The 72,089-nt window shown below is 34.4% G+C and overlaps 1 protein-coding gene across 1 annotated transcript; it reads right to left on the minus strand.

Annotated features, from left to right (window-relative positions):
* Window positions 1-22,446: 22,446 nt before the first annotated feature.
* On the minus strand, window positions 22,447-24,085 carry LOC100811301 (NAC domain-containing protein 72). Its single transcript, NM_001317344.1, has 3 exons — window positions 23,905-24,085; window positions 23,336-23,610; window positions 22,447-23,013 (listed from the first exon to the last, which is right to left on the minus strand). The coding sequence occupies exons 1-3, from the start codon at window positions 24,083-24,085 to the stop codon at window positions 22,447-22,449; spliced, it is 1,023 nt and encodes a 340-aa protein (NP_001304273.1).
* Between the last annotated feature and the right edge of the window lie 48,004 nt (window positions 24,086-72,089).

The raw sequence follows: 72,089 nt of genomic DNA on the forward strand, positions 1-72,089 counted from the left end.
GTTAAAGTCATTAAACATATTTTGAGGATAATTTGAAATATTTTTATTGATGTACAATATGCATATTTATATTTTTAAACCTCAGTGGTAGTAAAAAAAACACTACTATGGTATAATACTCGTGCAAACACACGGATAATATGCAAAATTAAATGTATAATATAATTGCATATGTTTAGTTGTTAGTGTGTAAAATTTAATAAATTAGAATCAAAACTAATAACATTGAGATATGTAATATATTTTATAAAATAATATTGTCTATTTAGTTTGGATGATATTTATAGTTACTCATGTTTTAAAATTTTATAAACAATAAATACATAATTTTTGTCTAATTTTAAATTTAAAACTAATTTTGAATATAATTAAATTGAAAGTCATAAAATTATAATCTTAGGCCATTTAAAACTAATTTTAAATATAATTAAATTGTTATTGTAAACTATAGTGGACAATATATATTTATAGAAGAAGAAAAAATTGACAGGGAGAACAAATAATTTTTTGTATTTGAATCAAATGGTAATATTCTTTACTTGAGCTATAACTCTACATGGATTCCTAACAAAAGCTAAATAAGTAGCTCAAGTCATTGTACCTAGCAACAACAGATCCCTCACCAAAGAAAAAAAAATTGCACTTTACCCGTGATATTATATATGAGTAAACTTGATATTTAATTGTTATAGAACATGTTCAATCATTTTTTAACTAAAGACTTACATATAGTTTCAGTAATTAGCATCAACCAAAGAAAAAAAAAATACCTAGTAGCTTACTCTTTTTCATTTTCTTGGGACATGTCTGCTCTTCAATCTAAGCATAATCTAAAATAGTTGCTAACATTGTGATGAATGGACATACAATCAATTCCAAATGAGTCTGAAATTTTGTAGGAAATGGTATTGGCATTTTCGAATGATGGTTCATTGCATAGTCAAATTCATGCATAGATCTCCAAATATCTTATATAGAATTTTTTTTTTATTCTTTTCTGCTTGGGAGGAAATAGTTTTCTCCCAAATGTATTATAAAAATTGTAATATTTGTGAACATAACTCTTGCAGCCAAAAGGATACCAATATAGAACCTGACAAAAGAGGCTAAAACATCAGACAAATGAAACCATCATGAATAATGAGTTTGTGAGCGTAGGGAGCATATAAAGTGAAAGCAAAAAAGAAGTTAATTTTGACTTTATGAGCATGAAAGAAGTTAATTTTATGTGATTACCTGCCAGAAGGAGCAAACCGCAGAAGTGTTCTATTATTGATGGTCATAGCTGAAACGGTCCCACCTGCAAATACCAAAAGAAATTGTAAGAGAAATCATTCAAATTTCAAATAAAAATTGTGAGAATAATGCATAGCAATTGAAAAGGTGAAATTTATTTGCCTGTTATGGTCCATTCCAATAAACATTTGATTTCTCAAAATTGCCCTTGTTTAGGACTGGTGGAAAAAATTTGGATCAGGTTAGTATTGTATTCTAATTTGTTAAAATCAAATCACATGGAACAATATAGTAGAAGGAGCCGAAAACATAATTTATCTTCTTATATCAACTGGCAAAGCCTCATCCATAGGTACCAAGTGTTAAAAAAGAACCTTACTCAACCATGATTTTCATAACCATTTCAGACACATTAAAAGTTAGGAAACACATAAATAAATTCCCTCACATGCGAGTGCACATAGTTGAATACAACCACTAATTATATTTATCAATTTAGGGTTAAGAATCAAAATTTATGATCAATTGTAAGGAAAAACATCAACCATCATTGTTGTCTCACTGCTGTGCTTTTCTCTCTCTCTAATAATACAAACAAACACCATATTTTAAAGAACTAACGTCATGAATTAAATCTAAAGAACTAACATTATGAACTATAAATTAAACCAACACACCATCTTAAATCTAAAGCTATTAAAAAATTATTGTATCCAGATTGAATTCATCTTACTTTACAATGTCTCTAGAACCCTTGTATGAATTCATCTAAAACATATTAAAAAAACAAACAAAGCCTAAAAATATGGCTCAATAAGTAAAAGAGTTTAAACAATAATTTTTTTTGTTAAATTATTAAAGATGAAGTAGGTATAATGTAATTTCATCACTTTTCTCTTTGTGTGGATGTTTTAGATCACTCACAAATTTCACTATGAATTTGATTGTTAAGAGAACCATCAAGAAATCTCTTAATTATTATGCACAATCACTATCAGACTCTTAGTTAAAAGACAAATTTTTGTATCAAAGTTTGAATCAGATCACGTGAATCTACATTCAATAAAATTTATCTTTCAACCAATTATTTTTAGACACCAAAGCAATCACTTCTATTTGTAAAGAAAAAAAAAACAATAAGGAGCAGATTTGGATTAGTAAAAATACCAGCATGATTGTACAATGGCAACAAATCCTCATGAAACTTTAACCTTAAAGCATGTAGCAACTATAAATATTAGAAAATAATATTTGGCTCTTGGTTATTATGCAAAATCACTATGAGGCTAAGGTTGAAATAGAACCTGTGAATGTGCATTCATTAAACAAGAATATATTTGAATTAGTGAAACATACCATTGAACAATATCAACAAATCCTCATGAAACCTCATAGATTTTGACAATGATCAACATAGATATCAAGTTAAATTTCTGAACAAAATGTGCAGCAATGACCATGAGAAAGATATAATTGATTACATATGTCATTAACTTATATAAAATTAGAAATAATTGTATTTTATGTCATATTATTATATTGTAATGATATATACATAACTATAAGCAAATTTATTACGATAGATTAACAACAACATAGTTATATATCATTCAATAAAAAAAACTAAATTTATCTTTCAACAATTTATTTTTAGAGAGAGAGAGGGAGGGAGGGAGATGGTTTTGATTGGGATGATGCGACGCGACGATAGTAGTGTGGCGGTGCTGTTTGTTAGTGGTCAGAGCTTGCTCACGGTAGAGAGTTGGTGGTTATGATGGTGCAATGGCTTTTAAGGGAGGTTATGGTGACTGAGTGGGAGTTTGAAGAGAATTTTGAATTTTAAGTTGAGTAGAAGAAGAGTGAGTAGAAGAAGGTGAAAAGACAAAAAAAAACCAAAATTTTTAACACATGTCACACAAAAAAAAAGGTTAGGATTGAAATTTCTACAACCCAAAAATATATAGATTGATAGAAAGTAGATGTCACTAGTTTAGATTGACAATACTTGCCCCCACATCTACAAAGACTACGATCAACACTATCATGTTAACAATTAATAATGACATGGATTGTCAACTAACATCAAAATATGCACAACACTAGTATGTAGGAAGAAAAATTTGGTTATCGAAATTCCTAAATTGCAAAAGATAAAGAGAAAAGTTTGTAACTAAACCTACAAAATTATAAAATTAAACTTAAAAAAAATTATATCTTTAAGTATACATTTATAATATTATTTTTATAATCAAAATTAATATTTTTATCATAGTAACACAGACATTAAAAATTCGTGTTAACGGTTGGCATGATTCACTAAGATAAAACCTCAATTTCAATTAGAGTACAATATTACATGCATAAAAAATAACACCTAACTTTTGCTATTTAATTGTAAAAATGATTTTATTCTTTAAAGTGAAAAAGTGTCCCTTTAGGATTTTCAAAAAAATTACAATTGTTTATTAATTAGACAATTTTGATAAAATCATTGATGAGGCAAACAATTCGATGTAACTTAAAGTGTAATTGTGTACAACATTTTGTATATAAAAATCACAAAAAGATGTAACTTTATTTATTTATTTTTAAATGTATTCTTTGAGTGATAAATATATATATATATATATATATATATATATATATATATATATATATATATATATATATATATATATATATAAAGGGTAAGTTGATGACCGTGTAATTAATTTATGGGAAAAAATAATTGATCTCTATTAAGAGACTCGTCAAAGTTTCGAATCATAGAATACTTATTATTGGTGTCACATAAAGATATGTTTTTACATTTTGTATTTCAAGTCCTCCTTTTTAAGTCTTTTTTGATCTATAATTTATTTGAATTTAGAGTAAATTATACCTGTATCTCCTATATTTTTTTTCTTCAAATTGTACCATTATTTCTTTTTTATAATTATTTTTACATACTTTTGTTAACGTCATTAACTAACGTCAATTGAAATATGTAAGCAAACGAAATTGTCTTAACATTTTTATTAAATACTCAATAACAAATTAACAATTGATCCTGTGAATGAACCTTTCTTAAGGCAATAACAGTTTTTCCTTCAATATTTGATTTTTACTTCATTGTTGTTAACACTTGAAGAAGATGCAACTCTTAATTGAGACATTATATCAAACACCTAATCATAAAAAATAAATATTTCAAAGAAAGAAGTTAAAAACACAAATGTAGGAGCAAAATATTAAAATTTGAAACAAATGATCATATTCAATCAATAAACATTGTTGGGAATACGTCTAATAAAAACACAACAATTAAACGATCCAACATGCATAAAAGAAGAATAAGAAGAAGAAGAAGAAGAAGAAAAAGACACATGTGTACCAACAAGATGGGTTCACGAAAAGTTGGGTTCACATCTAATTAAAGAAAAAAGAAAAAGAAGGAAGAGTGTTAAAATATTTTCATGTTAAAGATGGTGTCATCACTATTAGAAAATACATTTTCAACACCGGTTTTCTATAAAACCGATGTTAATGTAATATATTAACATCGGTTTTCTATACAAAACCGATGTTAAGTATTATATTAACATCGGTTTTTCATGTATAACTGATGTGAACATCCATCATCTATAAACTTATTTTGTTGTAGTTAGTTATATATAACATCGGTTATTTATAAATAACCGATGTTAAAGTTTGTACAATAACATTGGTTATGTATAAATAACCGATATTATTAGAAATAACCAACATCGGTTTTTTGAAAAACCGATGTTAAGGTGCATTTTGACATCGGTTTTTGTAAATAACCGATGTTGCTTACTATATTAACATCGGTTTTTGTTAATAACCGATGTTGTTTTCAAGTTTTTTTTATATAAACTTTATGTTTTTACAATAAACCCAAAATTGTACCTGTAAAATGCAATTTCAGACCCAATTCATAGCAAATAAACATTTTATTCTGCTTTGAAGTAGTTTTAATCACAATAAACATTGAGTAATTGATTTATTATGAACAACTATCAACAAATGAATTCAATGTTCAAATTACATAGGAAATGTAAAAAATTTTAAACCAAAGTAAACTAAGCTAAACTTAATGTCCCTAAATCCTAGCTCTGAGCTCTAACTCGGAGATAATATTGTTCCCACTAGATCTGCAACACCTTTAATCTCTCTGGCTCCAACGGTCTAGGATCGTTAAAATACTGCATCATGAAATAAATGATAATAAGTTAATAATGTAATACAAATTATAAAAAATCGAATTTGTTTGAAATAAACATACGGCTTCCCAGTTATTCCTGAAACTTCCTAAAATGATGGTGGACATCCAGTGCATGACATAATAGCCGCACTCAGTACTTCCTTTTTGTCTATTACACTAAGTACATAATGAAATTTGCATATTAATTAAACAATTAGTGTACAGACACATAAGAAGTATATATAAGTGGAAGTTTTATGTAAATGACGTACCTTGACAACAATTCACCTAGCAAAAGCCTTTGATTTAGGCTGTGGAGCATCATCAAGACCTTTTAAAGCACTATTCCAGGCGAGTAACAATTAAAAAGTGGTGTTGTTGAGGTATTTGAATGCAAATGCATTAAAAAGAACGCTGACTTGTTAATGATCCCCTTAAGGTAGTTATCTAGCCTATTATGCAATGAACAAAACCATACAACTAGGTGTTCCTTGAGCACGATGACCACCATCTGCCAGTGTCCGCTGCAGTGGGGAGGAATATGGGTTAGTATATTAGTAAACATTAATTAAATTAAGTTATTTTGTGTGACTTACCCATTCAGGTAGGCTCCAAGGTAGACATAACGTTTTGAACTCTGCATCCAACTCTTTATGTAACTTTCAATCTCAAACTACGATTGCCTAGACCTTTGAATGGACTGTGGCTCGAGGAATCCATAGATATCAGAATTTCCCGCTCGCATACTTGTTTCTGTCAGATACCTGTTTATGTTAAGTCAAAGTTAAATATGTATGAATTGAAAGCAATAACTTAGGTAAATAAAAGTAATCGAAAATGACTTACAGAATCCACAACTGTAACACTGATATGCTGAGACATTGACCATCATGTGCGATTTCGGAGAGGTCTTCATGCTTTATGTAGAGCGGGAAGTCTGGATTAAAGACCCCGAACACGGTGGCATCCCATGTGACCTAGTAAGGCCTCAAGAAAATCTCTGGAATGGTCAATGTCATCAGATAAAGCGAATCATCAACCTCCGAATCCGGCTTTTGAGGTGGTTTTGCCGGAGACACAATAGGTTGTTCCTGAAACAAAGTTAAATGGCCTAATTTGAGGCACGCTGAATGAAGTAATTGAAAAAGAAGAAACATATAGTAAGAGTAAAGTACCTGCTGTGATAAAGACTTGACCAGATGTGTCGACCAAGCAAGGAAGGTGTGAATTGTCTGCCCAACTAAGAAAACCTCATCAGTGGGTACAGGAACTGCAACATCTGGATCTTTAACCTCTTCCACACCCACCTTTACTTGGCCAGGCAACAAAGGAGTGTTATGAACAACAGTGGCTCCCTCATAAACTCTCCCCAGGGCAACCAGGTGGGCAGGATTTGCTTTGATGTATAAGCCGCACCTATCTGAGTCACCCGTCTCAAGATCATTTCCTGAGGGATCAACACAACTCTCCTTTGTGCTTACTCGAGGACCTGAGGGACCAACCTGAGGCACCGGAGGCAATGCAAGTCCTTGAGATTGCATCTGGGACTGAAACTGGGACTGCATCTGGCTGAACGATGCCATGAGCTGCCGAGTCACTTTTTCGATGATCGACTCCTCTAGCTGGTCCCTGATTTGTTGGGTCAGCTGCTGCAATTCTTCAGGAGGCAGGGAGGAAGAGCTGCGGGACATCCGTGGAGCCAATTCGAAGTATTACTTGATGGTGACACCAGCTCCAACAGCACGGACACGTCCAGGGTGCTCTGGACGTCCAATAGCAGCGATGAGAACATTCTGCGTCCATGGGGGACGAAGGATCCCTGTGTCGCCTGCTTGTCAAAGGAATCCTGCACAAAAAAGACACACTTGTACATGGCATTCACAAAATATTGAAATATAATTCTAATGGTTAGTTGAAAATGACTTACGATCTTCTCAGTGATTTCCTTTGTGGCCTCAGTCGTCATCTTCCATGTTTTCTTCGTGCGGGCCATCTTCCACATCACGTGGCGTTTGACGGGGGATGGAGGGTCGATGACACCATCAACGCTTCCTGACTGTGCAGCATCCTCCAACTTCTTCTGGGTCTTCTCAGCCAAGAGCTTCTACTCCAAATATTCATAACCCCCACGAGACAAAACGTAAGGGGCAGTGTTCTGTTTATGGATCGCCTATGCCTTTTTTCGCACATCCTACAAAAATAAAACAATAATGTTTCAAATTGCTAGAATGAATTATAACAAGTTAATGTTTTTTTTTAAAAAAAAAACACCTTAAATGACAAGGTACATACCTCCCAAGAAGGGTCTCTGTGAGTCTGGCAAAACTGGGCCCATTTTCCTTGCTTATGTTGTATTTCTCACAGATAGTGTCGTCCACACCGTCTTGATCGGTTGCAAGGGCCCATTTCCTCATGAGGTCTAATTTAAACTGCCTCCATCTCTCGCCAACAGTCTGAAGTAACTCCTTTTTCGTCCTACTTTCAGAAGCCTCTAGGATTTCAAATTCTGCCTGACAATAACAAATAAGGTTTATTTGTTACAACAATGTATTTTTGGTTTTAATTAAAGAACATCAAATAAGAAAAGAGAAAAACCTGAATATCCTCCCAAATCAAGTCCTTCTACGTAGTAGGGACCTCCTTCTAGTTCTCGTACGTCACGTCCACCTTATCAAGCGCCACAATCCCCAAATATGTTCTTAATTTCTTCCTGTGGGGACTGTCGGCCTTGCCAGTAGCAGGATCAACATGGACCACTAGTCTCTCAGCACTAGCTGGTCTAGTAGACAAGGATCGTAGACGTGAGGCTTTCCGTGTCTGCTTCACGGTAGACGGCGAAGCTAATGCGTCCGAAGGAGGAGGAGGAGGAGGAGAAGGGGGAGAAGGAGGAGGCCAGGCTGGTGGAGAAACCATGATCCTTTATCTGATTGGGAATCTGTTCCTGTTGAAAATAAAGGCTGTGAAGAGATTGCACAAACTTGAAATATGGCAAATTTAGAAACATAAAACTGAAGTTGGCCTACCAAATGATGAGATCAAAGATGTTGCAGCTAGTGAATTATAAATCAACAATAAGAAGAGAGCACTCAAACATAGAAGGAAAAATTATCAAATGAAGAAGTTAGTGCCACAGATAAGGGCAACAAAGGGAGAACTGAAACACACAAGGAAAAATTATCAAATGAAGAAGTTAGTGCCACAAATGAGGGTAGCGCAGAGAATAGCATCAAAAGCAAGTATAACGAAGTGAGTAAATTTGAAGATAAGGACAAAGAACAAAGCATACAGAATTCAAAAATGAAAACCGAGGGTGGTTCAGAGAATAATGTCAAGAACAAAGATGTTGAAGATGGTGACTTAAAAAAAAGCAAACAAACTTCAGACGTATAAAATTTATCAGATAAAGCTGCATAATAAAGGGTATAGTGTGGACAGTAATATCACTGAACAAGCAAATATAGTGAAGACTATTATTCAAACTTCAAATAGTGCTCTTATGTTGAATATCTCTTTACTTGCAGAAAAGGATTTCAATTTTGCTGTAACTGACAACATGTGCTGATTTTTCTTTTGTTTAAGGTCTAATATCATTCATTGGTTGCTCTTATATTTTCTTTTTTTTTTCCAATTTGTAGGTAAGTTCATTGTCAATTGTAAGATGGGGTGTGTGATGGCGAGATAGAAGTTGTAATTTTATTAAGATCTTCCTTCCTAATTCAAAATTTGGCACTCATATCACTGAAATCAGAACCTCCCCTCCTCTCCCCAAAAAAGGTAAAACAGACCATAAGAAATACATCAACACCCCTCCTTTTCGATGGAGTTAGATTTTAAAACTGAGTTACATTTTTAAAACTGAGTTAGATTTTTTAATCACATAAGATAATTAATTATTGTTTCTATTCATGATTAAGATATACAACAACTGTTTCAGATTTAATAGGTGTGAAAGAGGAGCTGTAAGCATTGCACAAAGAACCTATTTCCTTAGTGACTAATAGATTTTACTTTGACATGTATGACACTGAAAGCTTTGGGTTTATAACCCCTAAGAGCTTCAAAAAGATGCTTAAGAAGATGGGTGAGTCCAAATCCATTGATGAGTGCAAATCTATGATCAAACAGTTTGATTTGAAAGGGGATGGTGTTGTAAGCTTTGAACAATTCAGAATTATGATGCAGTGAGGCATGTATATATAAATGTTGATTCTATATAGTGTTTATTTGAAATTTCATTGATTTGTTTGCACATCCTATGTATAACACTATAAAATGGGATAAATACATTGGTCTTCAGATTTCACCTCAATAAACAAAGTTGATGCTTCACGTGGATACTGAATTTTGAACCACCTCTGCAGCTACTTCCTGCAACAAAAAACACAGATTAATAAACATTGCAAAAAACAATTGTATGACTTATGTAAATGAATGTATCAAAATCAAATATATAAATACAAAATTACATTAGATGATGTTAATTAATTCTCTTTCATCATGATCATTACGATTAGCATGAACGTCGTCAGCTTCTTCTTCTCCGACAACGTTAGGAGTTATTTGTGTGGACAAAGGACTAACATAGGTGTCCATGTATGAATCATCATCTTCTACATTAACACCAATTTTTTTTCCCTGTAGGACCACGCACCACATTTCATCAAAAGGGTCTTGCACGTAAAATACTTGTCTAGCTTGTTCTGCCATGATGAAAGGGTCATTGTGCTAACCAAGTTTCTTTAGGTCTACCAACATAAATCCTATATCATCGGTGCACACACCGGTGTTGCTGTCAACCCATTTACATTTGAAAACACAAACAGTAAATTTCATATAGTTAAGCTCCCAAATTTCATCAATGAACCCAAAGTAAGGGATGGAAGCTACACAGGGATTGGCATCATGCACACTTGCGAAGTGTTGAGATTCAGCCCTTAGGGTGACCCCGCTGTTTTGCATTGTACTTTTGTTGTCTTGTGCTTTTGTGTAAAATGAATACTTGTTTATGTCGTATCCTTGCCAAGTTATAACATTTCTTTTAGTCCCATCTACTAGCTTTCTTAAAGTTTCTGAAGCATTTTCATCTGCAAAGATTGTATCTTTAAACTAATCACAAAAAGTCTTGTTATGCTTTTTCAACACCCAATTCTTAGACATTTTTGGATTATTCTGTCTGACATAAGCTTCATGCTTAAGTATGTATGGCAAAACTTCATTATTGTTGTTCAAGACATACAAGTGAGCTTGTAACAAATCTTCTAGACTTGGAGTGATCACATGCAGTCCTCTTGAACCCTTACCACCCACTCTGTCATCATGCCGAGACTCAGGAAGGCCAACAGGTTTATCCTTCTCAATGTATTCTGAACAAAATTCAATGGCTTCTTCTGCAATGTACCTCTCAACAATATATGCTTCTGGATGATATAGATTCTTCGTATACCCTTTTAAGATCTTCATGTATCGCTCAACCGAGTACATCCACCGCAAATAAATAGGACCACAACACTTGATTTCTCTGACAAGATGCACAATCAAGTGAATCATGATGTCAAAGTAGGCAGGGGGAAATACATCTCCAACTGGCACAGTATAATTGCAACCTCATTTTCCAGCTCATCAAACTTGATAGGATCAACGACTTTGCTATATATGGCATGGAAGAAAAAGCACATGCGAGTTATGGCTAACCTGACTTTGTTTGGCAAGATGTCTCGTATAGCCACGACTAACAATTGTTGCATCAACACGTGACAATCATGAGACTTTAACCCTACAAGCTTAAGCTCCTTCAACTGCACAAGGCTTTTAATATTTGAAGAGTATCCTTGTGGAACCTTCACCCGACGAAGACACTGACAAAAACTTATCTTCTCCTTTTTGGACAAAGTATGACAAGTTGGGGGCAAGTGAATTTTCTTCCCATCAGACCTTGGATGCAACTGTGATCGTATCCCCATCTCAGCTAGATCTTGATAGGTATTCAAGCCATCCTTTGTCTTGCCCTGAATGTTAAGGAGCATCCCAATCACACTGTCACATACATTTTTGTCGACATGCATAACATCAATACAATGTCTAATGTCTAGATTAGACCAGTACGAAAGATCAAAGAAAATGGACCTCTTCTTCCATATGCAAGTCTTACTTTTATCCTTCTTTTGGGTCTTTCCAAATACAATATTTAGGTGCTGAACCCGCTGGTATACCTGCTCACTAGTCAACGGTATCGGCGCAATATCATGCTCTTGACTTCCATTAAAAGCTTTTTTCAGTCGTCTGTAAGGATGATTAGGTGTTAGAAAATGGTAATGCCTATTATAGACTATTTTTCTTCCATGTTTTAGTTGTATGTAGCTTGTGTTTTCTTCATAGATGGGGCATGCATGATGACCCTTAACGCTGTAACCGCTGAGATTCTCATATGCTGGCAAGTCATTAATGGTACAAAAAAGCATTGCACGCATTTGAAACGTCTCCTTGCGAAACGCATCAAACACTAAAACCTCGTCGTCCCACAACTTTCTCAGCTCTTCAACCAACGGACTTGGATAAATATCAATGTCATTTCCTGGCTGTCTTGGGCCCGATATCATCATAGACAACATCATGTATTTACGCTTCATGCACAACCAAGGAGGCAAATTGTAAATTACTAGCAGAACTGGCCATGAACTATGTTGAGTGCTTAAGGTGCCATATGGATTCATTCAATCACTGGCTAGTCCAAGTCTAAGATTTCTTGGCTCTTTCCCGAAATCTGGATACAATCCATCAATCTTCTTCCACTGCGAGCAATCAGCCGAATGACGGACCATTCCATCAGAAATCCTTCCATTTGTATGATGTGTGTGTTTGTGTGTGTGTGTGTGTTCAAAACAAGATTGTAAAGCTGTAAGTTCTAGGAGTCAACTCAAGTTTGAAAAATATGCTAATGAGATTCCGATTAATAGAAAAAGACATTCTCATTCAAAGGAATACAACTATATATGTTATAGTCTACTTTAACAAAATGAATAGGTTTTGGCATGTTATATTCTACCAAAGAAAGCATATTTTGTAATGACAAAGCCACAATGTATATACAGTATCCAAGACAATAAACAAGCACCATGAAAGATTCAACAATTGAAGAAATGGGATACTTGAAAATTGGACAAGAAACTAGAAAAAGTAACGCAGACAATATATGTACCAGCTTTCTGCTCAGACCCTGCCAAATCAATTTTCACTAACCCAATGAATCACATCATAGCTAGGCACCAAAACAAACTAAAATCAATTCATTTTATCTTATAAATATTTACAAAGAAATTTATGTAAACTTTGTACACAAATTCGGTTTTTGGAAACTGTGTATGTGCATGCAAGCATCAAATAAACTAATGGCATGTTTGCTTTCTTCTATACTAACACAGACCAATTGAAATCAACACAACCTAAATAGATTAATGCAGGTCCAATCAACACTACTCCAACAGGGGAACACAACAAACCTAGTGTATATATAACAATTTGACATATTACTACAACAAAGAACTGGGGGTACTTGACAGCCTCTGACAGTAAATAGAAACCATTAGCATAAACTATGTGCTCACAAAAGCTACTAAACACATTTGGTCCATAACAAAAGCTACCAAAATTGTCTAAGGCACTACTTAAAAATATCAACCAAACCACAATGAATCTTAGATAAACTATGTGCTCATTGCTAAATTGAAAACTGGTAATAATGCCATAGCATAGTTCAGTTTCAGTTGTCATAATATTTTTAATTGGTCCAGTCATTAGTGTGTGACTGTGTATTATAGAGAAAACATTTTTGTGGGGTAGGTACGCTTTGGAAATGTTTGTTGTTGTTTACAAGGACTGGGTTTTCACTGATCAAGCATAGCCCAATGATCTTGTCAAGAGGTAAGTAATCTTGTTAAGTTTATTAACAAGTTAGTGAGAAGGTGGTCTCCAAAGACTCTCTTGCCAGAAAATTAGATTTTCAAAATTTTTGAAAAATAGTAGACGAATTTTCTAAAAATCAAGTACTAGACACTTTTCAAGGTCCAGGGAACAACATAACTTTTACCAAACTCAGATTCTCAATAAAAGTAATTTTCCCACATGCTCTATTTTACCAATTAATTTCCTGAAAATACTTCCTAAGCTTTTTAGGTCAAGCTAGCCAATTTTTGTGGTTAGTCCTTAGGGTATTTCTATGAAACGAGCAACCCAGTTTTCCAAGAAAAGGTGTTGATTTTTTTTTTAAAAAAAAAGAATCAAACCAACCCAGCTGACATATTTACACAAAAATAAAGAAATATTAGTTTAACTGATCAGAATACTTTTGGTGTAGTGGTGCTTGAGATTGTAAGTGGACTTAAGGCTGTGGATTTTAGGCAACCTGAGGTGCTATTGGTAAACAAGGTTGATGAATTTGAGGTGAGAAAAAGGCCACTAGAGGCATTAGCATATATGGGACTAAATGGAGAGTACAATTTGAAGGAGTTAATGAGATTGGTAAGCTTAGGAGCTGCATGCACCCATTCTGACCCAAAATTAAGACCAAGCACTATACAGATAGTAACCATTCTTGATGGTAATGACAAATTAATCATGGGAGAGAACATGGACAATAGTGAAGATTGGAGACAAACAAATGCTTGCTTCAATTATTGACATGTAATGAAGCTGAAAAAGGTGCCAGGTCAGAGTCTGAATGACATAAATCAGTTGCAGCATGTGAGATAAGAGTTGATGACTCATTAGCATGCTACAATGGTCAGGAGACAAAAAACCTATATAATATATGTATCAGACATCTCAACCTTTATTATATAGGACCCCGAAGCTTATGCAATGACTCATGCATATTTTGTCTAAAAGAATATACAGAACTTGTATGAGACAAAGCACTGTAAAAACCCTGCATATTGTTGGGTACTTCAATGTCCGTAAAACACCATATGACATCTGTTTTTGCCCCTAAGTTCCTCTTCCCTTACATACCAATTTCATTGGGGTCTCAAATATTTAGGTTGACTGAATTGTTCTGGTAGATATATATAATAAATTCATTAGGAATTGAAGTACTTTTTGGATGGATGGTTTTGTTTTTATCATAGGGTGAGGAATGTGGAGAAAGCAACTCTTGACTCTTATGTCCTTCACACCAACAAAAGAAACAAATAATAGTCCCCACCAATAAGAGCCTCTTTGAGAGTCCAATGTTTGGTAGCAAGTTTTAAATAAAAGGGAGAATGGTCAAAAGCCACGGTACAAAGCCATACAAAATCTGAATATGGTACCCCCAACAAGTTGCAAAATATGAACTCATTATTGAGATTGAATTCCATCAAATACTATATTTTAAAACATGTCCTAACATTAGAATATTCAGACCATTTGGACCCCAATAAATTAACAATTGATGGCGGCCAATATATTGATGGCCACATAGGGCTAAAAACTCTTCACTATATAATAGCAAACTGTGTAGTCCCTTACACGAGTCATGTTTGAACAAGAAACAATTTTTTCGTCATTTAATATTTGAGCCAAAATCACTCAGCACCTCACATGGCTTACATAGACTGACATTATATGCAGAGATGTTTACACATGTGAATAAGAAGATGAAAAATTCAAACCTTGGGGCTATCATAGTTTAAGCAATATCAGCCAATGGATCTCTCTTATTGTATATGAGATGCATGTCCTTATAAGGACTGCATTATGCATCAAAGCAAAAACCTTGTGTGTGTGTGTGTGTGATCAAACATGAAGTTTTCCAGACAACATCAATTTTACTAGACAACAGTGACATATCATGCTTCTATATATTATAAATTAACTCAGCTTCCATACAATTTTTGCATATATATATATATATATATAACAAAACTCAGTTATAGTTCAAATCAATTCTCATTTGTCAAGTATACACAAATTAAAATATATACATCATTGATATTGGAGAAATGATCATCACCTGATACAAAAAAAGAAGCTGCCTTATATGAATCACAACCAATTTATCAGCGTATGAATCACTAATGAGAAAGAAGTCAGTGGAAGAATAGTGGTGGTCACCTAAAAATTCAGTGGAAGAAAAAATTTAGTGAAATATTTTGCAGATAAATTGATCTATCTAGTTTGGCATAAGAAAAATATTTGTACATGAAATTTGTCTGTTACACACATGCAGGTAGGAAATCCAGGTAGCCATGATTTGAAGGAAAGAAGGAATGGGTTTGGGCTAGAGGTTTTCAGCATCAGCAAATACCTAGATTTATCTTTTAATTTTTGCAATTTCTATTTGTGTAAGCTGCTACTTTTTTGTGCATGGTACTCAGAGATTGGTTTAGTGGAGTGGTTGATTGGTTAATGTTGCCCATATTTGATTCCCCAAAAAACATGGGATTTCATTGTACATGTCTTGTTTCAGATTTTAGCTGGCTCAGTTTAGGCGTTGTTGTTGCCATCTCTGTAATGCCATATGCACAGCACATAGCACCAGGAACCAATTTTGGCACTGAGTGGCTGAATAATTCGGTTTGGAAAGTATATATCTTCATTGTCATTGTTTTGGTTAGTCAGAAAATGGAGGATGGGAAATTTTGCACAATAACTATATTCAATTATTCATATTCTTTTGGTTTTGGTTTTGTCTTATTAAAACAGAAAACTAGCCAAGATTTATATAGTTCCTACACACTGTCCAAAGTCACCACCAATAGAATTACGACTTGATAAACCAACAAAAGAAAACTGCTTAGCTGGGACAAAATGCTAATTTTCACTACCCCACTTCCACTATTCCATAGAATTCCACAGTGTCAAAATTGAAACAATCAAATTAGTCCCATAGATTAACTAAACCTTTCAATTGTTGTCACTAGCAGTAACATTCCTAGCTGGATTCAAGTGTTCAAAAAACATGTCTTTTTAAGTACATGTCATAATCATGGCTATTTACCTAGCTAGGAGCCTGGTCGGCATTGTTTCCAAATTAACTACTTTTCTCTAACTTAGAATTAGAATTGAACTTACTATACTCAATACTTTAGTCTCCTTCAAACTGCCAGACTGTTTATGCATGTACTTAAAATATCTCATGTTATGTAATTATAGTACCACTGGTACTACTGCAGTTTAATAAAATATCTACCTGAAGTGAGTTGGAGGATGGATACATAGGCATTTAGCCTTTTAGCATCATCATGATGGGTGGTGTGCATTCGGCAGTGAGCATGTTCATTGCCTGTAATGTTGTTTCTCTCTATCTGAAGTTTCTTTGGTGGCCATTGAACAATGATGAAAAAAACAAGGCCATGCAATGCATACTTTTATCTAGAGGCTAAAAGCATCAATATATTTGTACCTCTTGAGATAGAGGAAAACACTCCAAGTTCTCTTTACTCAAGCAGCTACCCCAGATTTCAATTGGTTGCTATATTTACCATAGTAATTAGGTAGTAGATACCTAAGGATTATTTATTTTTCTTTTGTGATATTAAGACATGTTTTCTAATTTCTAGTGAAGAACTTTGATGGATGTATAGGATGTGAAACCTTGAAAATTACTTTTCAATGTCCCACTCACTTTGACATTGCATCAAAGTAAGTTTCTCCCTTAGGGGTCTTTTTGGTCCTTTCCTCAACACAATGCCTAATGTTAAAGCAGCAGTTTCAAAGTTCAAACATTCAGCATGTACAAGTTATCAGAACTCAAAGGGTGGATATGGACTGGAAGAATATCCCAAGATCATTAATTTTCATTTCCCTTCTTTGTTATTCACACATTTGTATGATTATTTAATGCTTATGAATTGTTATTTAATTCATTATTATAAGTAAATACATAAACCAATGAAGTCAGTCCATAGAGGAACACATTTTTACACTTTCACAGTCTACTTTTTTGAGCAACCGGCTTAAAGCACATAAAATACCAGTAATTTCCCTGCCTGCAACCAAGGTGTTTGTCATACGTGCCTTCAAATGTGTAGATAGGTTCTATGTCACAAAATGCCTGCAAAATTGAAGAACAAAAGCAGAAAACATATGAGGAAACAAATAAAGCATTTTAGTGTCTTTACATATCTGCCTGCTACCACTCTTAAAAACCATTTGCCAAGAACCTAAGTGAGGCGTGAAAAATATAGTTGAAGATAAAAGTAAGATTGATTTCGTGTGAATATCCTTGAATGGTCAATACACACTTACACACACTTAGTTAAATGATATGTATACATAGATTGTTAATAGAGTACACTCACAAATAAGGGTAATTATCTCAATTTCTTAACATACAATGAACCTGAGTTGTACAATGAAATAAAGCTAATTGGAAATTGGGATAGTGATAAACACCAAGGAGAAAAAAGATTGAAAACAATATGTAATCCAGGAAATAACAGAAAAATGAGCACTGGAAATGATTTTATTAATGCCAACCAGAGAAAACAATTCTTCTATTGGAACCAAAGGCCACTCTAAGATGCTACTCTCAGTCCCGCAAATTAGTGCCATCATAAATTAATATAATTCCATAAGCTTATTCTTCAAGTTCAAACTTCCTAATGACATCCATGAGTTAAAACATCATAATGTGCACATGTCATGTAGTTAAGGAAACAAAAAAAGAAAAAGATTGTCAATAACAATTCAGAATATGCACAAAAAAAGAAGTTTCTATTAGTACCTTAGAAACCAGAAATGCACACAAATTGGGAGAAGGTAAACAATTGTGAATACTGACTATGGGATAAATAGAATAAAGAAGTAAAAAGCAAATTAGAGAGGTCACAATGCACTACTATTAGACGCTCATCTGAGACTAAGAATCAAGCACAAAACAATACCCAAAACTTCAAACACTTTAATCAAGCAAATTACAGTGGTCACAAACTCACAATGCATCGTCACCACATATATTAAGTTACTATCACTAAGAAGAGAACCGATTAAGGTCCAAAAATGGTTGTCCCAAAGAAAACAGTATCAAACCCACCATACTGATTAAGAACTTACTAAGAAGAGCAACAAACTAAGGTAGAGCTCATACCTTGTTAACTGGCGGCGGCTGAGGCATGCTGCGGTGGTAGCTTGAGCCAATGAGTGCAACTACGCAGTTGAGTGGAAGGACGGTGGTTCAAGCCTTGGAGGTCGACGGCACCGGTGGGACGATACGACGGTCACCACGACACTGCCAACAGAAACCAAAAGTCTAACAGGATGCAAGATCAGAAAAATACACTGACTATTAGACAATGAAGACATCAATCTTACCTCGAACCCAACATCGACAATGGCAGCGACAATGGCAGTGAAACGTACCTCAGGTCACCACGACACTGGCATCAGAAACCAAAAAACCTACTTGGGTTAACCACGAAAAAAACCTAGCTAGGTAAGTTGCAGATGAAACCTACTTGGGTTAACCCGAAACAAACACACCTACTTGGCAATGAAACCTAGCTAAGTTGTAAAAACAAAAAAAACCTACTTGGCAGTCAAGCGTACCTAGGTAAGTTGCAGATGGACAACCAAAAGGCGAGCTGTCACGGTCTTCAGAGCAATGGAGAACAACAAGCTTCGATGGAGAACAACCTTAGGATGCAGAGGGTACACGCACGAAGAAGAAGAAAGCGCGAGCAAAATAGGTGGCATCTAATATAATTTAAAGTGTTAGTTCAACATCGATTTTCAATAAAAAAAAAAAAACCGATGTTAACAAATTCATGTTAACGTTAACATCGGTTTTATTCAATAAACCGATGTTAACTGATCATATGCTAACATCAGTTTTCAGAAAATCGATGTTAACGAACTAAGGTTAACATCGGTTTTTTGAAAACCCGATGTTAACTAATTAATGTTAACATTAGTTTTTCCAGAATCGATGTTAAAGTCACTTCGTTAACATCAATTTTCTTCAAATCCGATGTTAACGTATATACAATATTCAAAAATTATGCCACGACATTTATCTTAACATCGATTTTTTAAAAAACCGATGTTAATAAAGTCTCGTTATTTACCATTTTCCCACCACGTTTTTGTTAACATCGATTTTATCAAAAATCGATGTTAACTTAACGATGTTAATTGTAGATTTTGTAGTAGTGCATATCTTTTATGGAGTTAAGAGAAAGATGATAAGGATATTGTAGACATAAATTTTCATTAAAAGAAATGTGATCAACATGTGTCTACTTCCTGTTAAATTATTAAACGGTGTTTAAGAGGAAGATCTGGGTATAATGTGAGTTAAATAATTAAGAAAATTTTTGTGGGTTGCACAAAAAGGAAGGGTTTCAGGTGCAATTTGAAAACAAATACTGGGGGTGTTAGTGTGAAGAAGAATATGATATTTTAAACATAAATTTTTATTAAAAGTCATGTAACCAGCATGTGCCTACTTTCTGTTAAATTATTAAACGGTGTTTAGGAGAGAGAAAGTCTGAGCATAATATAAGCTAAACAATTAAAAAAAAATTTGTAAGGTGAAAAAAAAGAAAAATGTTGAATATAATTTGAAAAAAATATAGAAATACAAGTGTAATTTACTCTTGAATTTAATATTTTTTTTTCTTATTCTAATGAATATTATTTATGTTTCTTTAGAATGGAGAGAGGTGACAATTAACTATCGGATAAGTATAACAATTTGTTACACCGGATGTCAATGTCGATTATTGTGAATATACTTTATGGTTTAGTGGTAAATTTTGACTATGATTGAGTTGAAAGCATTAATAATTCGTTATTGCTCTTTCGTAGTAAGTATTATTTCCCTTTACACATACTAGCTTCTAAAATATGAATTCTTCCCAAAAATTAAGGAAAACGCCGATCCATTATTTGTCATCAAGTTTACCGATATTAAATTAATGCTTCTTATCTTATTATATCAGCCCATTGAAAAATCATTTATCGAGTCACAGATATTATGTTTCAAAGGAAAATAATTTATGTACATTCAATATGTTATATTTTTTGTGAAAAAAATGATATTATAGGAAGATAAAGAAAAATGATAGATATTGATTATGTGTTTAAAAAGAATAATTTGTTCATATGTTATTACTCTGTTTAAAATAATTGACTCGTATTACATATTTACATTTTCTTATTAATAATAATGAACTTGCAAAATATATATATATATATATATATATATATATATATATATATATATATATATATATATATATATATATATATATATTTGTGAAAGAATAATTTGTGTCAAAGAATTCTATTCATTCAATACTCAATAAGTCCTCCTTTGATGTCGGTCATTATATTAAATGAATATTATGTTCCATATTAGATCTTGCATAAATTTTTCTTTAATTAGATAATTATGAAAACGGGTCAATTCAGACCAATGTAAATTTCATCCCTTCATATACCATTGATAATGTTAAATAGGACGTAATTTTTATTAATTTAACTGTTGAATTACTACTATTCATTATTTTGGAGATATAAGGTGGTGGATTAATACTATTCATTAATTTAACTGTTGAATTTATCTCAAGGAATCGATTTTATAATTGGTTTTTTTATTTCTTTTAATTTTTTTTGGTTTCTAATTATTTTTATTTTTCCTTTTTAATTATTTATAATTATATTTAAATTGTTTAAACTGAAAATAATTTTATTTGTATATGTTGTTATTTTTTTATATATTTTTTGTTTTTATCATTTTTTGAAGAGTTGAAATCCTTTTTAAAAATAAGTAATGAAATATCATTGATTTTTTTTTAAAAGTGAGTGATGAAATCCTTTTAAAAAAAAATAATACACACCCTAACCGATCTCATAGCATCTATATATAAAAAAAAAAACAATACTTAAGAAATCGATTTCTAGGGAACCCATTTATTAAGTATGGTGAAAAAAAGAGTGAAAAAATCGATTTGGGGTGAAACAATTTCTCAAAATATTTTTTGAGTTGTATTATTTAGGTAAATATTTTTTTATATTTTATTAAAAAAAACTCTATATTTATTCTTTAAATTGTGTTAATACCACATTATGAAAAACATTATGTTATAAGATCTCCATGTATTTAAATTATACTAGTGATAATGTTTTATTGTTTTTTTAGAGGAGATAATGTTTTATTGTTAATCATTTAAAATCACACTTTAAAAACATCATATTCATTTACGAAGTAATTAATATTCGAATGCTCCGGCCAAACTACATTATGCATTCCCCTACTTTATTTTCCTTTGTAATAATTAAATAGTCATTATACCCCGCCAGTAAAAAAAAAAAAAACCTCAAACTATTTATTTATGAATGTCTGTTATAATGTCTAGTGTCTTAAACCTTGATTATTAATTGTTACCTTTTTCCTCTCAAAGCTAACATACAAACTTATCTATATTTGTTTTTGGATTAAAAAAAGTCTTTCGAAGTTATACAACATCAGTTGCAATTTATAAATCTAAAAACTCTCAGCACTCTTTTCTCTACATTCTTAAACATGTTTGCAGTGAAACGAGATGATTTTATAGTTGAAAACTTTTTTCAACTAATCAATCCAAACCCATTTATTTAACACATTAAACGGGGGTTCACTTCACACGTGGATCTCACTTTTTTCACAATCAGCAAGGCTAGACAATTTTACAGCTGGTTCATTGCTTGTTGATCAGGTTGTCTACAAGGATGCATGGGACACCAACCACATAAAAATATCAATATCTAATGCTCTAAACTAAACTTAAATTTGGAAAATAGTTGCTATGTAATGCTTTGAAGTACAACGTGATTCATATTTAGCCCAATAATGTCTTGCAAAGCAATTAATTTTTCAGCATGCGGTGCTGTGGTGAAAGCACCATTGGGTCATCCTTGCTCAGTTTCATACCGATTCATTGTATGTGTCTAGCCGAAAAGAATGACCAAAATTGCAATTTTCCATAACAATGAGCATAGAATTTAAATTAAAATCCCCAATTATTTACAGAACAACACTATCAGATCCTTCAGTCCCTAAACCCGAACTCAACTTGCTGACCCATGATGAACCCAAACCCAAATGGGTCGCCCGAGCCCGGTAACAATCGGGCATTTGGGTTCTGCTGAAAACATGCGGCCCCATCGGCCTGTTGAGTCCTCACACCGCTTTGAACCTCCTCCTCGGACGGTGGTGCCCCCACCATGTAGTTTACATGGCTGTGGCCGAAGGGCGGCACAGAAGGGACAAATAAGTCATTACAATCATAATTCACCATCCCTTGGGTTTGGCAACCCGACCCAAATTCGGAAACTGAATCAAGATCCGTCGGGTTGACCCAATCGGTGAAAAACCCGGATCCCATGTTCTGAAATCCGAATTTCTCGTCCTGCTGCTGCATTGTTCTGACTGAGTTCACTCGCGGCAGGGTGAAGCACCGATCATCGATCTCCGGCAACGATTCCAGCATGTCGTCCACGTGGGACGATGAAGAAGGTGATGACCCATTGCTACATTCCATAGCCAAAAGATTTGCCTCAACCTTTTGCGCACTTGAGTTCTTCTTATAGATACGACACAGAACCCAATCATCAAGCTGCATCACATTAACAACAAGCAAGTAAGAATTAATGATGAAACAAATCATTACTAAAATTCAAAAAATAAATAAAAATGGGGTCATCTCAAGATTTTAAAGTATGTAAAAGTTTGTATACTAACTAATCAGACATCATTTTTAGTATGACTTTAATTATTATAAAAATTAACATATAACAATTTGTGGTTTGATGAAAATAAGTAGACATTATTATTTATTCGATTTTAAAATCACCACGATGAAATTCATAATCCTTAGTATCATAAGAAATTATGAGTAAGAGCTTGAAAAACAGGGGGAAGGGAATGTAATTATGTACCTTTGCGGTTCCGAGGTTGTGTTTGCGGGAAGAGTCGAGAAGGCGATACTCGTGCATGATCCAATTGGTTTTGGAGCCTTTGGGTGCTTTGCCAACGTAGAAAACAAGTGCTTTTTTTATGCCAACTTTTCTACCTTCAGTGGTGATGATTTTGTCAGTTCCAGTGGCTTTCCAATACCCAGAACCCGCAACTCTGTTTGGTCGTGAACCATTCGGGTACTTCCTGTCTCTTGGACTGAAGAAGTACCACTCCTTCTCTCCAAACGCTGCCTTACCTACACCACCATAACCACATTCAATTAAAAACATAATAATAATAATACTAGTAGTCCTCATTTTTGTGCATGTGCAAATAGACATTAACCAAGGTTATAAATTTTTTAAATTACCGTTGTAATCACAACTACAATTATATTACAATCTTTAATATGGCAAGAAATTGAAGACAAATGTGATCTAAGCGGTCGCAATTGTGATTGCGAACTCTAAAAACTTTGATATTGTGACAAAAATCGTGGTTAAAGATCGTTTTTAGATTTTTTTTTATGATAAATGATGAAATAAATTACCTGGAAGAACCCATGGATCAAACTTGTACAAATCAACTTCAGCAATGATTGGAAGAGAGAAATGATGGCCAGCAACCTTGCGGCAAAGGTACTGAACCAAAAGCTCCTCATCAGTGGGATAAAATCTAAATCCAGGAGGCAAGCTCAATTGTGCAAGAGGGTCTCTCTCTGGAACTCCCATTTTTTGCTCAATCGAATAATAATATCAAAGAACCAAGATATTGAAGAAGTGAATATAATAATAACAAAGAAGATAAAACCAAGTTTTTTTTTCTTCTCTTTTTTTTTTTCTCTAGTTGCTTTTCTCTTTTTTTAATTTCGATAAACGAAGAGGTGGCGGTTATTTATATAGGGACACGGAGGTCGAGACATATGCGACGAAATCTTTGTCGAGTTCGGTTTTGGGCCTCTGGGAACGCGCCACGTCGCAGTGTTTAAAGAAGATCATTATTTGTTATACGGACAACCTTATCTACTACTCGTACGGTTGCCGCGAGGTGGCGGATTCGGTTCAGTGTATGCTACTGTTCACAATGCCACACAAAAGAAATCTTGGAATATTCCTACCATCACGATAAACTCAAAATGATTATGCAACTTAATATCCCAAAATCTTAATTCATTCTTAAAATCTTAATTACACGGATCTTAAATATTGTAGGACATAGATTAAAAATTAAAATAAAAAATTATTTATTCTGAAAATTATAAAAACATATAAAACATTAAAAATAACATAATTTTATGCTTTCGATTAAAATTATTTATCTTACTAGTTCTTTGACGATTAAAATTATTTATCTTACTAGCTCTTTGACTAATGTTTTAAAAGTATTGATTAACATTTTTCTAATTATATTAGTAACTTCGGCAAATTAATGTATCAACACGTAAACACAAGTACTAGTATATACCATTAACAAGTATTTATGATTGTTGAAAAAGTCAGGTAAATTGTTGTGCTTTTAATGTGAAATTAAAATCAGCTACTACTAATAATAGATTCTTTTTATAGATATTTTTTTAAGAATTATAGATGGTTATAAATTTGTTTATTGCCGAATTTTCTTAAACGTGTAGGTGATATATGGAGATAAGGCAAACACGCGTCAGTTATATAATAAAAGTGGGAAAAACAAAGCTTCCCTCTCTCTTTCTTCTTCTTACATACAGTGAGTATGTTTTCCAAAATTCTAGTCGTCATCATTTTTCACGTGAGGCTTTTTCAAGGGGGCGGTGAACACGTGTCCGAGTAGGTAAACGAGAGTCAAGAAAATTGTTTTAGGTGGGGTGGATTTTTTTTTTTCAAAATATTTTAAAGTTGACCAATAAAAATATATTTTTAAAATTGAATAAAATCTCATAAAACGTGTATAAATTTGCAATCATATTATTAATTTCTGTAAATTAAATTAATTTTTTTTATAATCAAAGAATTAAAAGGCCACCTAAGTACAAAAATAAAATTTTCCAACCTTAGTGAAAAAAGTGTGTGTGCTCTTACGAAATAAAAAAACAAATTATTTAAACATCAATTACAAAATAAAAAAGTAGTAATTTCACCGTAAAAATTTATCACACATCACGAATGACGAAATATAAAAGCATAATACTACTAAATATTGTTTTATGCGGTTGCATATTCCATTGGGGGACACGTGGAGCATGAAATGCAATTCCTTATCTACTACTTACCCTTTGAGGGTTTTGCTCCTTTTTACAATTTGGCGTTTCTTTCACTCATCAACCTCTACGGGCAAGCTTACAGGTATTAATTGTGGGTGGGGCTTTGATGAGCTTTTCAGTAGTATTCATAAAAAGGAATATGGTAGTGACGTGGTTGGTCATGGTCAACAATATCGTAGAATGGTGTGATACACTGAAATGTTCTCTCTTGATTGGTGATGTTTCAGAGTGTTGTGAACCTGGACAACTTTGGGTTTCAGATAGGAAAAGAAACAAGGACTGGCGTGCCTTAAGGCTGGTTATGTTATGGTCAAAATATAAATGTGTGAAAGAAACGATAACTCCAACAACAAAACAAAGAAAGTCCCGTGGATTGGGAATTTGAGATGAGGATGGATTTGGCATTAGGTACCAGTCCAAATTTAAATCAAGGTTATTATTGTTATTATTTTCGTCATTATTTTTAAAAAAAATTAAAAATGATTTTTGAATTATATTAATATTAAACAACATATTAAGATTATGTTGTAAAATCATTGAACATAAATTGGGACACTATATTATGTTCCTCTCTTATATTAAAATATATAATATAATTTAGTCTATTTGACACATAATTAACAATATACACGATCGATCGACCTTTGATCTCTGACAAATGTGAGTATTATACAATTTTTTCCACTTATATAAACAAAATAATTGTAAATATATTTTTGGTCTAAGTGAAATTAAATTTGAATTTTCTTAAATGAAAAAGATGTAGTTGAGTAAGAAGATCATCTTACTAAAAGTAAAAGTAGTTAGTCAGATTAATTTTTTATGAGGATTAATCATTAGTAAGAATTGATAGATACACATCTATAGCATGATGATAAAAAGAACTAAATGATTGAATTGAAGAAGAAAAATATATATTATTTAAGCTCACAATGTTAGGTTTTGAATTTTTAAACATCTTGTTAAAAAAATATATATTTTGTTTGGCATTGAATAATGTATGAGAAGAGAAAGTTCACGAATACTTATTCAAATTTAGCAACTCTAACAATGCGGACCGAAATTTAAATGGTTTTAAATACCGAAAAAAAATTGAATGGTTTCTCAAGTGTTTTGAACTTGCTTGAGCTTGTCAATATTGATGTACCTTCTTCAAAAGGAAAAATTGTACGATAATTCCCTAGATTATCTAATTTTTGAAATTTTTAGGGAGTTTTGAATCACTAATTATAATTTTTTTTTAACTTATTTTGTCTTCAAATAAATAAATTTTAGAATTTCATTATAAAGGATGTCATATATTCTATTTTCTAAATTTTCTTTTGTTTATAACTTTTGTTTATTTTCTTATATTTCATTTTCCTTTTATTTTTAGGAAATGAAAGAAATATTAGAGTTCTAATATATAAAAAAGGATTACTAAAAGATCACACTACTAGAAAACGCGTTTTCTACATCGGTCGAAATGGGTACTCTACATCGGTGCTTAACCGTTTTTTATTGTAACGTGGTTGAAAGTAAAAACTTTCAACAAATTACACATCGGTGCCATCCAAACCACTGATGTAGAAGGGTGGCTTTCGAATATGGGGATGACATCAGCAACGACTTGAAAACGTGTTTTTTACATCGGTGATGATGTTAGGCCCAACGTAGTAACCTGCGCTTTCTAAATCAGTGCTGACGTAGGTAGTGACGTAGTAATCTGCGCTTTCTAAATCAGTGCTGACGTAGGTAGTGACGTAGTAACCTGCGCCTTCTAAATCGGTGCTGACGTAGACACCGACGTAGTAAGATGCACTTTCTACATCGTTTCTCGTGTTAGATGTAGAAATATCCGATTTCAAAGACGGTGTTGGCGTAAGCACCATCTTAGAAACAACGTATTTCTACATCGTTGCTTACGTCAACACCGATGTGAAAAATTAATTAACATGCATAGTACTTAATAAATATCAGGTTAATTAATAATAATTGTTTATATATAATTACAAAATTATCTATATTAATAATAATGAATAAATAAAGTTTTATAAAATTAAATAAAGTAAAAATTGACAATGAGTAATAAAAATTATCTATATTACTAATAATCAATAAATATAATAAAATTATATTAAATTAACTAAAACCTAACAATGATTAGTAAAAATTATCTATATTACTAATAATCAATAAATATAATAAAATTATATTAAATTAACTAAAACCTAACAATGATTAGTAAAAATTATCTATATTACTAATAATCAATAAATATAATAAAATTATATTAAATTAACTAAAACCAAACAATGATTAATAAAAATTATCTATATTACTAATAATCAATAAATATAATAAAATAATATTAAATTAACTAAAACCTAACAATGAGTAATAAAAATTATCTATATTACTAGTAATCAATAAATATAATTATATAATATTAAATTAATAACTAAAAGCTAACAATGAGTAATAAAATTTATGTATATTACTAATAATAAAAAAATATAATTATATAATATTAAATTTAGTAAAACCTAAGAATGAGTAATAATTTGAAAATGATTATTGTCAAGTATCAATGATAATTTTTACCAAAATAATAATCAATAACTATAGTTATGTATGTAAGAGTAATAATTAATTTACCTCTACAACCGGATTCTGGTATGAAGTAGTTTTGTATGTAAATCTTGCACAGATAGCCAAAATAATAAAACATTGACCAACCTGTTAATTAGAAGAAGAATGAAGTTAAAAGCAGCTTGAAAAAGAGCAGGTATATGTAAATAATAGAATACGGGGCCAGTTAATTGTCTCTTCCACCAATGTTATCATAATCGCCCAGATTCAGAAAATAATTTAAACCATAACTTTACTGGATATGATAATAAAAATTATTTACTCCTGAATCATCAGCTCTCCCAATAAGCCTCGGTCCCAATCGCCTACCTAAACACTCTGGAGAACAAAATAAGTAGTCAATAAATGGTTTAAAATAAGCATAAGGTGAGACATAAAAGAGACACAAATAATAAACTTTCATAACCTAATCCAAGAATCATAAAAAAAAACCATGCTACATATGGCTGATGTTTCAGTGAGAAAGAAACAGATAGACCAGAACTACTATTATTATCAACATACCAAAAAAAAGCATAACCAACCAATACTCAACAGTCAATAGAATTCAGGAAATGAGGATAGTGTTCATTCTCAAACGCATTATCCATTATCAACATACTGAAAAAAGCATTGCTTAGACAGGGACCTTAAAAACAAAAAACATTGGCCCATAATTTTCCCCCTAACTAGTCACAAAAGCACTAAGTAGTTTTTCAGTAAAAAAATGAGGATAGTATTCATTCCTCAAACTCAATACTCAACAGCCAATAGAATTCAGGAGCATTTGCCCCAAAACATAGCTATTTATTTAAATTGTCATTATAAGCACAAGAGAGAATAATATACAAATCAAAAGTAGACCTAGGGCCAACAGACATGCTACTGCAAGGTTTTGAAAGCAGATTTTCATCTCCAAAATTTAGTAAAGAATGAAAATAATAGGAAATAATTTCTTATCTCATAGAATTTAAGAATTCGATTCACAACAACATTAAACTAATATATACTGCACAAGACTATAACAAATATAGAACTCTACTTATGCATTTTTCTTTTGGATCATACATCACTTCAAACCTAACCTATGCAAACTATTTACCTAAGATGTTATATATATTTCCTATTTTGTATAGAAGCGTAATCATGGGTAGATATTCTACCTTCTATAATGCACAATGCTGAACCTCTCCTTGAGAATTTTCATAAAGCACTTTATAATTTGGGAACCACTTTACCTTAGCTCTTATCTTTGAAAAATATTAAATATGAATTAAATTTAAATTCCATACACACCGGATGACTTTTATACACTACTAAAAAAGAGATTTTCTACGACTCTATTTTTACGTCGGTTATATGAAAAACGATGTAATAAATAAAGTGATGGCATTTTTGTAAATATTTATAACTTTTTAAAGACGGGTACTTTAAAACCGGCTTAAAAAATGCTTTACCAGAGCGGTCTTAAAAAACCGTCTTTGAAAAATTGTGTTTTCCAATTTGTATGCTGACGTGGCACGTTATAACTGGATAAGCTTTGACAACCCTATCTTACTTCTTCTTGTACCGTGACTCTCCGTTGCCATCATAGAGAGCGGGGGAGAGAGAAGAAACACTCTCTGGCCTCTCATCTTCGAGCTCCGATGGAGATGAGCGTTGCGGGGGAGATCGTGGTCTTGCTGTTGGAGACATACGTTCCAGGTTTCCGACCGCCACTATGGTGCCTTCCACGCCACCAACCACGTCGCAGTCGAGGAGGTTAAAGTTTTTTTAAACTCTCTTCTTCTCTTTTTCTAATCCTTTCACTTCACTCATCTCTTTATCCCCCTTTTCCCTATTTTCATCTTCCTATGCATTTTTCTCCGATTCCGATTCATGCATTTTCCCGCTGCTTTAGGACCATCCTTCAATACGGCGCCGCTTCTTCTTCCTAGGGTTTCTCTGAACCAATTCCTATGGCTATCAGAGGCGTCGATTTCAAGTGGTTAGTTAGTTCTCTCTCTATCGTATGAGCTTGATTTCAAGATCGCCTTTTGTTTTATTTTATTCCAGTTTTGATTGAATGTAACTCATTCCTTGTAGGTACGATGACTTTTTCTTGTTCATGCTCGCCACAAGTGTGTATCCTTTCTCAATTCAACTTCTGAATTTTCCTAATTTTGATGCCATTCTACATTTTCACTTGCCTCATCATTCCTTCCTTCTTTAGCCACTTTCTAATTTAATCTTAGTCAGTTCTGCGAGAAACATTGAAAAAATAAATAAGAAATGTGTGTTATTTAACCTTACTACTCCTAGAGTTATTGTGGCAATCAATTGGAAGCGGTATCATTCTTGCGCACGTATCCCCTGCATATATGGATTGTGGCGGGGTTTCCTTTCCTTATTTTAATTATTTTGTTCAATATCACTATATATTTCTATTTTTTCATATATGATAAGGTAGCCTCGTAAATGATCCCTCTCCTTTTCTTTCATTTGTGTTTAGGTCGACTACACCACTGTGTTTGTTTTCCGGGTATTGATGTTTGTTGATAACGGGCTTTTTGCAGGAATGGGTTTGTAAGGCCTCTCATCCATGTTTTAATATAAAATATTTTGGTTTTCTTCAATTTACATGCATTAATTTAATTGAAATTAGAGTATGATGGATAAGGTTTGGGTTTTCACCATTCTTGTATGTTTGTCGGTATGTTGAATTGAAGTTTAGCCATATTTATGAAGCACTGATACTTCTCCCTGTTCAAAATGTCACTGTGTGTCCGACATTTTTGTGATATGTAGCAGATGAAGTCAAGTGATGTTTTAATTCATCAAGTCCCGATACTAATTCAATTGCGCTTTTATGCCCCCTCCCCCTTTGTATGCTTCTAGAGATTTTGGGTGGCAGCAGAGATATGCCCATTTCTGTGGAAGAGTAGTTGTCCTTTCAATCCTTGTGTTGCTTCTCTATCCATTTCTTTGGGCTTGGACTGTAATTGGTACCTTGTGGTTCATCCGTAATCACAGTGCTCTAGTTTTATTTCTTTTATCATGTGAAGTAGATTTTATTTCCATAATTATTACATGAACAAAAGATTTTGTGTTCTATTTTTTTCCACACAAAAATGTTAGTGTTATGTAAAATAATTTTAAAACTGTTTTTTTGAAAAGAAAAAGAAAAAAAAATCTGTATGGTGATACTGTTTTTAAATCAGTTTGCGTAGTTAAAAAATAAGAATTAGAAACATTAAAAAATTATTTTGCATATTTTCTTAAATATCATATATTTTAATTTAAAATCCTATTTTATATGTAATATAATATGGAAGGCTAGTCCAGGTTGTATTTATTACTCATACTATTTGTGCAGGTTAAAGGAATGTTAACAGATTTTGGAGAGAACATGCACGGCGAGTTTTTTGAAATTCTTCGCAATTTATTGGACTCATGCACATTGTCGGGATCACAGGTTCATGTTTTTGCTATTAATTATTAGTTAATTGGTCCATATTGCCCACTTATTCACACGTTCAATTCAATTGATTTAGATAGTATTTTAAAAATAAAAAAGACATCAAATATATTTTGTAGGTCGATCAAGATAATTTATTTACTAGTTTAATTCTATTGAGTCAGATATTAATTTAATCAATGAAATATATATTAAAATAGTAATTTACTAAAATAAGCTATTTTTTCACTATCTCTTCCCTTTACTAATCTAACCTTTAAAATCTTGTCTACAAGTCACTGTAGTTTCCTGGGTTTTCTTTTTTTTACTAGTTATTATCTTCCCACTAAATTTAATTCTATAAAGTCTTATTTTGGGGAAAGGGCTATATAATAAATTATAAATTCTCTCCTAATTATTTTTTTAACAATAATATCATTTATTATTATTTACCCTTATAAAAATTGTAGAAAATTGTTTTATTGGTTTTTAATTCAGTGTATGTCTAATCATTTTACTAGAAAACTATTAAGGATAATTGACAAAAAGAAATTTACAGGATGATTTTCAAATTAATTTAGATAAGTTTGTGTTTTCTGTAATATTCAAGTCCTCAAAATGAGTGTTTTATGTGAGATCATCAAATTTTGTTAAGTTGAAAATATTTATCATCACACAAATCATCTGTTTCTTCTTCTTTCCTATTTTTTAATTAAATTTTTGTAACAAAAAATGATAATAAGAAAGAATATTGTTACTTATCATTTTTTTAAATGATGTACCTCTAAATAAGGTTTCACCTCAATTACCGTAAAAAATAACTGTCGACATGACAAGTAAATATGTTACTCTTACATTTTGAGTTGTGTTGATCTTATTTCATTTCATTTTGCTTGTAAATTGCATGTGCTTGCTCATTAAGTATCCACCTTGATAACCATTATGTATTGAAACCTTGGGAAACACTAGCTCAAGGAATGTAGTATCTATCTTATTTTTCATTTCAATGGAGAAAATTCATTTTTTTAATATTCATTTTTTATTTTTTTTAAAAATACATTCTAAGACGGTTCTCAAGAGAACCGTCTTAGAATGTATATATTCTAAGACGGTTTTATAATAAAACTGTCTTAGAATTCTCAATATTTTTTTTAAAAAAAGAACATTCTAAGACGGTTCTCAAGAGAACCGTCTTAGAAAGGTTACACATTCTAAGACGGTTCTTAGGAAAACAACCGTCTTAGAATGTATACTTTTTTAAGACGGTTTTTTTAGAACCGTCATAAAAAGTTTTGTTTTTTTACGACATTAACTACAACGACAGTTCAAAACCGTCATTAAAAGTGTTTTAGAACCGATGTAAAATCCTCTTTTTGTAGTAGTGATAGCTCAATGTTCCTCTTCAAAGCTCAAATAAGTTAAATCAAATTACAATAATTAAGAACCAAATAAACATTATTCTCCTAGAAATAACAGTTTTTAATGATGTATTTATTTGATTGTTTTTGGTGAATTCTTGTCCATACTTTTCTCAAAATCCTGATAATAATTATATTTTTTTCTTCCAGTTACTAAAGAAGTTAGAAGAATTTAAATGAACACTACAACACCACAAGATCTCTACCAAGAGTAAGTTCGGCCTACCAAACCACATGAATTAACCAAAGATGGGGACCTTAACTACTATTCTTGCATGTTCATAGCTGTTTTCATATTGTTTATATACTTATAATTATGTGAAATTGCACATTTTAGCACATATCCTTGTGTGAAATTGCCCTATATACTTATACTTATCGTTTAAGTATATATCAATTGCATGTTCCTCAAAGTTTTATCACACAATTGTAACTAGGTTCAAAAATACTACTAAACACTTAACTATAATGTTCATACTTTGATAAAAAATCAAAAGTATGACCAAGAGGTTCAACATGGGTAGAAAATACTACTAAATACTACTACATACTACTAAATACTTTGATAAAAAGATAAAGTGTCCTTCCTACAATTTCACACAGGTTCAGCATTGTTCAGAAATACTACTAAGAAGATAGCATGCACTAATGCCACTATGACCAAGAGTCTACGATAGTTTCGAAAATCAAAATAGTTAGAAGAATCTAGCTAGATTATTCCAAATACACAGGGGAGTCTAATACCGAGATACTATTTGATTGTCAAGGTCTATCTTCAGTAGAAAAACAGTTCCATACAAATTTAATTTACCATATACATTGCCTCTGCATCACTTCATTTGTCCTGCTTGCCTAAAAATAACAGAAATGCAAAATTCTTGGAGGGTTGAGCAAAAAATAGACCCGAATATGACTCCAAAACAGTTTGAATAAAAAAAATCAGCTTCATGAACATCAAATTTTAATAATTTCTTCAAAATCACAAAAAGTAGTTTGTTTGCTTGTTTGTCTATTTTCAATAAAAGAATGAAAAGGGAAAATAGCTACAAATCTCAAAGAGGAACAAAAAAGAAAGCTTACAACAAAACAACGGTTCAGTTTGGCCAAACACGAGAATGGGTGACCTGAGTCACAAGAGACTAGGGGTGCGCCACCGCGGAAGGTGTGGCCTGAGTCACGATAGAAGATGCGAACCGAGTGACGATGACTGAGGAAGGGAGAGCTGAGTGACGATGCAAACTGAGTAACGAAGGGGTCAATTGACTCTTGTTCGAGTCTTCACGTACCTAGGGCGCACAACTCAGTCTTTTGAGGTCATGGGAGTGTTGTTCGAGTCACGTGACTATAATGCCGCGCCAACCACCATGGTGTTCACCAAAACAACATCGTCGAAGAATTGTTTTCGCAATTCAAAGATGGGTTTGTACATCACCGTCTTCGTTTTCTAACTTTATAATTACGAAATTGCCACCGCTTGTTATACCACATTGGTTTAGGAGGATCGATGTCGTTAGTGTGTCGTAAAAACCATATTTTCTAGGGGTCTCAAGCTTGTCTCTGTAGTATAAGTGATAACTGCTAAATAATTGTAATTTTGATAGTAGAAAATTAGTCAAATATTGGCCAGAAATTAATTATTTAGTAGTTATTTGTGATTAAAAGTTAGAAAATTAATTAAATTGAATTTTTGGGTGCAGATATAAAAATTGGAGGTGTAACAAGCAAAAAGGGCAGAAAAATTGAAGAAAAGAAGAAAATTTGAAGAAGGCCCAACCCAATACGCGCGCGTCACGGGCTAGGAAGTACACGCGCTAAGCGCGGGGTGTCGCGCTAAGCGCGCCTACGAAGGCCCAAAGCCTACTTCAGCAGCTATAAATAGAGAGTCAGTCCAAGGGACAGGGGGGACCACCACAGAACCCCCTCTCCTAGGGGTTTCATTTACTCCCTTTCTTTCTTTCACCCCTCCTCTCATTGTAAAGCCCTCATGACTATGAGAAGCTAAACCCCCTAGCTAGGGCCTGGCAGGCCTACAAAGCCAATGATGTATGGAGCATTTCAAGAGTTATCAATAAAAAGAGGAATTCCCTCCAGCTTCTTTTATTTATTTACCATTCTTTCTTTTTACATCCTGTATCTCGGAACTTACTTTCTGTTAGGGTTTAGTCCACTCGGGAGAGGGTAAAGCCTAATTAGCGGTAAGGAATGAATACTTGAATCTGTTTTAAGGGTTAGGCCACTCGAGAGAGGGTAACGCTTAAGAGAACACTAAAAGGAAGAAATTATCGGGTTATCTTTTAGAGGGGTTTCCTTCCAGGTTCTTTTATCTGCTTTTCTTTCTTGCTTATTCTGCATCTCAGACTTTGTTTTCTGTTAGTCTTTAGGCCACTCGGGAGAGGGTAAAGCCTAATTAGGGATAAGGGATGAATGCGTGAATCGGTTTTAAGGGTTAGGCCACTCGGGAGAGGGTAACGCTTAATAGAACAATAAAAGAAAGAAATTATTGGGTTAGCATGACTTAATGCCCCAATGCCCATGCTTTAGCAAACATCGAGAATGTAATCCTAATGCATCTTAGTTATTGAGTCTTCGCAAAGGGCATTTGGAAGATAGGTAATTAAGGTAGGCTTGTCATCGTGAGGCATCAGGGGCAAGTAGATGAATAGATGTGGGGCAGAATTAGTTCACTGGTATTGATAACAGACAAATCCTGAATCCATATATCTAGGTTGATTAAACTTGTTAGGTTTTAGCAATTTTATTATATAGATTTTATTTTTCCTTTATTTGAATTTCGTAGAAGTAGTTATCTTTATCGCAATTTAAATATTTTATCTTCTAATTTTATCTTTTAATCTTATCTTTAAATCTTTTATCGTTTTGATCTTTTATCTTCTAATTTTATCATTAAATATCTTATCTTTTCTTTACCTTATCTTCTATCTTTCTTTATCTTTTATTTTAAATTCTTATCTCTTGCTTTTAAATTGGGTTTGCATTAATCTAAGTACAAACAAAGTCCCTGTGGATTCGATACTCGGACTTCCGAGAACTTTACTACTTATAACGATTTGGTACACTTGTCAACGAGTCAACAAGTTTTTGGCGCCGTTGCCGGGTAGTATAAGCTATCCGACCCACATATAAAAAAAGAAAGAAAAAGATATAATGAAGGATTTCTTTTTTCATTCTCTAATTTGGAGTTGTTGTTTAGGATTTTCCCCTCTCTCTAATTTGAGTTTTACATGTACAAGAACAACTATTAGGGTAGAAACTCAAGTTTCTTCAAGCGCCAATGGAGTTCTTTTTTCCTTCTTCTTTATCTTTTAATTTGCTCTTTTAGATAAACCTCTTTTTATTAATTAGGGTTAGGCAAATTTCTATGTGAACCTATATATGGTTCTTTGGTTTCGGACTTTTAATGAAAGATTGTTTTTCTTGTCTTTGTGTTTGTATTCTTTTTCCTTAGTGCTTATTGAGACATGATTATTCTTAGGAAGATTTTTAGATCTATTTAGTGCATGAGAATTTTGCTCTATAGATGTGCTATGAGATACAAAACTAACAATCCTTTAGGATAGAACTGATAGGATTCTTGCTACCATTAACGATTTCTATTCTTAATTCTTATTCCTATTTAATGTCACCATGGGAATTAGAATTGTTAATTAAGGATAAAAGGTTAATTGCCTAAGGAAGTATGGTTTAAATAATTTAGAAATTGTACTATCTAAGACCCACAAAATCTATGTGGCATCTTACATGGCACTCAAAGACACGTGTCAACTCTCCACGTCAGCCCTGCTATAGGAACACACACATTTGACCGTTAGCAGCCAGGTTCCCCAACAAACAAGTTATCTCTAACCTACTTATATTCAAATATATTTGAATATCTTATCCATTGGCAGGTAATTAATTATCTATAACACCATACATTATCTATAAAGGTTTGATTATCTTCTACCTTTTATCTATAAGAAAATGTTTAACTCTAAAATTATCTATAAGCTCCCAACTATTATCTACAAGGCTACAACACCCCTACAAACAAGGACCAGCACCCTCGCTCAACTAATACAAATACATGTTCCACCGAACCCTTCTACACAACTTGCTCACACACTTAGCACACGGTAACAAGCCTGTGCCCCCTTCTTTCTTTTTCACTCATACGAGTCTTATTAAGCATATACTTAATTTTCTTTCCTTACACACATTCTTACTTGAGTGCCAAAGTCCTTATTTTGCAAGTCTCCCCTCCTATCAAAGGCACTTCTCCTAGTCGACGTATGAAGTTCGAGACTCCACTCAACCACGTCCAACCTAGCGTGTCACAATTCCAGATTTTGGTAAGAACATTTGGCACCCACCATGGGGTTGCGATAAAACATACCCCATGGCCTCTCATCAATCCTCTCATATTTATCCATGGTTAGCAATGGATCTGACCTCAGACGCGAGACCCCCCTCACAGACTCCAATCCCTGTCCGAAAACTATGATAGGCATAAACACTCTAAACCAACTCCAAAACCACATCACGGAGATGGAGTGACACCACGAGGAAGAGTTGACAAAGCTGAAGGCTGACCATGACCAGCTAGAGTTTCGTGTCAGATGTCCCCACAATGCAAGCAATCCACCCACACCTTGCCTGAACGCACCAAAGGGGAATCACACTCCCGATGCAGAGGCAACACTGCAGATGATCTGAGCCTCTCCCACATGCATCGTCCAGCAGCACAGACTATTCGTCAGCATCCTTTTGTCAACTGCATTGTGGAGGAAGACATACCTTTGAGGTGGAAACCACTCAACCTCGAGTGGTACGATGAGACAACAGATCCAGACGAGCATCTGGATGCCTTCTTGACACAAGCAAACCTCTACACCAACGATGATGTGATCCTATGTTGTGTCTTCCCTACATCCCTCAAGGGAACAACATTGAATTGGTGTCCTAGACTTCCACCTAGGTCCATAGATAGCTTTGACACCCTCATCGAATGATTCCATGCACAATACACTACTAGGAGGTCTCACCACATGACATCGACCGCCTAAGTCAGTCTGCGACAAGCAGATGACAAGTCCTTCAGAAAGTTCATGGACAAATTTGGGCGTACAACCGTGTAGATCCAAAATCTCAATCTTGAGGTAGTGTTGCATTCCATGCTCCTTGCCTTACACCCCAACAAGTTCTTAGATAGTCTGTGCAAAAAACCACCTGGTAGCATGGACGAGCAGTGTGAACAAGCCAAGGGATCCAGATGGAAGAAATGTCCTGAACAAGCCAAGCGAAGCGCATACCAAGGTCGATTTCCACAAGTCGAACAAGAAGCACAAGCCAGACAAGCGCCAACTTCTCTCCAAAGGGCCCAGGTACAAGCGTTACACACCACTAACACCCAATCACACCATGATTCTAGAGGAAGCTTTCAACCTGGAGGTACCCATCCAACTAACAAAGATGAAACCTCCCAGGCCAGGGTCAGATGCAACCAAATACAACAGATATCACCGTGGTATTGATCACAACACCAAAGACTGTTGGGCCCTAAATGACAAGATAGAAGAACTTATACAGGCTGGATACTTAGCCCAGTTTGTTAAGAAACCAAACAACCACCAATCATGACCAAGACTCGGAAGACATCAAGAAGAGCAGCACAACTAGGAAGCAAATAGAAGAAGAGCAAAAGATCAAGGCAGACAAAGACACCAACCACAACGGCATGAGCGACAATTTCCATTAGAACAGGAAGCCACCCAGCACATCAGAGGTGTAATCAACACCATCACTGGTGGCTTTTCCTATGGAGGACAATTAGCTAGTCTTGAAAACAACACCTACACGCCATCTGGGACATCAACATTAATTTTGTTGACGTACCTCTACAACGTAGTCTTTCTCCTATCACTTTTATGGACATGGACTTTAAGGGAATTAACCCCATCAACCAAGACTACCTCGTGGTTGTCTCCATCATCATAGCGAACTTGATGGTGTCTAGGGTCCTCATTGACCAGGGCAATTTTGTCGATATCCTATACTGGAAAACCTTCCAAAGACTTGAGATCTTGCTTAATATTGTCCACCCCCATGCAGGTCCACTCCTCAACTTTGCAGGTGAGAGGGTCAAGACCAGAGGATACATGGACTTGATGACCACCTTCGGTCAGGCAAGCTCTCTAGGAGCTTCACCATCAAATATCTACTGGTTGACATAGACACGTCATACATTGCCTTAATTGACAAGAAGATACTCAACAAGCTTGGAGCCATAGTCTCCACGCCCCATCTGACAATGAAATTCCCTATATTGACAGGGGAGATTGTAACCGTCAAGGCTGACCAAAAGCAAGCACATTAATACTATGCAGAAAGCCTAAAGGTAGCACCATATCCTCCCATCTGGGAGCCTGCCATGCTTCACCCCATAGTGATTGAAGGCACTCAAGTCATGACAATGGTAGAAGGGTCTCCAATGCGATCTTTGACCAAACATTGATCCTTTCCACAGAAATAACATTTGGTAGTTTCCTTATCATGAACATAAGTATTTCCTTCATATCCATGTCCAGATCTGTTAGAAGGACATCTACTGTATATTAACAGTTTGTCAAGATTCTCAGTGCTTCCAATGAATTTGGAAAGTCTCTCTTAAGGATTGAATCTCTTGATGAAGTTTTGCTACATCTTGAGGTTGTCCTTTGAGATTATCATTCTTCTCAAGCTTATCATTTTTAAACTTCAAAGTTTTCTTGTAATTTTCACATTCAACCCATATATTATGTTTACTTATTTCTAGGTTGTCATAATCATGGTGTGCTTGTGAACACTCTTTCCATAGGTCATGCCATTCTTCTTTAAAATAATCATGAAGCTTATTTAATTGTTTTAGCTCTGATTATAGAGACTGAATTTTCTTTTCTAAGATCTTAAACTTTTTCATCAATGTATCACTTTCTTTTGAGACCTTCTCATTTTTTAATTGAAGTTGTGATCCCTTTTCTTCAAGGTATCATAGACTTTACTGCCTTAATTAGGTTTAGTTAAGAGACTAATATCTTGATGAGCCTTTTTAAGCTCGATATTATCTTTAGAAAGGTTTTTGAAATCCTTCCTTAGGTTTTTGTAAGCTTTAGATAGAATGGACGAGTTACAAAGAAGTTCATGGTAGGCTAATGTTAGAATTTTTGGGTCATCAAGATTTACCTCCTTAATTGAATCTGACTTGGATTCTTTTCATGTTGTGTCAGCCATGAAGCAGAAATTTGCTTCTTCTTCTATCTCTTTGTTGGACAACGTGTCATCCAAGTCTTCCGATGTGCTCATGAGTACTTTCTTGTCTTTCCACTAGAAGTAGTTCTTCTTGTCATCTTTCTTATCTAAGTCTAGACATTCAAACTTGAAGTGTCCTGGCTTATTACACTTGTAGCTAATGATAAATCTTTTATCCTTATCCTTTGTATCTCTGGATGACTTCTTAGATGAGCCCCTCTAGTTGGATCCACTTTTGTTCTTCCACATCTTTCTTATCTTCTTATATATAAAGGCTAGTTTTGATCATCTTTGTTTGATTCTTCTTCATTAGAGGATGTGCCTACATTTAAGGCCTTTTTAAGTGCTAGTCTAGAGGTGGGTTCTTTGGATGCAGAGGACTTTTTGGTATTTTATGTTTTTAAAGCTAGAGATTTCTCTTTTTTGATTCCCTCGTCTTGGTGTAGTCGTTGTTCATGGACCCTTAATGTTCTAACTAGTTCGTCTATGGACATGGAATCAAGATTTTTTACTACTCTCAAAGCTATGACCCGTGGTCTCTACTGATGCAATCCTACCCCCCAAGGGCATTGGATAGAAGACTCCAAGAAGATTGGGCTAGAGATGCAAAAGAAGGCCCTAGAGTTCTCATGAGCCTTAGGGTAGTTTTTGGGCCCATGGGCTAAGTATGAGCCCACTTATCTTTGTACATATTAGATTAAGATTTCATTATTTTTGGGCCTTGTATTTAGGGCTCCATAATGTAGGTAGGGTACCCAAGAAATGTATGATTTTTCAGCCCTTGTATTTTAGAGCACCTAGAGTATTAGGGGTAGTTTTGTAATTTCACATGCATTAAGTGAATATTTGATGTGTGTGTTGGGAAATAAATTTAATTGAATTGGGAGAAGCTCAATCCAATTAAATTTTAGAGGGGGAGGTGAGCATTTTCTTGCTACACCCCATTGTCACATCATATAGTCACACTTTGTGCATGTCTTTCATGTTTTACATGTCTCATGACACCCTCACATTTAGTGGAGAATCTTGGACTTGATCTTGGATTAGTGGGCTGAACCATAGCTAAAATTCACTAATCATAACTAATGAAATTTTGGCTCCAAAATTTGGCTCCACAAATTCAATTTCAAATTCAAGTGAAATTTAAATAGAAATTCAAATTTCCCTCCAATTTTGTGTGACACTTAGGCTATAAATAGAGGTCATGTGTGTGCATTTTTTCAACTTTGATCATTTGAGGATTACTCTTCAAAGTTCAGACCTCTTTTGAGGCACAAAATTTCATGCTCCTTCTCTCCTTCTCCCTTCACTCATTTTCTCTTACCTTCAAGCTCTTATCCATGGCTTCCTATGGTGGTGAGTTTCTTCTTGACTCATCTTTTCTTTGAAGTGGCGTCTCCAATTATCTTTCTTCTAGAGGGTCAAACATCCCCACACTTGGGAAGACCCCTTCCACCACTACATTAGATGTATCCACATATTCAATGAAACTACAGGAATCAATTGAGGAAGACTATTTTAAAGTATCAAACAAGTTAAAAACTACTCTCTCTTACCTTAATCTAAGGGTGATTCTACCAAGCCTAACTGTTAGACAAATGACCTTAGTTATCTTAAGAAGAGGGGGGGGGGGTTGAATTAAGATACAAAGACTATTCCCCAATTAAAATTTCACTCTCTCTTTTTGGATTAACAATGCACCCTTAACATGAATTACTCAAAAGACAATTCAAAATAAACTTCTTTAAAACAAAAGATAAATAGAAATAAATAAAAGAAGGTTAAGGGAAGAGAGAAATGCAAACTTGATTTATACTGGTTCGGCCACTTCCCGTGCCTACGTCCAGTCCTCAAGCAACCCACTTGAGATTTTCCACTCTCTTTGTAAAACTCCTTTTACAAAGTCTGAACCATACAGGGACAACCCTTCCCTTCTATTCAAGAATCCTTTACAACAAGAGACCCTCATTCTCTTAATCCCTTTTCAGAAGCAAGAAGAAAAGAAGAAGAAATCTCTCTTGAAAGAGAAAGATATTGCAGTTGAAGATCAATTGAGATTCCTTATTGAATATGAAAGTGTTTGACCAAAGAATCCTTTTTGAGAGGATAAGACATTTCAGTTCAGAAAAACTCTCTTAATCTTTTGAGAGGATAAGACTTTTTGGGCAATGAAAACTCTCTCAAGAATTTTCGTATCCCAAGTCACTTATATATAGGCCTTTGATGGTCATTCAAAAACATTTAAAAATATGTGACTTTTGGGAGTTATATTCGAAAATTCTTACTGGTAATCGATTACAATAATGGTGTAATCGATTACACAGTTACTTCTGAAGAGTTATGACTCTTCTTATTTGAAATTTGAATATTTAAACACTGGTAATCGATTACCAACTTACTTTAATCGATTACACAACTTTGAAATTTAAATTCAAATTTTTTATGGCTGTTTTAAAACGTTCCAAACTTCTAGTAATCGATTACAAGCCATGTGTAATCGATTGCATGCTTTCTAAAATATTTAAAACCTTTTTAGAAAGCATATTGGCCACTGGTAATCAATTACATCCTTTACTAGAGAGTAAATCTCAATTTAAAATGATTTAGATAAAATTCTTTGGCCAAACCTTTTTCTTTTTCAATTTTGGAAACTTCTTCCTAAGATTCTAGAGATCAACTTGATCATATATCTTGATTTTCTTGGATTCTTGGATTCTTGTCTTGAATAAAACTTGAGAAGCACTTGATCCTTTGGCATCATCAAAATATCTTGCTTCTACACTAACCTCAACAAGAAAATCACTAGTACTAAGGAAAGGTTGTTCCAATATGATAGGAACATCTTCATCCGCCTCCATGTCTAAAATTACAAAATCATTCAAAAAATGAACTTGTCCATCTTAACCAGCACATTCTCAATCGCCCTTCTAGGATAGACAACTAAATGATCAACAAGGTGAAGAGTGATGCTAGTAAACTTTAAGTCTATTAGGCCAAATTTCTAAAAAACAGAATATGGCATCAAATTTGTACTAGACCCCGAATCACACAAATGCTTACCAAAGTAAGACCCCCATATTAAACAATGAATAGTAAATTTACTGAGGTTTTTATCTTAGGGGGAAGTTTCCTAAGGACCATAGAAAAGAAAATCCTCATTAAGACCCACACTGCCAAAATTTTTCAATTTCCCCTTGTTTAATAAAATCTCTTTCAAATGCTTCACATAAGATGGCATTTGTGAAATAGCCTCAATGAAAGGGAGGTTGATGTGCCTTTTTATCATAACTTCAAGAAATTTTCTAAACTGCACACCCCGCTGGTCATTTATAACTTTATAAGGAAAAGGTATACTTACCTCAGGAGATGTCAGTATCTCTTTTTCATCCCCTTCCTTCTTTGGCACTGGGTTCCCATCAGTAGGAACTTCATTTTCCTTAAGTTCTTGGTCTTCTTTAGTAAGGAAGTCATCCGTAACTTTTGGAGGAGAATCTTTCTTCTCCTTATAGTCCTCTTGAATGGTCTTGCTTCTAGTCATCACCACATTGACATCCTCCTTCTTAGGATTTCATTTAGGCTGTGAAGTAAGGTTGCCTGACTGCCTTTGTGATAATAAAGATTGTATACTAGTCAATTGGGACTCCATATGCTTCATTCTATGATCATTCTAGGTCATATATATATATATATATATATATATATATATATATATATATATCAACATTTTAAGGGTACAGAAAGAAAACAAATCCAAGACAAATTTTATGAATTTGTCGAAATGGTCAAAATTAACATTCTTTTCTTTGATTGGTTCCATGCTTATACCATTAGAGAAAACCTAGATTACCCTTGGAAGCAAGACATCATAGGTGATCTAACAACCAATGTTATTACCAATTGGCAGATCAAAGATGGTGTGTTAATCCAATTGGAATTACCTCCAGCAACACAATATCAATTGTCAAAGGTCAAAGATAGTAATGATAAACCTGTCATGGCCACACCCTTTAAAACTAAAGATGTCAATGAAGAAGTCACCTCAAAAGCCATCAAGAGCCCAATGGAACAGGCTAATTATACCAACAAATATCTTCAGGTATTAGGAGAAACCATTAAAGAAAAGGTATCTCCTAAACAGAGAACCCATGAAGAATCCACATCAAATGTCCAGATAGAAAAACCTTTATTAAAACCATTCAAGGTTAGTGAAAAGGCAAAAAAAAAAAAAATAGGGAACTAAGGAAACACAAGTCCTTTATGGAATAGGTAGGTGACAAAAATAGTGAATTATTAAACAAGATTGATAGTTTACTTAAAGTCATCCCTGAAACACCTCAACCTTCGGAAGAATCATCCAAAATGAGAACAAGAAATACCTCCAGATTAATTGATGTTATTAATGAGGATAGTGACCAAAACTCGGAACAAACAACTGAAACAGGTTCAATATTTGGAAAAGATATCAATCCAATAAATACTAAACATTGGAAAACACTTTCCAAACTTTATTACCAATGACCAATCGCCCCTGATCTTTTACTAGAAGAAAGAGGTGAAAGTAATTTTAAAAGCTTTAGTGCAAACAACATCTATGAGTGGAATATTGATGCCCAAACATAATACAATATCATGAATACACTCCAACACATGACCATGGTAGTTACGACATACCAAACATCCCATGAATGTTCAGAAGAAACAATTATAGATATTTTAGTTGCAGGATTTTCCAGTCAATTAAAAGGATGGTGGGATAATTATCTCACTAATGATGAATGTCAGACCAAGGAGGAGGATTTTTCTTTAACCTATCATGTAATGGTTTGACAATGTTGTTTAAATAAGGCACAAATTCTCGTACATAATTTAGACAACCAAGGAATCTTTGTAACTGGGTTCTGTCTAAGATTTGGTTAGGGAATTTGCTCGCAAATTCTATTAATCATACCAATAGATAGGTCAATAGAATTTGCCAGCAAATTCCCCAACCAAATCTTAGACAGAACCCAGTTACAAAGATTTCTTGGTTGTCTAAATTATGTACGAGAATTTGTGCCTTATTTAAACAACATTGTCAAACCATTACATGATAGGTTGAAGAAAAATCATCCTCCTTGGTTTGACATTCATACTTTTCAAATTGGTTTCTTCAATGGTGGGACTTTTTTGGACCAATATCCGAGATTTTCCCAGAACAAGTTCAACAGGGATTTGCCCAATTCAACAAAATGTATAACTCTCAGGAATCATGAATTCTAGCGGACTTAAAATATTTTTCCAGTTTTGCTTTATCCTGGATTTTCTCTTGGCAATACAGGTATAGTAAGACAGAAGGCAACAAGCAGCTCCCATCACTACAGCGACATGCTTTTGTGAAGTGGTGGATTTAATTTGACTCATCGAAAGCTGAACCAGACCAGGTTAAACTTTGGTTTAAATCACACTCGGAGTTATTAAAAGCAACTGATCCTGAGACTTCTTTATTCCTCAACCAGAAGTCCCAATTAGCTGCCTTCCTGGCAAGCTCTAGCTCCAAAGAAAATTTGACTAAAAACTTGAAAGAAGTCTTGTTGTTACTCCAACAAGATGAAGAAGAATGTTCTTCCTCAAAGAAAGAAGACAATTCTTCAGAAGATGATGATCCTTTTTACCAAAATGAGGATGACTGTTTTGGTATTTCTTTAAATGATGATCCTTTTTTACTGTAGCTACAGTAAAAATCATGTCTATTTAAGGAGTCCTCGAAACTATTGTGAGGCACCCTTTTCAGACACAATTTTTAGGTTTAGAGAGAGAAGCTCTGCTCTGAAATACTCTTTATAAGCTTTTCTTTCAATTTCAATAAATTTCAAGTTTTCTTTCCATCTCTCTTCTCCCTCTTGAATGATCCTATGCATCTCTGTCACTGCTTCAACTTCTTCTCTTCTCTCCCCTTACAGATTCTGTTTGGCTCTGTCGTCGTTTATGTTTCTTTTTAATGATGTTTTCGTTTTAATTTCTTGCACACTTAACTATTTTCGTTAATTTAATTTTGTTTAAATTTCTATTTATCATTTTGTTTCATTCTTTGACATGAAAGAAGGATCAATTCCAGTAGCCTTAATATATAGGATCCAGTTTAAGGTCATGAACACTTGTGCGTCAAGGGTCCTTCTAAAACCACAAAGAGGAGAGACAACTTTGTTTATCACTGATATGAAAAAGGCTAATGTTTCTCTCACAAGAACCATAAAATGGGATGAGGTAACTCTTCCTGAAAAATGGGTCATGGACACGGCCATACCGTCAGTCCCCAGACCCGCTCCAACCATTGAACAAATCAAACAAGATAATTTCGGTAAGGTAGAAATAACCTTCAATAGGAGAAACTCTTTCTCATCTAGAATAGAAGCCTTAAGATCCGAATATGAATCGGCAAGAAGGTCTTTTTTGGTTAGAACTTGTTCAATTCCAGTAGGGTTATCTATACCTGAGTCACATAACTAGTTCTCTAGTATAAACCTCCAAGGATTAGATATAACTTCTAGTATACCTGGAACCACCTACAACCAAGAACAAGAGGATGGCCAGAAGTCAATCCAATCCCCAACATATTCCTCTATGCATGAACCTTATGATGTTATCTGACAAATTTAGCATTGATAAGGAAACCCTTAGAAAATACTTTTATTCTCCAGAGAATGAACCTCAAAGGAGATGGTTATATATATATATATATATCGTTATGTTTTATTTTGGTATCATGTGTTTTAGCTTTGGCTTTCGAAACACAAAACGTTTACAAGTAATTTCATAATCAAATTAATATAAGAGTTTTAAATGAATTAAAATAAAGTCTTCAAATTAAGTTAGTTCTTAGCTTCATGTAACGACGAAAAATCGTTACATCTCATATCAGTCCATCTGCATATGGCCACACATATTGCACCTCCCACTCTATCGAGAGGTCTATAGGCATAACTCTTGTTATGTATTAGGGAAAAATCCTATCTACATCACTTGCATGCCTTAACATATTTCATTGCATGCCCGATTACTACCTTTATAATCAACTTGTTATAGATAATGTTTGATAAAATTAAAGCCTACAACTCTTACATGTAGGAATCGTAGTGACTTCAAGTCAACAAATTAGTATCACATTATGTTTGTCATGAGAAGCAATATGACACTTTGTTAGACTTTTGGCAAGTGTACCAATTGTCGTTGCAAGTTACAGATTTGTAAAAAGAGATCATCTCCATAGGGACTTGAGTTAGTTCATTCGGATAAAGGTTATCAGTTTAATAGCTATGTACAATTTTAATCAAAATATCATTTGTTTCTTTAGTTAGTGAAAGAAAATTTAAAGTAATGAAATAATGGAATTTAAGGAAATAATGGAAACAACGAAATTAGTGCGTCAGAAATATGTAAAGTTACGAAAACAATAATAACGAATTTAATTAATTCAAGGAAAATGTAGGATTGAATTTTATCATTCATATCCTCAATATCCTAATAAGATTAACATATACAAATCATTTTCTAACATTACTGATGCATACATTAAGTTACCCCGAGTCGATTCCTCACACTTGAGTATGCTAAGAATATTTACCGAATATCGATCCCTCGCATATGAAGTAAATATCCTAGCATTACAATCATAATCCCATCCTATTTGTAATCAAAACATTATGCTTTATTCCTAGGAATATAACGTAAAGAGTAAATCATTCAGTTCAAAGTTTAAGAGTACTTTCCAGTCAAACTAAAAATCTAATTTCATGAAACTAGTTATCAAATAGAATCAAACATAATGAATGGAATGAAATCAGCAATAATGAGTAGAAAAGATTCATACATATATAATATCAAAAGGGATACATAAGGATACAAAGAGAAATGACGAAGGATGCGATCCACGGTTACAACTCGGTAGTGCCCGGGCTTCACTTTCCACTTACTTCTTCACTTCCTCAACTTCTCACGTTTTTTCTCTACTACTGGATGTCCTTGTCCTTTTCAGCTAAGACATGACTATTTATAGAAAAGAGCCAAGAGGTGCAGGCCAATTCGTCTAGGTGAGTTGTAGCTTGCCCAGGCGAATTGTTACTTAGTGTTGAAGGCACAAATTCGCCTAGGCGAGCTGTAGCTCGCCCAGGTGAGTGTGTTGCATATGGATGAAGAAATCTGATTAGCATAGGAGAGCTGGTTGCTAGCTTAGGCAAATGAATGTTTGAAATCTTGGAAAAATGATCATTTTGCCCTTCCTTTTGACTTTGTTTCTGGATCAAACAAACAACCATTAAAACCTAAAAAATCATGGATGAATCTTTCATATTTAAACAAAAACATTAGTAAATGTACAATATATATATATATATATATATATATATATATATATATATATATATATATATATATATATATAACAACTAGATTTAATGGTAGTTTATAAGAAAACTATTACAATCAAAAGATAAGTGCTAACACTTTAATCCCAAAAATAATTGAAATATGACGCTTATCACACTTATGTAACTATTATGAAGTTTTCTCACAATGGATCAATCTAGTATAAATATTATTCCTAATATTTACACTTGTATGCCAATTTGATATCTCATATTCATGGCATATGAGATATGATTATCATGCTGCTCACACAATAGTATCTTTATTATTGTTGTCTTGGTTGACAATAATACTTTACTACAACCACTTTAAGAATCACCTTCTATTATTTAGTGAATCTCACTTCATTGAATAACTCACCTATTTAAAGATGTTACTATATCTTACAATAAATAACATAATAACTTAAATACCTCATGTATATATATAATATATAAATCAAAGTCATGATACAAATGTAGTGTAAAATGGATTGGCTACTAGGGCTCACTAACATTTAATTATTACTTGCAATGACTTGGTTCACTTGTTAGGTCTTGTCATTGCATTTACTAAAAAATGATTAAAAATACTGTATAGAGAAATTATAGGAACACACTCTCTAACATAATCTTTTGATCACACAATCTTTGATTCATGGAAATTTATTGAAAATGAAAATTTTTTGTGGATCCTACATCATATTTAATGTTTCTCTCTTATGATTTTATAGTTTTGAATAAATTTTAACCAATGAAAGAGAGAGTATTTGAAGGAGTGTGTCAGAGAGAGTGTTCTTGGCACTCCTCAACTGTGTACCCCCTCTCAACAAATTTGAGATTGTTTTATGATCAACTTTATGTGTGACTTAGTAGAGTAATGGCACATAGAAAATATGCATACTTGTTATAATGGAAAAGTACACACACTTTCATAAAACTTATTTCTTGTGTTTTCCACATAGATATTTGCAAATAAGAAACACATTAAAAACAAGCTAGAATTTTGTAATTAAACAATGAAAATAGAAGATGATAACAAGAAGTGAAAACAAAAGTAAAACAACCTTAAGAACCCATCTCCCTAAAAATGGATATGTTGTTAGGACCTTTTAAGATACATAACATATCTGAGACAAAAATATTCTCAATAAGATAAACATGTTACTCTAAAAATGTGCAATTCCAAGGAAAACAGTGGCTAGTCATGGGTAGAAAAAGGGTTTGCATCCAAAGTCCATAAGGCATAGGAATAAAATGAAGATTTTGTGGAGAGTGATGAAGACACAAAATTTGGATATATAGAACATGAAGTGTCCTTCATCTTTAAGAAGATCCACAAATTTGATGCATAAAAAAAGTGTGTTTAAAGGCCAGTGTATCCTATGTAGTAGTAACAATAAATCTTAAGTTCAGATATCATACCTTAGAAATTAGTGTTGGTGCCAAAAGAATTGAAATTTACAAGCAAATTAAAGCGTATCATTATTTCAAAATTTGTTTGAGAAAAGAGTATCAATCACTTTACAATAAAACAAAATTAAAAAAATGAATAGTGATAGTTTAAAGGATTATCAAACAAGAAAACCTAGGGTTGTGATTTCGACCATGATAGTAATTACTCGAAATGTATATTCTCCTTGATCCGTAAATTAACTGTCAAAATTATAAAACTAAAGAAATCGTGTTTTCACTTCTAACAAAGAACTAATAACTAACATGTTTCGATTAATAAAAACTTCTAAACCAATTGAATTGTTATACAAGATTTATTAAGACCTACAAAAGTTATGAGCCATGGTAGCAAAAGGACAATCACGTCATTGGAGAGAAAAAATAGCTTGGCGTTTTGTAGTAATTGATATAATTTCTGGTTATGAATTGCTAAAGAACTAAATTGAACTGTAAAAATAGTTCGGGCAAACTGAACTGTTTTGAACTACTGCAAAGTGTTTGAATTGTTCACAATAAACATCTTATTTTGAAGCAAATTGTCTACATTTTTTAATCTCATAGGTTACAGTTCAAATTGGTACAAGCATCTCAAATTTTAAAAACTGAACTATGGAACAGTTCAAACAAATCATTTTTTTAGCATAGTTAAGCTCAATTCAAGATCAATTCAGTTTAGTTTAGATTTTTTCTTTAACAGCCCTATGTCGGAATACAACATGCATGTGTAAAAATAAAAATGGCTTAATTATTCTTAATATTCAGAATTTGATTAATGAGTAGTTGTTACAATTTGTACTAAATTAAGGAGTCAATATAGAGACAATTCTGATTTTACAATTCATGAGGGGTCCTTTTCCTTGTTTATAAGAAGTTTGTGGTGTTCCATTGATTCACACACCTAAGAGAAGATGGGCTAACGTTAGAAGAGAAAAGGAAAAATCAGAATAGGGGGTTGAATTATAGTGTAAAATTTTTTGCAAGCTTTTTGATAAACAAGGTTATCATCTAATAAGCTCATGAGTTTAAAATCAAAGTTTTAACAAACAATAATGGCATATGAAACACTTTAATGAAATTTAATAAACAAATTTTATAAAAACATAATCACAACTTGTCAAAGTCATTAATAGATAAGGCAGAAAGAGCAAGACTGCAAAGATTTTATACTGGACAATTTCTACCATTGAGACTATGTCCAATTCTGCCTCTTACAAAAAGCTTTCCCAAGCTTACACCTTGAGTATTTTTTTTTTCCTTATCAAGCCATTTCTAACTCTGAAAAATCAAAAAATTTGTTTAGGCTAAGATGCACATAGACAAAGCTAACAAACATATAATCTAAGCTCACTATCTTTTTCTCTCAAGATATACAAGATATTTTGAGAGCTTTTCCAGCTTAGAAAGATTTTGAATGCAAAAAGAATGAAGGCTTTTAATATTGTTTAGTTCAAAATTCATAACTAGAGCTTTTTGGTATTTATAGATTTCTTCAACAGGTAATCATTGTGAGTAAACGACCTTCTATTTGGGGGTGATGGGTCATCTAAAGCAAATGTATGTTGGGAGCATTAAATGCGCGTCCACTCTGAGATGATAAATACTTTGTTTATCTTTCTTGAGCAACACTTCTCTGGATGGCTTCATTAGTCACATCAACTTTTGCTCAAAAGTACCTTGCACAATAGTGACACATCTTTTTTTATGTGAAAAGAGAGTTTAAACTTAACTTTTCTTTCACTTTCTTTACTTCGACATATCATGGGATAAAAGACCACACGAACATAGCATTAATTGTGTCTTAAATGTTTCATAGAACTAGCGCCTTTCTACTATCGTTTGCTTCATCAAATGCAGATGCAATGTTGCCTTATGTTAACATTTTAAATGCAACTTTTTATACTTAATTAGTACTTCCTCTGATCTCGAATATAAGCAACAAAAGTCCTTTTTTTTATCTCAGATATAAATAAATCTCAATTACATATGCCTTATTTGATGAGACTCTGCATAATACCCTTCATTTAATAAGCCTAAAGAATTTTTTATGTTTGCTATCAAGTTCCAATGCAAGATAGTTTAGGAAACATGTTTATTTTTTAATTGGAAACAACATAATTTAATGAAGTATTTCCTTAATAAGTGTGAAGTATTTCCTTTTTTGCTTATAATCGAGAATGAATGAAGTATTTATTTATATCAAATTAATATTATTAAGGATCCTAATTTGTCTTATGACTCACAAGAAGAACTCTCTTCCTTTCTAAATACTAAGTTTTTATGGAAAATGTATCCATTTATCCACCATCCATCCATAATAAATCCATCTAATCCATCCATTACATAAAAAACATTAAACAAATGGATGGATCCAAATCCATCAATTAAATTTTATGGATGGTTAATGATCCATCCACTAATTTTTAAAATCTAATGGATCCTCTGATCAATACTTAATAATAAAAGAATTTGTGGGCAATTTTTTACCAATGTCTACCATGATTTTTTTTGGTAGTCATCGGTCGAGACTATTTTGGTCGTCGCCAGTTAAATTTTTTCTGGTCGACATTGACTGATAATGTTTTTCAGCCGACATCAGTTGATGCTACTTTTCAAAAAATGTCGGCTAGGGTTTACTTTAGCTAACTTTGGTCGGGGCTATTTTTCGGCTGATGTCGTCTAGAGTTTCTTTCACCAACTTTGACTGATGATATTTTTCAGCTAAAGTCCATCAATGCTATTTTTCAGACAATGTCGACTAGGGTTTTTTTGGCCAACTTTGGTTGAGGGTATTTTTCAGCCAATGTTGTCTAGATTTTTTTTTTCACCTACGTCGGTTAATGCTAGTTTTGGAGGATGCTGGGTAGGGTTTTTCGGCCAAATTCGGTAAGGGCTATTTTTTGGCCTATGTTAGCTAGGATTTTCAGACGACATCGATTGATGATGTCTTTAGGTTGACATCAGCCAAGACTATTTTTAGATTGACGTGAGCTTGGTCTTTTTTAGTTAATGTCTGTCCAGACTATTTTTTTGCCAATGTCAGCTAGGGTTTTTTTATCGACATCGTCCATGGCTTTTTTTTTGCTTACATCAGCTAGGTTTTTTGGGTCAATGTCAACTAAGACTATTTTTTGGTAAAAAGATATCACCAACCAATGTTGTCCAACAAAACCTTAGCCAATGTGGCCCAAAAAATTGCTTCAGTTGACTATCAATCCAAAAACCCTAGCTAACATTAGTTGAAAAATAACATTGACTGATGTCAACAAAAAAACCCTAGTTGACGTTGGCCAAAAAATAGCCTCAACTGACATTGACCAAGAAAAATCTAGCCGATGTCCATCTAGAAATAGCCTTGACTGGGGTCAACCCAAAAATTCCTAGTCGACGCCAACAAAAAAATAGTCATGACCAACATCGGCCAAAAAGCCTAGCCGACATCAACCCAAAAAAAGTACCAGCTAACATCGGCAAAAGAACATCATCGACCAATGTCAACCAATAAAAACCTATTTGAAGATTGACATCAGCAAGAAAATAGTCCCAAATGATGTGGACCAAAAACACCTAGCCGTTGTCGGCCAAAAACAATCACCGACTAACATTCACCATAAAAACATAGTCGATCTCGACCAAAAGAATATTCTTGGCTGACATCAACAAAAATAAAACATCAACGATCAATGTTGGCCAAAAAATTGTCTCCGTCGATGACTGCCAAAATTTAGTCTCGACCGAGATCAGTCAAAAACAACCTTGATCAACATCTGTTGGAGCTATTATTATTTTATAAAGTATCATGAAGTTTTTTAAAATTATTATTTTTAAACTAAAAATAATTAAGTTTTAAATTATATATTTTTGTGTATGGATTGGATGGATATCCATCCATTAGAAAAGTGCTAATGGATGAATTAGATGAATTTTTTTATCCGACCCAATTGAGTGAATAATTTTTAATGGATAAAAATAAATTAATAAATTATTTTGATCCAATCATTTAGAATAAAGATTAGGATTGATTCAATCCATCCATTTGTCATCCCTAATTTTTTATTATTAGTGTAAGTTACTCAATATTTTTCCTGTACAAGACTATTTAGAATAGAGCTTCATAGTATTAGCTATTAATATTAGAGATATGCTTCCACTTTTTATAGAACTTAACAGTATGATAAATTATGATGAAGCAAGGTCCTAAATTTCCAACATATCAGGTGCGTTTGAAGGGCTCCAACGGGTGGGTTAAAGAGCTATTATCATTGACTTTGGTTATTGGGTGGGTTAAAGAGCTATTATCATTGACTTTGGTTATTATCACTAGGACTTTGGAGCTTGAGGTCTTATCGTGATCAAAGAAGTGCGTGGCTGGGATTTCCATGCCTGTCAGAATTAATTATATCACGTGTTTCCTATATCATCGTCTTTGCTCATTGGAGGAGTTGAAGAACCAAGATATGCCAAATTAAGTGAGAGTTTGGGAAAGAAGAAACAATGTTCATGTTAAATTTTATGAATAGTCTGCGCAGGTAACCGTGAATATTTGACTTTTTAATTCGTAGACATATTGTTAAAAAAGACATTACATATTATATTTATTTTTACTTTGCATTTAAAAGTTTTTAAAAGAAGATAAGTAAAATAAAAATAAATAAACCAAAAATTAATCCATTTAATCTATACCCTTATATTAAATTAGATTGGATAAATTTAAATTTAGAGCCAAACTAATTAGATAACAAAATAAAAAATAGACTAGATGACTTCATCTCAATGGTTTAGCGAAAAACTCGGACACTTATAAAGTATAGTTGACCTCAATCACATTACTTGGAGAAATAAAGATTTTCAGGACACCTACTTTACTAAATGTTCAAGTTTGAATATTAAATTGCCGTTTGAATTCGGGCATCTCTTTGTATGTTGTTAACGTGATTTCTTTATGAAGGTTGCTTGAAAGTGTTAATATTCAAAATCTTTTCCTTATAAGCCTCAAGCTGTTCTGCAAATTGTTGTCACTTATGTCGGTATTTTGCTTATTATTACGTCTGGTATTGTTGAGTTTCATACTCGAGCTTTTACTCCTGCTATGAGTGATATGACTTTTTTACCAAAATGGATTATTTTGTAAAATTACTTATCAAATTGGGTGTTTTACAAAAAATTTTAAATTTATCTATCATAAGTGATTTTTGTCACATAAAATGTAGGAGACATCACCCTAAGCGACATCTCGTATTTTTTGTTTGTCCTGCAGCAATAGGTGTCACTCTGATATGTTTCATCCATGTTAGGTATTTAATATTGGAACAAGAAATTGTATGAGATTAAGTTTGCTTCAGGTAGGAACAACCAAGAAATTGAAAAATGATTGGCATTTATTTATTGAGGCAATGGTAGATTTTTTTCTGAAGCTCTTTAGGGATCATAATTCATAAGTAAAGCATATTGCCATTTCAACCAGAAAGAAAAGATGAAGGAGATGGTTTGCTGTTTGCTTTGATAATTGAATGAACAATTAATGCAAGAGAGCCATTGAGTAGGATAGCAATCATGGAAGAGCTACTCTTTAGGTTTGTGTGAAAGCTGAAGGATTTAGATACAACATGTGTGTTGTTCAGCTTTTATTTGATGTTCCATCCAGGATGTACAATGAGAACCAGCAAGGTAACAATTTTAAAATTCACATAAATAAAAACATAAGAAAGGGCTTATTATCTCTTATGTAAATTACCTTTCAAAATGTAAGCCTTACTACTATTGTTGGACTGGACGTTGATGCAAAATCTGAATTTAATTATATGTGCATCATTTTCCCCTTCATAGATAAAGAAGTACATAGTCCACAAGAGGATTATGATGAATTTGTTAAATTCCTACTGAGTATTGACAAAAGGAGGGGTGATTATTAAGTTAATTTGACTAAAGAATATAGTGAGATTAAAAATCAAAATGAATGTTATGAAAAAAGAAGTTTTTTTCCTCTTTAAATTCTTTTTTTTTTGTTTTTTGGGTTTGGTTCATTTTATGCATCATCCTTAAAATTTGTGTTATGCTTGCATTTTGGCTTGAGTTATCATGTTAGGGGGAAAATACATCATTTGTGTGTGTTATGTTGAGGTTTTAAATGAGATAAGGTGTCTTAAAAGATAATGATTTTTTTTGGTCTTTATATTTCCTATGGTCCAATTTTATTCCATGACTTTGAAAAGTAGTTTGGTTTCTTTCTTTCATCCTTTCGAAAATGACCCTTTTCATTTTTGCTTCCAGATGCAAAGCGCAATGTTCCATTGAGGGATTATCACAACATCAGTATCATGGCTCACTAGATGCTAGAAAGACTACTACAATAGAACAAATTTTGTACTATACTGGAATGAACTACAAAATTGGAGAGGTTCAAGTGGGAATAACAACCATGGAATAGATGGAACAAGAACAAGAGAGGGGGATTACCATTACTTCTGCTATAACCACTACATTTTGGAACAAGCATCGGATCAACATTATTGATAACCCTGGTCACTTTGACTTCACCTTAGAAGTGGAGCGTGCTCTTAGGGTGTTGGAATTTCTGAAATGGAACAATTAGTTTATGAATTAATAAAATCCATTTTATAAGTGTTTTGCACAAAAGACTCATGTTCAATTTGGTGTTGCGGGTAGTGAAAAAAATTATAGATTGAATACTAATTTTGGTCATTAAATTTAGTGCCAATAAGCCAACAGTGTCTTTAAGGTAATAGTGTCCTATTTGACACTGATTGTAGCTAACCTTAAATAATGTACATTTATTACTTAGTTGAGTGGGTATCAATTTTATTCAAGAAAAATTAATAGAAACATTAAGAGAAAGATGCATTGAATGTCTATTATCTTACTAGAACTGGAATTGATAGAAATTCAACTTACTATATATGGGGAAGATTTAAATCATTGATCTACTTCTTTGATTGAAACATTTTGATGGACAACACTTGTGGTTGAGCTTCTTCTTTTCCTTCATTTAGTGCATGTCTTTTTGTTCTTCATGTATGAGGCTCCTAATTTCTTTTAACTCTTTTTTATATTTTTTTTTCTTTAGCAACCTATTGGTGTTATTTGGTGGTCCTTATAGATTTTCTAGTGAGGCCTTTCATCATTTTTTACTCTTCTTCTCTCTTGAATATTTTTGAAAATTTGAAGCCTTTAAAATGATTTAGTTAAAAAAATAATGATTAGAGATTTCAAGTTAGAAAGCCAAGCATCTAAGAAGCTTTGAAACCTTCTCCTAGGTAATGTTTTTAATTAGTTTGTTATGTATAACATGCAATCTGTATATTTTAAATTTATTTGAGTGTAGTATTATGAGAGTATCTACGAGTTTAGCAGTAACTTGGAGTTAGAACTCTTTGTCATAATTAAATCCTTACAATCATATTTATTACATTAGGCATGTCATGGGAACACTCTAAACTCCCAACCCCAACTATATTGTGAAGCATGGAAAACACTCTTAACTACCTCTGCATAATTTTAAATTTTAGTGTGTTATGGATGTCAAGTTATGTAATAGTGAGTGAATTCCAGGTGTTTATGGCCTAATTGATCGTATACAATGCTTTAACCATAGAGAACACTATAATCCCTAGCTAGCTACTTTAATTGAAGGTAGTGACCAAAATTACAAAGGAAAAAGGTGTTTGCACATAGCATTTTAAATTCTTTTTTAGTAAGACAATGTTGAGATATTTTTTTAATCTTGGATTCTCTAAGGAAAATGCATTCATTGTGTATAGGAACAAGTGGAGCTCACTACACATTCTTCCTCTTTGTTCTCTAACTGATTAAATTGCAAGGGAAACAATTGATTGCATAAGGAAATATTGGTTTTATTTTCGTTGATAGTCAAAATTTCTCGGATGTTGATGTGCATTTTACTTCAAACTCAATTTGAATAATGTTTTTAATTGATTTCTAGGATCTTAGGGACATAAATATAGCTTTAGGATATTCATGAGTTTTTAGATTAGGCTTAACAGAGATGTAATTGTTATCATACATGGGATGTCATGTTAATATAATTTCTTTTGACATACAATTGAGAAGCAATTCATTTGCTGTAACAATACTTGCCCAAAAATAGAGAAAAGAAAATTTGATTTTGAAATATCACGTCGTTACGATTGGGCTTGACATTCTTATATGTAGTGAATGAAACTTCAATGGTTCAAACTATTATAAAACATAATTGGCATAGTTGATATAACGCTTGGTATCTATGGATGAGGCTTTGCCAATTGATAAAAGAAGAGAAATCATGTTTTCAGCTCCTTTTGCTATATTGTTGCATGACCCTAGAATTTACAATACTAACTTGATCCAAATTTTTGCCACTTGTGCTAAACAAGGGCCATTTTGAGAAATCAAATGTTTGTTGGAATGAACCATTATAGGTAGATAAATTTCATTTTTTCAGTTGCTCCTTCTGGCAATAATCAAGTAAAATTAACTTCTTTCATACTCATAAAGTCAAAATTAACTTATTTCCTACTTTCACTTTATATGCTCCTTATGCTCACAGACTCATTATTCATGATGCTTTCATTTGTCTAATGAATGATCTCTCAGACTTTTATTTTAGGTTCTAATTCGTTCTGGACAATTTCAAGGACAAGTTAAGTTCAGGTTCGTGGTCAATGATTATAGAGTTTGTTGATTCTTAATTTTTTTTTTAAAATTATATTCCATTTCTTATAAAGTTATCTTGGGTGAATACATGCCAGATGCATTTATTTAGATGTGTTGTTACAAACCAAGAATTCAAATGGCAAAGAAAAGAAAGAATTTCATTAAATAGGATGAGAAGAACAAAAAATAGGAGAGAAAATTCTCCTCCAAGGGTTTCTCCTTCACAAAGGATTTCTCCTTTCTCCTATCCTTCTTCTCCTATTTATATCTAACAAAACCCCTCTAACTAACTAATTAATCCCTTAACTAACTAATCGATATCCTAACTATAGTAATCCCCCCTTCCTCAGAGCCCTAACATGTGTGCTACCTATGACCAAATCATTAGGATTACAATACGTGCTTCATAATTGGTAACGAAGATGAAATACAATTGCTAACTCTTACTAATTGACAAATAAAGTAAAGCTTCACCATCATTACGTATATGGCTGAATGATGGACTCTCTAAGTAGTAATAGGTATATGATTTCAACTACCATTCTTTATTTCTTCTTTGAGTTACATAGTAGGTGCGAGTATCTGGGTAGGGGAGGGGATAACAGGTCTGGGGGAGGATTAAACCTTTAACGTCATCACCACACCCAAATCTTGAAGATTTAGGCCCAGTGTTGATTAAGCTATTACATGCATTTATAATGTCATTTTGATCTTAGGCTATTCTTGTGTGTTGAAGTCATGTTTTTAATTTTATCTTTGTAGAAGAGGTTTTTGCCTAATTGTGTTGTTCTATAGTTAAATGCATTGTGTTCTGCTGCTTACTATTACAGGTGAAAGTAGGAGATAAATCAGAAATGATTACCGATGTGACATCCTCTACCTCGACATACATATAAATAAGAAAAACATATAAAAATGTGGAATTTAATGGAATCAATTTTATTTAAACCACGTACACAAATTCACGTGGGTAAAGAATTACATTTGCTTCACTATTACCAAATAAAAATTATTAAAAACATATCCGACTTAGAACAAGGTCATCAAATTTTACAAAAGAACTCGGGTTAAGAAGTGAAATAAAAGAAAGTAAAATAACATCATTCACATCAAAGCAAATTGCCCCTCAAACGAGCAATGGCCTGAGAAGAATGAGAAGAAAAGTCATGCACGAGGTTCTTTAAAGTCATTCATCTAATCATTTGCTCCCACGAACACAAGGTTTGAGATTATCACAGGATTTGTCATACCCTAATTTCATCTAGGGATTATCATTCATTGATCTTTTGATCCTTGCTAGTCAACTTACAGTGTTGAACGCCAGTTACAGTGTGAAACAGATGATCATTCAGTGTTTTGATCAAGAATGCGAAAGATACCAAAAAAGGAAGCAAAAGGGTCTTTTCCTTGAGTTTCCTGGACCCTAGCTCGTCCAGGCTAGCCTCTGGCTTGCCTGGACCCCCAAATGACTTCAGGGTGAAGGAACCAACTCGCCTAGGCGAGCCAGTTACTTCAAGAATAAGCCTTAGCTCGCCTGGGCGAGCTGCAAGTCCACCAAAATGACCCTTTGCCTATAAATAGGCGTGCTAGGCGGGCTTAGAAGGGGTTCCAGCATGAGTAGTCAAGGAAATTGAGAGAAATAAGAGAGGAGAAGAAGAAAGAAAAGGAAACAAAGCCCAGGTGTTGTCGAATCGCGACTGTGATCAATCTCTACATCGTTCTTTGTTCAGTGTTCTTCGTGCGACCGTCGATTAGTTTTGTTTTTAAGATTTGAATGTGATCTATGCACCCTTAGGGGTCCCCTTTGTTGTTTTGTGCATATTCATCTCCTCCTTCTATCATCGTTAATCTCATTTCTTTTTGTAAAGTTTAAACTTAAACGATCATTAGCGTCGTAATGTTGTCCTTTAAAGAGATTGAAAGTTAATAAACAAAGCGAAGATAAAATCAACACATAATTGAATTTCTCTCCATCAAAGTCACTTGAGATCATTCAAGGTCCAACGCCTTATCGCCTCCTTTTTGTTCTTGTTATTTAAAAGAATCTATCAAAAGCATAAAAACCAGTTCGACACATAAACTTTCTCACTTTAAAGAACTACGTAGGTCTAAATTCCTCATCGCACTTGAGGATACATAGGAGCAAGGGCATCCCCTTGTCGACCCCAAAAAAATAAAGATATAAAAAAGGAAAAATAAATAACTTTTGAAGTCATGTTGCACACTTGATTAAAGGTTGTTGTCCTTTGTGACGGGCGCGTGGGGTGCTAATACCTTCCCCATGCGTAAACAACTCCCGAACCTTTATTTCAAAATTCGTCGACCTCTTTTTGGTTTTTCTAACATTTTCCTCGAATAAATGTTAGTGGCGAATCCCGCGTGTTCTCTTTTTGGAAGACGCACCTTTTTATTTTCGCCTCACCCTCCGGTCGAAGGGTAGGTTGCTAAAGGATCCAAACACAAGCAACACACAGGAAGTGAGTTATCACATTCCTAAATAGGTAGATATAAATGAAAACACAGACACGCACATATATAATATAAGTATAATAGGCTTAACTTAGCACAATTCACATCATTTTACCATGCATTGCATAACATCACTTGTCCCAAGGATTTAATCACAAAATCACATTCCACACCTTCATATTAATCATGTGTTCAAAACAACACATCTCAAGCACAACACAACATCTCACACTTACACAGTTCATTACACATCATCACGTAACAAGTCACAAATATCATTACAGATGCGTGATGGAACAAATACACTAAGACTCAATCCTATATGCAATGTGGTACCATGTCAGTGAAAAATCTCATCGGATGCCTAGGATTACATGACAAGATAGACAACACACCGGTTAGTCAGGTCACTTTCACTAGGTAAAATCACAAGGAGACAAGTTAGGGTCACGCTTGTGAATCATGCAGGTTTTGATGATGCCAAAGTAGAATCACACAACGTTGCTTCAACAAACATTCAAAGGTTAAGCATTGCTTCAAGATTAATAAAAGGTTGCTTCAACAAACATTCAAATAAGCATTGCTTCAAGATTAATTCAAGGTCAAGCAAACAAGATCAAGAAAAAGATAAGGCCTCAAACAATCTCATTGGTTGATCAAGCTTTTGCCTCAAAACATATTGTTTTCAACATCCAAGGCTCTGGTAATCGATTACCAGAAGACAATTTTGAAAAACAACTTTTAAAAAGGGTTTTGAATTTGAATTTTGAATTATGTAATCGATTACCAGATGTTTGTAATCGATTACCAGCAACGGCACTTTAGAAAACACTTTGAAAAGACATGACCCTTCAAAATATAATTGTGTAATCGATTACCAGAAACTTATAATCGATTACCAGTGAAGAATTTCAGAAAAAGCTTTTTGAAAAGACACATCTCTTTAAGCCATTTCGAAAAGGCACGAAGGGCCTATATATATGTGTGCCTGACTTCAAAAAGCAAGAGAGAGATATTCTAAGAGAACTTATTTTCCAAATGTTCTCTCAACAACTCTTGGGCGAACTCGTCGGGACCCCATAGTGGTTCCCATCATAATACTCGTCGCGTATTAACTCGTCGCCCTTAAAGGGTCTTATAGTCGCGTGATTGTATGGTTCATAGCTCACAACTCAATACATACAGTGTCGCGACCTACCCTTCAGCAGGAGGGCGACGCGGAGGCTCATGGGAGCGTCTTCCAAGGAAGGAAAACGCATGGAGTCGCCACCAATGCTTATTCGAGGAAAACGTAAGAAAAACCAGAACGTGTGGTCTACAAACTTTAATCGTGAAAGGTTCGGGAGTTGTTTTTACACACGGGGAAGGTATTAGCACCCCACGCGTCCGTCACAAGGGATGACAGCCTTCAATCTAGTGTGCAAATATGATTTCAAAACTACGTATTTTCCCCTTTTTCTGTTTTTATGTATTTTCCCCTTTTTATATTTTTTGCTTTTTATGGGCCTTTTTGTATTTTTTATCTTTTTGTGGTCGACAAGGGTGTTTCCCTCACTCCTACGTATCCTCAATTGTGATGAGGAAATCAGACTTGCGTAGTTCTTTCAGAACTAAACGTTGGTTAAGTTGTTTTTATCTTTTTTCGCTAGATAGATTTTAATTGAATAAAGGTCATTTAAGCCGTTGGACCATTAAATGATCTTTTGATTTTGAAAGGAGAGAAATGTTAAGGTGTTAGACCATTAACGATCTCTTGTTTTTGAAATGAGAGAAACGTTAAGGCATTGGACCATTAACGATCTCTTGGTTTGTTTGAAAAAGGGTGGTCGACAAAAGCGGGACTTTTGCTTCTACGTATCCTCAATTGTGATGAGGAACTCAGACCTACGAAGTTCTTGCCAAAAGCGGTAAAGTTATGTGTTAATTTTATGCTTTTGAACGGTCCATGTTAATCAATAAAAGCAAAGAGGACTGTTTAAGGCGTTGGACCTTAAAACGGGTTTAAGTGACTTTTGCAGACAAAGCTTAATTTGTGAGTTGATTTTAGCCTTAGTTTCACTTTGGAAAAACGTCCGATTGATTTTTTTATTGTTAATTTATTCAAAGATATTTTGATTATTTTATTATATTTTTTCAAAGATATTTTGATTATTTTATTATATTTTTTTCAAAGATATTTTGATTATTTTATTATTATTTTTGCCTTTTTTTATTTAACCGAGGTTACAACATGAACGATCGGTTGAATTTTATTTTAACAGTGATTAAACAAGATTACAACACAAATGATCGGTTGAAATTCATTTTATCAATTATTTGGCGAGATAACAACTTAAATAAACGGTCAAAAGCTCGTTAAAAGCGGAAGAAAAGAATACCGAAAGTAAACGAGATGAAGAGTGAAAGCGAACAAAACAAGAATGAATTGAAAGCCTTGGATTAAAAAAACTTACTGGTTGAGGACTGAAGAACGAACGAAGAACGGCGGAAAATCTTCACGGAATCGCTCACGAAAACGTCTCGGAAGCATTACAGAAGCACCTCAGCTTGGATTTCCTTCCTTTTTTCACTTCTTTTCGCTAAAAACAACTAAAATACACAGCATAGAGGTCAGGGGCCCTTGAAACTCAATCTCCTCTTCCTATTTATAGGAGAAAAGGGGAGGTGGTTGCCGCCCAAAGGCTTTCTGAGGAAGATTTTTGAGTGCACCCCCTTTTGATAAGTTCATCCCCCTCTAAAGGCTTCCTAAGGAAAGTTCTTGAGTGCACCCGCTAATTGATAAGTGCACCCCCCTCTGGGGTTGCTTACTACTTAAGTTTCCTTAGTGCACCCCCTAATTGATAAGTTCACTGCCCTTCCAGGGTTGCTTACTGATTAAGTTTCCTGAGCGCACCCTCACCTTCCAGAGTGTTCTAGATGAAGTTTCCTGAGTGCGCCCCCTGTGTTTGATAAGTTCACCCTTATTTTGTTTTTTTTTTTGCTGTTTTCTTTTCGAAACATCCCAGAACTTTACGGATTCCACGACAATGGGTATTAAACATTTTGAAGTGGTCAAATAAAGGCCGCATGCCGACAAACAATGGTCCCCAGACGAAATTAGGGTATGACAGTTGCCCCTCTTTACTTATCTTTTATTGGAGATAAAAAGGAAGTAAAGATAAGACACTAATTTTGTTCGAGCTAAATCCTTACCCGACCAACCAATAGCTTTGTTAGTGAAAACCATGACGTCTCCAATGCTATCAGACTCGATCATTTTTGGATAGGATAGCAGAAGAGGTTCTTGGCGCATTATCTTACTTGATTGTCCTTGGATAACAAAAAGTTTCTACAAAAAAAATCTCAAAAAGATTATTAGAAACAGACGACTATCATCATCCTAGATATCACTGGACTTGCTTGTCTTGGGAGGATAAAAGGAATTTGATAGCCTTGGAGTAACGAAAGCAAGTGTGTGGATAACCAAAAGGTATCTCCGCATGCTACCGGACCTCTCACAGGTCGGGGTAACATAATTGTGTTTGTACAAATAACCACTTGGGGTATTTTCGCCTGCCACCTGACGCATGGGCCAGGATTAATAGATGTTGTCTTGATACGGATAATCACTTGGGTATATCTGCCTGCCACCTAACACATGGGTCAGGATCAACAGATGTTGTCTTTGTACGGATAATCCCTTGGGTATATCCGCCTGCCACCTGGCGCATGGGTTAGGATTAACATATGTTGTCTTTGTACGGATAATCACTTGGGTATATCCGCTTGCCACCTGACGCATGGGTCAGGATCAGTAGATGTTGTCTTTGTACGAATAATCACTTGGCTATATCCGTCTGCCACCTAATGCATGGGTCAAGATTAGCAGATGTTGTCTTTGTACGGATAATCACTTGGGTATATTCGCATGCTACCGGACTCACGGGTCACAATAGTAGGATGGGGTGATCGACAAAAGCGGGGCTTTTGCTCCTACGTATCCTTAATCTGAGATGAGGAACTCAGACCTACGTAGTTCTTGCATTTATGAGACTAAAATAGTCTTGGTGTTCTTTCGCTAAAATGCGAACATGCTTTAGCAAAGAAACAAACCTCCAACCGATCAAGGCAACATATAATTTTTTTTGAAGAAAAACAATTCGTCTATTGGAGAAGGAAAGTATGCTGATAAAATTTTCTCATAACCACAAATGAGATTTTGGGTGCTAGCGTTTCGTTTGTAAACAACCATTTAAAGGAAACACTGGGTCCAACTGAAATAGAAAAAAACCACTCAAAGTGTATCAATCTCACACAGGCAAGTGTTTTATCCTAATTCCAAACCATAGATATGTTATAACTTGATTTTGCAAATCATTTCCTATCAAATCAAAGATTACATCCGTGATCATGGATCAATAGGACTTTTCAGGAATAGTGTTTTTGGTAGGAAATTTGGCTCTAAGTGTTTTGGCCTTTTCCTTTTCTGTTTTTGTTTAGTGCGGGGCAAAAAAGTCGCCGGCGCACAAGATTTTTGTTGGTAATCAAAGGGAGAGGACCACTTCAAGCCATGGTTTCCTTTCTTTTCTTATTTGCTTGTGATAATTCTGTATTGTTCAGATATTGTCTGGTCCAAAGACTTTTCTGTATATTTCTTTTGTTTTCTTCCGATCTTCGATCAAGAATTTTCCTTGCTTTTTTGGTTTCTTCGAATCCTTGATTGGGAATTTTCTTCTTTTGCTTTCTTCCGATCTTTGATCGGAAACTTTCTTTTTCTTTTGTTTTCTTCTGATCTTTGATCGGGAACTTCTTTTCCTTTTTTTTTGTTTTCTTCCGAGGGCGAGGATGGACATTCTCACCCTAGGTCAAGGTTTATGGTGAGTTGGGATTTTGGCTCAAGGCTTGTAGAACGATTGGACATGATATATGTCAGGGCGTTGGTTTGGCCAACTGTTCAGGGATAAAGGAATGTCCCACATTATTTCCATGACACGCGTGCAACATTGATGATTCAAAAATTTTATGCAAAACTGGTCATGCATGCACCTATGTGGACACTCAAGCATCAAGTTTTGTGGTCATGTAACACTAGGGCTCTGGATTCATTTTTCCTATTTAAGTCAACCCAGTGTTTCCAAAACATGCTCTTTTATCAATTCATGCATTCATTCGAGTCCATTTTGGGTGTTTGGGAAAATTTTCACAGCATTCACCCTTCAGGTGTATACACATTTTTTCAACAAAACCCTTTTGTGTTTTGATCGGTGAATCTTTTTCAAAGAGCTGGAGTTTATTTCTTTTCAGCGTCTTGGCTTTTTAGTAAAAAAATATACTTTTTAGTTCTTGTTTGTTTTTGTTGTTTTTTTGTTTCGACCATTTTTCAAAAGATTAAAAATAGCTCGTAACCTGGGCACGATTGATACCCGAGATTACATTTTATTGAAAAAAGGCGTGTGAATGAAAGTACACCAGACTTACACACATTTTTACGTTTCAGACAAATCATCGTAAAGTAAGTACGACCATATGCCAAAAGCGATAAATTACTCACAATGCGACAGATAACTGCATGTTCAGTTCAATCACAATGGACATAATAATTGGAAGCAGATAATGTCAGATCACAAGGGAAATAACAGAATAACAAAATAACTGAAAGCATTAATGAAGGATAAATCACAAGTTTGGCAATCCCGGTTGTATGGCTCCGCCCCCTCCAAGGAAGTGCGGAAATTCATCATCCCTCAGCTACCCTTGTCTCTGTCTGAGGAATGACCATCCCTTGATGGCCTCGAAACGCTACTGTTGTTCCGTGCTCTAGGATCGGTGTTTGTCAAAGCCTATGTCGGCTTGTGGGGCCGCACTGGAACCCTCTTCAATGGTGCCCTTCCTGGACCACTTCGCGGGGAGCTTCTTCGTAGCCAATTCTAGGTTGCCTCCTAGTAGCGCTTCTTTAACGTCTTGAGCTGGACGCATGATGACTTGTCGATCACGGGCCTAGTACTTTTGCTTACCTTTGGCTTTGGACTTGGTCGCCTGCTGGTCGACCATGTGTCATAGGCAACACTCCAACCTTTTTATGGATGAGTTGAGGTGAACTCTGGAGGTGGTGGCGGTGTGTCTGTTGCCTACTACTGGTCATCCCCAGGCTGTTGTGGTGCCTCGACCTGCGCCTGCCTGGGGGTGCAATACTTCTCGATGAAAGCCCTATTAATAGGGGTGACTAATAACCTTGTTGGGGGTGACGGACATTCTGTAGAACTGACAGAGGCCCGTAATCAGAGTTGGAAACCCCAAGACCTTGTTGGACTTCTTTGGGTTCGCTGGGTGTCTTATGGGCGCGATTCCTGAAAACAGTAGATGGCATTAGAAATCAGTTGAGCCACGTGCATACTTACTTATGTCATGATGGCATAAACCAGCTGGCACTTTGGCAGGGGGGATCAGAGTGGTGGTCGCTGGGCAGAATGTTGCTAAGTAGCAACGTCATCCACATTCGGGTAAGAGTGGTCATGTTGGTGCGCATGATCCACACTCGTCTCCCTGCAGTGGCTGGGCAAAATCTTGCCCCGATATGCATAGTAGCTGTGCGATGGTCTCCTTATCAAAGATGGAGACCTGCCCGCTCCTCTGGTTGTGCTCGCACAGTTGGCCGCCTCCATGATCAGGAACTGATAAAAGGAAACTACGGACCCCTCACTCGGGAGAACAAGCCTCGATTAAGCATTAAGGGCAGAAGACCTTGAGTTCTCTGAAGGCGCAGATGTGGAGCCCTTTGAAAGCGAGGACGTGTAGCCCTCTGAAAGCAAGGGCATATAGCCCTCTAAAGGCGAGGATGTGTAGCCCTCTAAAGGTGAGGGACTGCAGTCCTCTGAAGGCGAGGGCGTGTACCCCTCTGAAAGCAAGGGCGTGTAGCCCTCTGAAGGCGAGGGCGTGCAACCCTCTGAAGGCGAGGACGTGCAGTCCTCTGAAGGCAAGGGCATGTAGTCCTCTGAAGGCGAGGAGATACAGCCCTCTGAAGGCGAGGACATGTAGCCCTCTGAAGGCGAGGACGTGTAGCCCTCTAAAGGCTAGGACATGCCGCCCTCTGAAAGCGAGGACGTGCAGTCCTCTAAAGGCAAGGACGTGAAGCCCTCTGAAGGTAAGGACGTGCAGTCCTCTGAAGGCAAGGGCATGCAGCCCTCTTACAACGAGGGCATGTAGCTCTCTGAAGGCAATAGGTACTAGTACCCAAGGGTCCACCCTTATGAGAAAGCAAGAGATTGACTCATCGAGAGGGCTAGTCATCCCAAATTCAAAAGATTGGACATTAGATGTAAGAAATCTATGCAGTTAACATGATTTTTAGGGATGCAGATGCATGCAACCTTTGTCTTGAAATGCGGTAAATGTGGACTTCGTATGCAGCAATGCAATGTAATGAAAAGTTGTACAATGTTCATGATATTCTTTCCTTATTTTGTGATTTTGATTTGATTTTTGAAAGAGGTGATAATTCATGCAACCTTATCCTATATTTTGCAAATTTCTTTGGGAACTCCCTCAGAGTGTATGTCCTGTTTGATTTACTCACTTGACAATTTTGGAGTGACGACAATGTAGCCGTTTAATCAACCCATTGAAATCCTAGGGTTTGTCCCTCCCCTTTTTCTGTTTAAAAACATCGACAGGTGAGAACTTTTGATCTGCCCCTAGGTTCATATGAGGCTCATGCACGGTGCCCTTCATTGCCCCAGTGTAGGGCTTTGAGGTATCAATTGTTGTTTTGTTTTCACAAACTTGTAGCAAGGAAGAATGAAAGAAGCGGTTGATTCTCAAAAAGGATTTTCAAGGACGAGAAACAGTTGAAGGATTTTTCAGTTGACGGATTAAGTCAAATGACTTCTATTTCTTGATAACTCATTTCTCTCTCAAAAAGACAAACTTTCAGGAATGATAAAATGAGGTCACATGAATGTCTATATTTTTACTTGAAAACACAGTCAATCAAATGCTTTTTTCTTTTTCTTTTTGAACTTTTCTGCTGTACTCCTTGTTTACGACACCCTTACCAAATGTGTAGCACGAGTAATTTTTGATTGAACGGTCTTGGAAGTCCAAACTTAGGAGCACAGGTCGCTTGAGCAAACAAACCAATGGCTTGCACTCACATTCTAGTGGAAGCAAAGATGTAATTACGAGAGGATGAGGGATAAAGATGCCAAATTTATCCATTTTATTAGCATTATAACTGTGGTTTACAATAATGGCATAAACTTGAAAATCCTAATGAGTCATTAGAGACATCTAACAATAGCTTTCAAAATTGCCCTGTGTGGTGTCGCTTGTCAATGTTAGGATTCACAAGCGATTCTCCTCAAATTTCAACCAACCTGCATTGATTAGACCTTGCACCTTATGCTTCAGGGCCCTACAATGCTCAATGGAATGCCCCGGGGCTCTTCCATTATATGCACACATTGCTTTCGAGTCGTATCCTCGAAAAAATGGAGGTTGAGGAACCTTAGCTGGGGTTATGGCTACCATTGAATTATGGAGTAGATATGGGAGCAAGTTAGCATAGGACACCAGAATTGGGGTGAATTCTACAGACTTTTTTGCTGCAAAATTCCTTCCTTGGTTGGTGTTTTGGTTTGTGCTAAAGGTGGTGTTTTGGCATTGGTCATGCGACAGGTAGGCCTTGCGGCTGATTTGGGGACGGCCTTTATGGATGATTGGGTGGTGGGTAATGAGAGGGGTTGTTATTGGCTGAGTAATGACATTGTTGGGCTGATGGGAAATTTGACCGTGTAGGAATGGCAGTCATAGCAAGGGTTTCTCCCTCATTCTCATCCTCCTTATTTGCCCCAGTTTTCGCTCGCATTCATCAAAACAGGATGATCAAATTTGCCTCTTTTCAGAGCCACTTCGATCCTTTCGCTGGTGAAGACCAAATCCACAAAGCTTGAAGGTACGTACCCCACCATTTTTTCATAGTAAAACACTAGTAATGTGTCTACTATTATTGTGATCATCTCCTTCTCCATCATTGGAGGTGGCACTTGAGCTGCCAAGTCTCTCCATATTTGGGCGTATTCTTTCAAAGATTCGTGCCCTTTTTTACCCATGCTCTGTAGTTGCATCCTATCCGGAGCCATATCAGAATTGTACTGATACTGCCTAATGAAGGCAACCATTAGGTCCTTCCAAGAATGGACTCGGGAAGGTTCCAAGTTAGTGTACTAGGTGACAACTACCCCAGTAAAACTTTCTTGGAAGAAATGTATCAGCAGTTTCTCATTTCTTGTGTATGCCCCCATCTTCTGACAATACATCTTTAGATGGTTCTTGGGGCAAGTAGTCCCCTTGTACTTGTCAAAGTCCGGCACCTTGAACTTGGGAGGGGTGACGATATTGGGTACTAGGAACAACTCTTCTAGGTTAGGGGCCCTTGAAACTCAGCCTCCTGCCTCTATTTATAGGAGAAAAGGGGAGGTGGTTGCCGCCCAAAGGCTTCCTGAGGAAGATTTCTGAGTGCACCCCCTTTTGATAAGTTCACCCTCCTCCAGTGGCTTCCTAATGAAGTTTCCTGAGCACACTCCCTAATTGATAAGTGCACCCCTCTCCGGGATGCTTACTACTTAAGTTTCCTTAGCACACTCCTAATTGATAAGTTCACCCCCCCTCCAGGGTTGCTTACTGATTAAGTTTCTTGAGTGCAACCCCAATTGATTAGTTGACCCCCACCTTCCAGAGTGTTCTAGATGAAGTTTTCTTAGCACACCCCTCGTGTTTGATAAGTTCACCCCTATTTTGTTTTTTTTTGTTGTTTTCTTTCCGAAACGTCCCAGAACTTTATGGATTCCACGAAAATGGGTATTAAACATTTTCAAGTGGTCAAATGAAGGTCGCATGCCGACAAACAATGGTCCCCAGATGAAATTAGGGTATGACACATAGTATCTCAATACAAATGTATATTCAATGTATCACCTACATTCAATCTCAATCACAATGGTATAATTTTAAAGCAACAGGTTATCACACCTTATGAATCATATACACATCACACAATATTAAAATATATATGGCACACACATAGACTTTAACTATGAACTATACAATGCACACTACTACTCAATTGTTTTCAAAACCATTTTAACTCATCACGCCTCAAAGTGATTCAACTCGTCAGGTCCCCATAGTGGATCCAATCATAATACCCGTCGCACTAAAACTTGTCACCCTTAAAAGGTCTTACAATTGTGTGATTGCACAGTTCATAACTCACAACTCAATACATACAATATCTAAATACACATGTATCTCATAGTTTATCACATTCAATTTATCACTTACTCACAATTTCATGATCCCAATATAAAAATTTATCATGCTAATTCAGTAAATCTTGTCCAAATACAAACAAATTATACAAAAATGTTTCTCACAACATGGGGAGTAAAACCCCTCAAACAATTTCACATAATCATATCAAAATCAAATGAATCAAAATTATAGGTTCAAAAACACAAAAAAAAAACACCAAGAGCACTTAATTTTGTTAACCAATTTGCATTAAGACGTCAATTGACCCGTCAAACATATATAATTCATAATTATAATTGTAAAGACAGAATCAAAATTATAGAAACACCCCAAAACTCATCCTAATTGATCTTCTAAGGATCCTTACACATGTTCTCACCACTCCCAAACTGTGAATAACCCATCCTTTACCTTTAAGTGGGCTCACATGTCTAATCCGAAAGTGATAGCGGCATCTCTAGTAGTTTTCTAAGATTTCTCAAGCTTTTCCTTTGG

Source organism: Glycine max, chromosome 12, assembly GCF_000004515.6.
Source record: "Glycine max cultivar Williams 82 chromosome 12, Glycine_max_v4.0, whole genome shotgun sequence".
Taxonomy (NCBI): domain Eukaryota; kingdom Viridiplantae; phylum Streptophyta; class Magnoliopsida; order Fabales; family Fabaceae; genus Glycine; species Glycine max.

Coding starts and splice junctions, on each gene's coding strand:
- LOC100811301 (NM_001317344.1), bottom strand. CDS start 24,085: ATGGGAGTTCCAGAGAGAGACCCTCTTGCACAATTGAGCTTGCCTCCT. Junction 23,611..23,904: donor TGATCCATGGGTTCTTCCAG/GTAATTTATTTC, acceptor ATGGTGGTGTAG/GTAAGGCAGCGTTTGGAGAG. Junction 23,014..23,335: donor ACAACCTCGGAACCGCAAAG/GTACATAATTAC, acceptor AATGTGATGCAG/CTTGATGATTGGGTTCTGTG.